The sequence below is a fragment of the Dasypus novemcinctus genome, chromosome 22, assembly GCF_030445035.2.
Source record: "Dasypus novemcinctus isolate mDasNov1 chromosome 22, mDasNov1.1.hap2, whole genome shotgun sequence".
Classification (NCBI taxonomy): domain Eukaryota; kingdom Metazoa; phylum Chordata; class Mammalia; order Cingulata; family Dasypodidae; genus Dasypus; species Dasypus novemcinctus.
Genome location: NC_080694.1, coordinates 36,060,815 through 36,132,903, shown reverse-complemented (window position 1 = coordinate 36,132,903; position 72,089 = coordinate 36,060,815). Strand labels below are relative to the sequence as shown.

Sequence of the window (72,089 nt, the reverse complement as noted above, 5' to 3'; positions counted from 1 at the left end):
TAAGTAATTTTTACACTATGGCAATTATTTAAGACCTTTATTAACAGGTGTTATTGACTCTTTTTGAAAAAATCAAGTTGTAAATATCTATTACAAATTAAAAATAAGGTTCTTAAAAATCTCAGCTAGACCAGATAGAAAACAATTTAAAAACCTTTAAAGGTGTATTGAGTAAAACCAAGCTTTAAAAAAATACCCCACATTCGTCGTTACCCAAAAACAGATGTATATAGGTAAAAAATAATAACAACAAGAAGAATAAAACCATATTGCATAGATAATACAGATAGTTCTAGTTATCTGGTCAGCAAGCCAAAAGCAAACACTTAAAGTCTTTAGCTCCAATCTTTCGTTCATGTCTTATTGCTATAATTTCATTCTCATTTCTTCTTGCTGACTAAGTTGGGTGAAGGTAGAGTTGGTAAGCTGGCATTTGCTCAGCCTCACAAGAAGAGGAATTCTCAGGGGGAGGATGGGTCGCTTTTGTGTCTTTACTTTCTTGTGGTTTCAGGTTTTCTGGGCGTCTGTGTTGGTAATTGAAGTTGTAGCGGTGGCTGTTGACCTTGGCCTCATCTCTTTGATTTTTCTTATCCTCTTCATTGTCATCCTTTCTAGCCTGCCCTTGGCAAAGAATCATGGTCTAAAACCTTGTGACAGTTATGAATCCCCCAAAGAAGAAAGATTATGGTTTTGAACTGATCCATCCCACCTTTGGATTGGACTACCATCAGTGAGGCGTGATGCAGGTTGAGTCTCTGCCCTCTTGCTGGGTCCTATACAAATGGAGACACACACACAGAGAAACAGAAAAGAGAGCCACTGCCGTCTTACCCTGCTGTGTGTGAGAGGATTGCCGGCAGCCAAGGCTGAAGCTCGCAGTCCCCGAGAGGCTGGGCATGTGGAGCAGCTCAAGGCTGAAGGGATGGGCTCTGAGAGCTGGGCTTTGGGAGATGGTGAGCCTGGAGGGGAAGGCAGGGGTCTCAGCAGGGTCCCCTGCCATCTTGCTTCACCACGTGGCAGCATGTCAGGTTCACCAGCAGCTGACTGTGGTGAGGAAGCATCTCTGATGGTGCCTGATTTAGACCTCAGAATGGTAAGATTTTCCCCTAAAAAAATTCCATTATAGGGAAGCGGCTGTGGCTCAATCAGATGGGCTCCCGTCTACCACATGGGAGGACCTGGGTTTGCATCTCAGGGCCTCCTTGTGAAGGCGGGCTCGCCTGCGCACCACCGAGTGCCACGCAGGCTGTGAGTGCCAGGGGGAGCCGGCTCAGAAACGTGACACAACAACAAAAAAGGGAGACAAGCAAAAAATGCAGAAGAGCATGCAGCGAACGGACACAGAGCAGACAGCAAACAAGCTGCAAGGGGGGGAGGGGAGAATAAATAAAAATAAATACAGATACAGAAGACACAGAAGAATGCACAGCGAATGGACACAGAGAGCAGACAGCACGCAAAAAGCCGGCGGGGGGGGGGGTGTAAAAAAAATTCCATTATAAAAGCCACCCCGTTTCTGGCTTTTTCCCTCAGCAGCCCCCACACATTGCTGTCTTGCTGATCTCTGGTGCTGGCCTGCCCCGCGTCTAGCAGCGCCCTCCATCATTCCTCTTTGCACAGGAGGGTTGGAAAACTGGTGACACAGCTCAGGGTCTCCGCCTGTGGTGGTCACAGGGAGCCGTGGTGGGGAACCCTAACGGTTCCAGTCGGCATGCATCCTTGTCACCTCACCTGGAGGCCCAGCAGGGCCTGTAGCATTTGCTGCCGCCGCACCCTTTTTCTCCAACAGCAAACTTCTGCTGTCTCTGCATCTCCTCCTCCACTGCAAAGGTCTTTCCCGGGGTTAGCCTTCTTGCCGGCAGTTTGCTGTACAAGCCCATTTTCCCCGGTGTCATTCCTATTGATGAAACCATATCTGTTTCTTCCATTGGTCCCCTTAACTGTTTCCCCAAACCTTCCTCGCAAGGACCTTCTTATCCCCTGCGCAGCTGCCCGTGGCGCGGGCTCGGCGCGGGGGGCGCGGAGGCCACGCTGCTGCTGGGCGCAGTGGTGTTGAACGCGCCACACTGTTTTACCCCGGGTGCCTAGAACGGCCCCGGTGCGGAGGCTCCGCGGAGTTTCCTGCGCGCCTGCAGGCTGCAGCGCGCGGGACTTGGGCCCGCTGGGCGTCCCCGTGGCGCTGCAGGCTGCGGAGGCCGTGGGAAGCGCAGGGGGCCTCCTCCTGCAGCTTCCTGGGGCTCTTGACCGCTGCTGGCTCTGGACGTTCAGGCTGCAGTGGTGGATCCGGAGCCCTCTACTGTTCTGTGTGGCTCCCCTGGAAGCAGGTGCTGTCTTCTGACTGTCTTCTGCTATGCCACAGGCGCTGACCCCGTTGGTCTCACGTTCACACTCTCTGGAGCACGGGTCAGGCTGCCTTGGCTGGTGGAGCCTTGGCCCTCCTAGATCACTGCAGCACCACTCCCGCAGGCTGGGAGGCTGATCTTGGCAGAACCTTGAACTTCCTCGGGGCCTTTTGTGCCTGGAGAGAAACACTCAATACAATATCGGGGCGCCGAGGTGGCTCAGGCGATGAGGTGCCTCCCTCCCACATCAGAGGTCTGGGTTCGGTTCCCGGTGCCTCCTGAAAAGACGAGCACGCAACAAGCAGACACGGCAAATGCAAACAGGAAGGGGGTGGGGAGAAATAAATGAATACCATAAATCTTTTTAAAAAAAATACATTATCTACTGTGTTGAACGTCCAATTTATTTATCTTCAAACGATCAACATTCATGTAAATAGGTAGACATTAATTATGTAATGGTTAAATATGAATTTAGCAAATTTGATTCCCCCAAATTTAAGTACTGATTGCAAATTTAATGTAGGTGCTCACAAATCTAATATATCAGATACTTTTGGTTGTTTTATTAATAAATGACTTAAAAAGGAGATAAAATAGCCAAGCACTATTTTAACAATTGCAAAGCAAATTGCTCTTTTATTTTAAAAATGGCTGCAAATGTGCTTATAACATGGATTTGTATTTATTACTTCATTGTCCATATTTTTATTTCTATTTTTTTTCCTGGTCACTATCTTTACTGCAACTGTCTCTTTACTCACCTACCCAGGGCTGATAACGATTCAATGCTTTTGTGTGATAAGAAAACAGTGGTCCTTCCTGTAGTAAGGGAAAAAAAATAATACATTATTTATTTCTCATCATTCTATCTCATTCTGAATGAATAATACCAATCAAATTATTGAACATCAAATAATAGTTTACATTTTATATTATGAAAATTAGAAATTCAGGTCACTAAACTGAAACCAGTTACATTTTTTTGCTTTCATGGAAACCATTTTTCGAGGAACATTTTCAATGCTTACTAGTTCCAATATTTTGCTTTCTGTAGAAATTGCCCTATTTGATATTCTTTCTTATGACATAGGTCATTTTAAAAAATAAATATTAATGTTGAGAAGTTTTGTTTTCCATTGGCCGCTTAAACTGGCAAAGTTAAATACGTCCTGAGAGCTACAAAGTTTTCATAAATGTATCCAGATGACTATTGCTGGAAATAAATTGCAGCACTTCAGATGGAATCATACTAGATTTAAGAAATCTACTTAAGGCTTTTAGCTCAGACAGCATTCATTGATGTTTCAACATTGGGATGTTGACTGTCATTATTAGTTAATTTCAAGGGTAAATTTTTGTGTAGTTGTAGCATCCATTTTCCTTGTAATTCTTCAGATTATGTAAACTTTTTACAATACTGGAGAGGCCATACAATTCTTTTGGCTTTATAAAACTTTCTTTGAAATATGATATTTTATTTCCAAAAGAAATAGGTTTTTTTTTACCTTTTTAGTTTGAAATTTCAAAAGTATAGAAAACTAGAAGGATCAATGCAATGAATATCAAGCATCTTTTTATCCAAAGTCACAGATTGTTAACATCTTGCTACATTTGCTGACCACCCCCCATCTCTCCACACACATTTTGTGGCTGGACCATTTGAAAGTTGCAGATGTCAGGACGCGTTCCCTGCACAATTCAGCATGTCTATGCTAAGAACAATTTTCTCCTATATGTCCTCAATGCCATTATCACACCTAAAACTCATTAATGCAATATAATCTAATGTATAGTCCACAGTCAAAATTCCCCAATTATCTTCCACATTATCCTTTATAGATTCCCCCACCCCCCAGATTTCAATCAAGGTGTGTTCATTGCATTTGGCTATCATGTTTCTTCATTTTCCTGCCTTCCAGAACAATCCCCTTCTCTGGTTGCTATTCATGATATTGACATTTTTGACGAGTTGTTTTGTAAAATGCCCACAATCTGGATTTCTCTGATGTTTTCCTCAGGATTAGATTCAGGTGAGACATTTTGGCAACCAGAAAAGTGATACTGCCTCTTGCCCTGTGCCACATTAAAAAGCTTCCAATGTCAGCTTCTCCCTTGGAACTTTGACCAAGAAAAGTTTTGAAAATCAGTGCAGATAATCAATAGGCAGATCATGAGGTCTCTATTGAAATGGGACTTCTTCTTTTTTGTATTCCCTTTACTGGAGAAGGTGGAGTAGTGTCAAGAGACTGCGGTTTGTCAAGTGTCATCACAAATGGAAGTAAGGGAGTAACTCATGAGGCTATCTTGTGGGAAGGGCATTGCAGTCAGGAGGGACAGGAAGTGCAAAGGGCCTGAGGTAGGACCATGGTTGCAGCAAGGTGGTCTGCCAGCAAGGGGAGAAGGCTGAGCATGAGATCAAAGGGAGGCAGGGAGCAGATCATGAAGGCCTTGGCGTCCAGGTAAGGGCTTTGGAAGCCATGCGAAGTGTGATGGGAGCCATTGAAAAGTTTGGAGTGAGAGAGTGACACGAGCTGGCATTTATTTTTCATGTCACCTAGAATTTTTTATATTTATTGAAAGTGATCTTTCAGACCTGAGCAGATTTTGTCATATATCCCTCTTGTGCATCCATAAACAGGAAAATGTAAATGAAAGAAATGGTGAAAGTATTTTTAAGGCAACAAAAGTATTTCACAACTGCCATGTGACTTACTGCAATTTTTAAGACCATCCTGATTTCAGGGGTATTATAATGTGAAACCCTGTAACAGTTGATACTTGCGTATGCAGCGGCTTTTAAAGAGATAGAAGCATTTCCATCTCTGTCAAAGCCCCCTTTTTGTGCTCCATGATCACATTACCTTACTTTCTGCACTGCAGCCATCCACACTCCTGAGGTTTGGGACTACTAGTCCCTTGTTTCTCTACTGTTATAGCAAACCTGTACCCTCAACAATCCATTGTTCCGTCTTGTAGAGCTGTTCTGTGCATTTTCTTCTGCAACTTGCTTTACTTAATGTTATGTGACATGCATCCATGCTACTCGTGTAGCTGCTTCTCATTTTCACCGTTGTCTTGTATCCCACTCTGTGCAGATACCACCCTTTATCAGTTCTATTCATGGATCCAAGCTGTTTCCAGTGTTTGCTGTTACAAATGACTTGTCTAGGAACATTCTTATGGTTGTCTCCTGGAGCGTGCAAGTTTCTCTAGAGTACATGTTTAGGAGCAGAACTGCTAAATCTATTCTAGAAGATGAGCCTTCCTATTCTGTTTGTCAGCAAAGTCAGATGGCTCTGTCCTCCCCCCTCAAGTGGTATCATGGAAGGGATGTCAGTGGTTGGACCGATAATATATTTTGAAGAGCTCAAGCCTGGATTTGCTGGTGGATTGAAGGTGGCATAGGGGGGAGTTAAAAATCAAAGATGAATCCAAGTTTGATTTGAGCAACTGACTGAATGGTGCTGTTTCCTGAGATGTGGCAAATTGGGGAAGGTATAGGAATGGGTAGTGGAATCAAGAAGTCAGTTTGGACAAGTTAAATTCATCAAAGGGAGATTTAGTCAGCTCGCCAGGCTGGAGATGAGGTGAGAGTATGAGTAGAGCTATAAATGTGAAGGTCATTGGTGTATAAGTGGTGTTTATAGCTGCCGAAGGTAGGGAGTGGGAAGAAGAGATGTGATGTGGGGGCATTTTCAGGACTAGGAGTTGTTCTGGGTGGTGCTGCAGGGACAATTACTATACATTGTATGTCCTCCCATGGCCCACTGGGTGGACTGGGGGAGAGTGTAAACTATAATGTGGACCATTGACCATGTGGTGCAGAAGTGCTCAGAGATGTATTCACCAAGTGCATGATGATGGAGGAGGTTGTTGTTATGGGAGGAATCGGGTGAGGGGGGTAGGGGGAGTCTATGGGGACCTCATATTTTTTTAATGTAACATTAAAAATAAATAAATAACAAAGAAATAAAACCGTGGGAAAGAATATGGTCACTTAGGTTGGCCATGGTGTAGACAGGTCTGAGGACCGATGCCAGGGAAGCTTATTAGGTCGAGGAGGCAGGAGATGGAAAGACTCAGCCAAGGAGGCTGAGCAGGAGTGGCCAGTGAAATAGAAGAGTAACAGAAAAGATGGAGTCCTGAAAGCAAGGGACAGAAGTGTTTCATGAATAGTGAAGTCATCAACTGTGAAATGCCGTGGAGAAGTAGGATGCCAATGGACTGTTGTCCATTAGATTTGGGAAATATGAAGGTCCTTGTGATCTGGTGCGATGGTGCTAGTAGGCAGATCTGATTGGAGTATGCTTAGTGAGAATGGGAGAGGAGAATAGGGGAGAAGGAAGCAGAGATAACACCGGAGGACTTTTGCTATGATGGGAAACTGAGAAATGGGCTGGTAGTTGTAGAGAATGGGGGGATCAGGGAAGATTTTTAAAAATATTTATTTTGAACATATTTTAAATTAAATTTTATTTTAACTTTATTTTTATTTTAAACATCTTTATTGAGATACACTCTACAAAACTTAAAACTCAACCATTTTAAGGGTACAATGAGGTGATTTCTTAGTAAATATAGCAAATTGTGCAACCATCACCACAAACTAGTTTTAGAAAATTTCTAGCACTCCAATAAGTTCTTTCATGCCTGTTTACACTTAAACCTGGTTCCTCCTCTAGCCGTAGACAATCATTAGTCTACTATTTTTGTCTCTATAGATATGCTTTTCTGAGCAATTCCTATAAATGCAATCATAAATATGTCATCTTTTGTGTTTGGCTTCTTTTACCTAGCATAGGGGTCATTCATGTTGTAGCATGTATCAGCGTTCTGTACGTTTCTATTGCTTAACAGCTTGTTTTAAATATTCTAATATTGTAAATATTCCATTGTATCTAATATTATAATTGTAAAATTCTATTGATTTGCTACATTTTGTTTACCCCTTCTCCAGGTTGATGGACATTTGGGTTGTGGGAGATTGTTATTTAAAATGGGGATATTACATCATATTTGTGTGCTGGATGATACAGGGTTTCTAAACTTCAGTATTATTGACATTTTGGGTCAAATAATTCTCTGCTGTGGGTCGTTTTGTGCATTGTAGGATGTTTAGCAGCATCTCTGATTTCTATCCACTAGATCCCACTAGCACCCTCCAGTTGTGACAATCAAAAATGTTTCTAAACATTGTCAAATATCTCTCCTAGAGGGGCAAGACTGCCCCCGGTTGAGAGCCACCAATCTAATAGTAAGGGAAAGTGGATGATGCAGGTGAGAGGGGAAATAATTGCAGTAGCAACACTGGATAATTGCAAGAATCCAGTGCTGTGATTTTTAGATGGGATCAGTGCGGATTCATTCCCTGGGACAGGAGAGAAGGGCCACGGGGGTAGGGTGGGTGGTAGATTTTCTGGTGAGGGATGTGCAGGTTTTCTTCATACTCTTCTGTTTCTCAGTGAAATCTGCCATCTATGGGGGTGGGGCAGGGCAATGTAGCACATACATGGCTACTGGAGATTCATATTTAATGAGGACCTTCCCAGAGAAGAGAGTATTGTTTTCTAGAGGGCTAGTACCTGTCAAATCTTTCCATCTTTGAATGCATAGCACATTGTTTAACTCACTTAATATAGCTCAACACACATTGGAGAACTTGATTAATGTTCCATATCAGATTGAAAGTTACTTGAAGCTGGAACTGTCATGTGCATGTTTTCGTCTCCTACAGCAAATAGCTCAGGGCTTTGTCCATAGTAGGTTCTCAATAACGTTGGGAAAAAATGAATTTTCATCAAAACTATATAATCTTTACCTTCTAAAATATTTGTCTCATAATATTAGCAACTCTTCCAGAACTGATCAGTGTGACTAGTGTGGAAAAGAAAGAGATGCAATATTACTCCAATTTGGGGAAAACTTTCTATGCTTTCCAATAAGGGTCTTCTCAAGCATACCAGGTAAGATAAATCATTACTTCTCAAATTTAATGTCCATATGAGTCAGCTGGTGATGTTGTTAAAATACAAATTCTGATTTAGTATGTCTGGAGAGGGCTCTGAGTTGCTGAATTTCTAACAAGCTCCAGATGAGGCTGATGCTCTTGGTCCATGGACCACAATTTGGCTAGCAAATGTCCAGGCCCACGAAAGATTCAGTTGTGTTAAGGGATTGGAAGGGCTTAAGCAAAGAGATCTCAAAGTCATTGCTGAAGGTGGGAGGGAGTCCTCAGGGTGGCAGTGATGGAAGAGAAAGCATCCCTTACAGGTGTCACATGACATCATCAAGCTAGGGTAGAGACATCAGGAAGGAGCATCCTGCTCTGGGTTCAGAATTCAAAATGACTTAGAGACATGGAGAGAAACCAACAAAAGTGAAGTTCAGAAGAGAAAAGCACAGGGCACCATGCAGAGAACAAAACCCAACCTTTCAAATCTATGATGAGCAAAGACAGGATGGATACATGAAGAGATGAAAATTATCTAAAAACCATGTGGATTTGAGCTGAGCATGAATCAGCACTGCAGACTGGGTTTGGAAATCAAGCATAAATGTACCCTATACAATTAGAAACCACGAAGCCACCCCCCATTACATTTAGCACTGCTTAGAACCTTGCTAGAATTCTGTGTCTAGTTAGACAATGAAGAAAGATTACAGGACTCAAAGAAGGTTCAAGGGAGAGCCTCAAGAACAATTAAAATGTTGAGAAAGATGAATGAATGGTTAGAGGAGAAGGCTGCATGATGATGAAGTAATGGTATTTTGACCACAAAGGTTTTGCCTTTGTCTACCCTTTTGCAAGGGGTGGTGAGCAGGTCTTCCATATTCCACTGACAAAGACAAGAGGTATTTAAACCATCACATGGGAGATTTTGATTAGATGTGAAACTATCCCTGACTTGAAGGTGTGCTTGGAATGTGTTATCAAGGGAAAGTCTTGTAACTTTTCCTTCTAGAGGACTTTTCCTATTTGTTGGGGATTGTTACACGGATCCCACGTTGAATCCAGAGAGATGGTATAGCTAAAATCCTAAGCTGTATTCACCAGTGGCACCCTGAGCCTCCAAGGACCAAGAATATTGATAGTGAAGATTGGGTGCTTTCCTTCTCGGCATGTTTTAGGCATTCCCAAAGGTACTGGTGTAAAGGAATGACACATTGTTGTCCCTGCTGTGAGGGGCAGTGGGCACACTGATTGAGACAAGGATAGATAGGGTATGTGTGGCAGAGTTCAAGGGGATTCTAGCTGTCTCACAGCTGGTCTGGAAAACTGAGGTCCAATCAAAACCTCATGGCATGATCCCACAGACCTCACAGGCCAAGTGAACACAGCTGTGATATAAACCAGAACTCATCTGTGACTCATGACTTCTAACTGCCAGGATGAGGCCAGTCATGGTAGCAAGGATTTGCCCTGCCCCCAAGGGCTAGTCTTCCAGAAGATTCTGCTGGATGATTTGCATAGACCAGGTACTTCCCTTTGAATTAACAGGATTTCTGCAGCTGTGCATATGTGTCTTGCAGTACACCTCTAAGAATTCACCTGTTATGGAGGGAATTGTGTCTCCCAAAATGACATGTTCAAGTCCCATGAATGACCTTATTCAGAAATAGGATCTTTGAAGCTATTACTTAAGGTGAGGCCAAAATGAATTGGGTGGGCCCTAATCTAATATGATTGGAGTCTTCATAAAGAGATAAAATCTGGATTCAGATAGACAGAGAGAAGATGGCCATGTGACAGAGTCAGAGATTGAGTTATCTACAAGCCAAGGAAGCTCATGGATTGCTGGCAAGCTACTTCCAGACACCTACAGACTTCAGCGGAAGCATGGCACTTCCAATACCTTGATTCAGACTTCTAGCCCCAGAACTATGAGACAATATATTTCTGTTTTCTAAGCCAAACTAGTCCATGTTTGTTAGAGCAGTCCCAGCAAACTAAGAATAGCCATGCAACTGCTGTTTCCCACAAACAAGGAAGAAAACAATGCCCAATAATCAGAGAAGCCCAAGCTTCTAGATGTCAGCCTCAACTCTCCCTCTGCGCTGGTTCATTTTCATGGTGGCACACCCAGGCTGTTTCCTGAAGGCCTGTGAAGTGCTCAGGATGAGACAACTCCACCTTGTCAGGAATAGGCATTCTGATTGGCCAAAACTGGGACCCAAGAGCCACTTCCAATCCATTCGACTTCCATGAAAAATTCTGCTAACTTCTCACATGGAAGACATATTGAGAAGGCTGTTGGTGGCTCTCCAAGAACTGTAGAATGCTTTGGAGAGGAGGGAGACTGGAGTGAGCTAACCTTGTCTTCTTTGGGCATTTGCACATATTGATGGGAAGTTCCTTCCTTCCTTCCTTCCTTCCTTCCTTCCTTCCTTCCTTCCTTCCTTCCTTCCTTCCTTCCTTCCTTCCTTCCTTCCTTCCTTCCTTCCTTCCTTCCTTCCTTCCTTCCTTCCTTCCTTCCTTCCTTCCTTCCTTCCTTCCTTCCTTCCTTCCTTCCTTCCTTCCTTCCTTCCTTCCTTCCTTCCTTCCTTCCTTCCTTCCTTCCTTCCTTCCTTCCTTCCTTCCTTCCACAATTTGCCACTAATAATTTTTTTTTTTTTTTACCAACAATAACTTATTGAAGTTTTCTATGTGCCAAGCAGTGTGCTGGGATGTTGGGAACCCAAAGTCACAGGAATTCCATGGTTCTTCCTTACTTGCCTTCTGAAGAAACCTGGTCAAATGAGATAACCATCTCCATTCTGTAGAAGCTCTACCAGTTGGAGTTCCCTGCAATGGAACGTTGAATTTGAAGTGTTCTGTTTTTGTTTGTTTTCTTTTCAATGTATTTTGTAAGATCAAAATGAGACAAAGAAGCTGGCAGGGTATCTCTGAGTGTTCTTTCTACTACTGGGGAAGAATTTTGTTTTATATTTGTTTTCAGTAGAAATAAAAGCAAAACTTAAAATTCCAAACTGTACAGACAGCTCTCACAAATAGCTGGTTTGGGAATAAGTCTATCATAGTTACATGGTTTTCTTTGGCCTGAAAAAAATTCTGATTAGTTAAATGCTGGACTGTTGCTAAAATGGATATACCAGTAGACTTTGAGGGGAAATTGTCCTACACAATTACAAAATTATTTCTGTACTCATTAAATATTTGAGAATCTAGACTTTGAACTGAATGTTCTAAGGACACTAAAGTCTTTGTCCTTAAAAGTAATAGTTACTCTTTTGTTGAGGGCTTATCCTGTGCCAGACACTGTACACACATTGCTTTATTTAATCCTCATAACAATCCTTTTGAAATAATAAATATTATTATTTTCATTTTATAGATGAAGAACTGAGCCTACAATTTGTTAAGAACATGCCTCAAATTATATAACTAGTAATTGCCAGGCAGGGATATTTTGCCATCAAAGTTTATAATTTTAACTACTTCATTAGCCTGTCTCCTTTGGTTTAATATGAGAGATGAGCTTTACACACAAGTGAAATTTGCTCCAGTAAGTAATCTCTTATTCCCAGAGCCATATATATATATATTTAAAAAGCTGGTAGATCTTTGTCCTCTGAGCATGAACTTGATTTCTGAAAACAGCTCCAAGTCCTGAGTCAAGCCTCAGCTGACTCATTCCACCTATGGTCTATGTGATGGTTAAGTCCTTGTGTCAACTTGGCCAGGCTATGATGTCCAGTTGTTTGTTCAAGCAAGCACTGGCCTGATTGTGACTGTGAGGATATTTCATGGACTTAAATAATCAGTAAGTTGATTGCATCTATGACTGATTCCAGCTACAATCAACTGAGGAGATGTCCTTCAGCTATGCAAGAAGTCTCATTCAATCAGTTGAGGACTTTAAAGGGAGAACTGATGACTTCAGCGGTCAGAAGGGAGACTTTCCATCTCTACCTACATGAGCCAGCTAGCTTCTCCTGAGGAATTCATAGAAACCTTCATTGGAGTTTCCAACTTGGCCTGCAATAGGGAATTCAGACTTGCCAATCTCCATGGTTGAATGAGCCAATTCCTACAATAAATCTCATAATCTTGGTTCTGTTTCCCTGGAGAACTCTAGTACTGTCTAAAACATGATGAAACTGTGAAATACTGTAGCAGATTTAGAGAATGTTTCCAACAGAGGAGTTCAGAAATACTTTTTTCAGTGGTTGAAGGAAGAGTTAAGTCTCCGGAGGTGACTACTGTGACAGGACCTTGAGGAAGCGGAGTCCAAATCATTGATGGTTCTTCCATTTTATCTCAAGGACTGAAAGAATGAGGGACTGTCCTGCTTGCTATTCACAGGATTTGGCTTATTTAACAATATACTGGTGGACTGATTGCATGGCAACACACCTCCATCTCCTCCAAGTCTGAAAGCCCGTGCTCGCATCTCCTTTTTTCTCCTTTTGCAGTAGGTGGCCTGGGGTTCCAAACTTCTAGGTGGGCCCATGATTTTCACAAAGCAATCCTTCAGCTTCCTCTTATTCCCATTGCCTGAGGACTGGACCTGGGCTCCTTCTAGACCCCTCATGCTGCTCTAGGGGAGTGACAAAAGGACAATGTCCATTGCAGCCTTCCCTCTACACCCATTTCACCCTGCCACAAAGAAGCAGGTTTTAAGACTTCCACACAAGTGTGCCTCACTTGGAATTTCAAAGCAGTTCTGCATCTCCCTTCTGTTCTGCCTCTTGGTCAGGGGTCCTTAATCTGTGCTCCACATGGTCTTAGGCAAGTGATTTAACCTCACAAGGCCTCCATTTTTCTCATTTCTAAAATGGTGGTATTGGGTGATGATAACATCTATCTCATCCATTGTTATTTGAAAGAGAACAGACTTCCTTATTCCACTTGACTTGAATGTAGCTTCTGACTGAAGCAAGTAAGTAATGCTTTGTTTCTATACAATGGAAACAATGTTTCACCTGCCATAGTTTTGTTATGAGGATTAAAGGAAAGAATAAAGGTACAGAGATGAATTCAGATCCTGAAATACAGAAAATTATTAATTACTGTAATCTTGTCATGAATATCTGGATGACCATGATGGTTTCTGAGGGATGTAGTCCATGCATCTTCTGAAAATATATGCAGATATTTATGTGTATATCTTTTGCATGCTTTTTCTGGGGCAGGGCTCCATAACACTCATCTCATTCTCAGAGGAGTGCAACACTTTCTTCTTCCCTGCCAAAGTCAAGAACTACTGCCCCAGAAGCTTATGTCGTGAACACCCTAGACACAACTTAGGTGGAATACAAGACCAACAGGCAAAAATCAGCAATGTTTCTATACACTAGTAATATACAATCTGAGAAGAAATCAAGAAAAAATTGCATTTGCAATAGCAACTAAAAGTATTAACTATCTAGGAAAAAAATTTAACCAAGGATATAAAGGACTCATACACAGAAAATGGTAAAACATCACTGAAAGAAATCAAATAAGACCTAAATAAATGTAAGGACATTCCATGTTCATGGACTGGAAGACTAAATATAATTTGGATAAATGTCAATTCTACCCAAAACACGTTATACATTCAATGTAATCATAATAAAAATTCCAAGTCTTCTTTGTAGTAATAGAAAATTCAATGATCAGATTTATATGGAAGGATAAGTAGCCCTAAATAACCAAAGGGAACTTGAAAAAGAACAAAGTTTAAAGGCTCACATTTCCTGATCTTAAAACTTATTACAAGCTACGGTAATAGAAACAGCAAGGTACTGGCACAAGGACAGACATATAGATCAATGGAACTGAATTAAGGCTTGCAAAATCAATCCTCACATTCAAGGCCAACTGCTTTTTAAAAAGTAAACTTTACTTCAACTTCAAAAAAAAAAACAGAATAAAAGACAACTTAACAAATTATGGAAGCATTACTTTAAAAAATTCTGTCCATGCACATTTATTTTTTTTATTTTTTATTTTTTTGTCTTTATTTATATTTTTAATGTTACATTAAAAAAATGAGGTCTCCATATATTCCCCACCCCCCTAACCCCACTCCTCCCCCCATAACAACAACCTCCTCCATCATCATGAGACATTCATTGCACTTGGTGAATACATCTCTGAGCACCGCTGCACCTCATGGTCAATGGTCCACATCATAGACCACACTCTCCCACAGTCCACCCAGTGGGCCATGGGAGGACATACAATGTCCAGTAACTGTCTCTGCAGCACCACCCAGGACAACTCCAACCCCCAAAAATGCCCCCACATCACGTCTCTTCCTCCGTCACTACCCCCAGCAGCCACCATGGCCACTTTCTCTATACCAATGCCACATTTTCTTCGATTACTAATCACAATAGTTCATGAATAGAATATCAGTAAGTCCACTCTAATTATACTCTATTCCTCCATCCTGTGAACCTAAGAATGGTTGTGTCCACTCCACATCTATATCAAGAGGGGGCTTAGATTCCACATAGAAGCTGGATGCAATTCTCCTGCTTTCAGTTGTAGGCACTCTTGGCTCCCTGGTGTGGTGGTTGACCTTCTTCACCTCCATGTTAGCTGAGTGGGATAAGTCCAATAAACCAGAGTGTAGGGGTTGCAAGTCTGTTGAGGCTCAGGGCCTGGCTATCACATGGTCAGTCCAGAGATTCAGGTCCCCTGGGTATTCATTAAACCCCAGCACCAACTACAGTTCCAGTAAAAGTAACAGGAGAGACTTGTGGACAAAGATCACACCTGAGTCTAGCTCCATCACACAGAAACACAAACTGCCAAGTGGGGCCAACTGACATGGCACTGAACTCCATCTGCCATGACCATAGAACCTGTGAGTCTCTGCAGCCCTCAGAAGAACCAATACCTGGGTTTGTATGTACTTTAACTGTCTCTGGGACTCTGCTGATGTGTGCATAAGGTTAACCCCTCTGATAACCTCCTGGCTCATTTTGGAGACTCATAGCCATATAAACTCATTTGTCCTTTCCATTTCCCTCTTTTATTCAGGCCAAAAAGCATTTTTAACTCCTGGTATTATATGTAGATTGAGATATTCTGCTGGCCCGAGTTGACCCTTTTATTAAAGGTCATTTTTTAGTTACATCATCAGCTGGTACTTGGTAGTAATCTCTCAGTGCCAGGGAGGCTCATCCATGGGAGTCATGTCCCATGCTGGGGGGAGCACATTTATTTTATTTACTCCTAAAAGTGAACTCAATTGTTTTTCCAGTGGTTAGAAGTATAAATAAATGAGCATAGATTGGTTAAATGACATGACCAAGGTCTCCTTGTTAATGAAGAAAATGAAAAAAAAATTGGTCATATTCATATCACATAAAACTAAATCCCATATTCTTTTTTTCACTTTAGCATTGATATTTGACAAGGTTCCCAAGTCTACTCAATTGGGAAAGAATAATATCTTCAACAAATGGTGCTGGGAAAAATGGATGTCCATTTGCATTAGAATGAAGATGGGCCTCTATATCACACCATATTAAAAAACAACAACTCAAAATGAATCAAAGACCTGAATATAAGAACCAGAACTATAAAACTTCTAGAAGAAAACATAAGGACACATCTTCAGGACCTTTTGTTAGGCAATGGTTTCTTAGACTGTATACCCAAAGCATAAACAACAAAAGAAAAATAGATAAATGGGACCTCATAAAAATTAAAAACTTTTGTACTTCAAAGGACTTCATCATGAAAATAAAGAAGATAAACTAAACAATGGAGAAAATACAGTCATACCTTAGAGATTGTAGGTTTGGTTCCAGACCACCGAAAAAGCAAATATACGATGAGTCATAAATTTTTTTTTGTTTCTCAGTGAATATAAAAGTAATGTTTACACAATACTGTAGCCTATTAAGTGGGCAATAGCATTATGTTAAAAAAATCCCAGTTTACATATCTTAATTAAAATGTGACACAGAGTCATGAAATAAGAACATACTGTTGGAAAAATGGCACCGAATGACTTGCTCAAAGCTGGTTGCCACAAACCTTCAATTTGTGAAAAATACAGTATCTGTGAAGCACAATAAAGTGAAGCACAATAAAATGAGGTATATCTGTATTTACAAACCATATATCCTATAAGGATGTAACATCCAGAATACATAAAGAAATTCCGTAATCCAACAACAAAAAGACAAACAACCCAATTTAAAAATTATATATTTGAATGTGGTTAAAAGGGGAAATTTTACATTGCATATATGTTACTAGAATAAAAATTAAAAAACCATCAGTGAACCCTAATGTAAGCCACAGATTATAGTTAACAGTACAATTAGGAAAATGTCCTTTCCGGGCTTGGTTCCCAGAAGTAAAATCACAGCTCTGGATCAGTGAGTGTGAAGACTTGAATGATTCTGATATGTACTTCCCAACTGCTTTCCAAAAGGGTTGTACCTATTTACCCTGGCAGCAGCAGTTTATAAGTGTTCCATGGTTCTCAGCTGCTTTTTTATCTAAATGGTGATATGGAAGCAGATTGCCAGGCATGATCTCCTGATGGACTAATGCTCCCAGGAGTCCTCTGGGAACAAGCAGGAGGAGGTGGGACTACTTCCTGGGCTGATGAAGAATCTGGAATCACCTTCTTCAAGAGCAATTTCCCTTGCTTATGGTTCAGAGCAGAGTCGAGGCATTTTAGAACACTGAGACATAGAAGGCAAAGGAAGCTAACAGTCAGAATTTGCAATTAGGGTTGCATTTAGACTCTAAAGATAGCTCTCATCCATGATGTTCTCTTACTTGATGCACTGAATTATGAAGTGAAATGTCTGTTTGGTATCAGTTCTCAGTTTATTTTAAACTATTTTATTCATCCTGTGATCCAAGACAAACAATATTTATTGCTCTTTATGTTGGCAGATATTTGTTACTACATCCCTAGGTCCTAGAAGACTGCCTAGAGATAGTAAGTATTCAGTCTATTTTTGTTAAATCCAACAGCGAATGAATGGCAGAATGTGTGTTAGAAGAGACATGTGACAGACACTGCTCTTTGCCAACCCAGTACGTATCTCCCTTTTCTTACTTACAACTGAACTTTCATTTTATTTGGTGCTGCAATGTATCCAGTGAATTAACTCATTTCTCAGACCTCCTACCCTTCAGGGGGTGGCCATATGACCAGTTTGAGATGTGGAGATGTCCTCTCAGGGTTCCTGACAAAGGCTTATGTTTTCCTGATTTTCTTCTTTCCTGCTTTCCCCTGCCTTCTTTCTTTTTGTGAGCCTTAGAGGTGGAGCAGCCATCCTGCCACCAAGAGATGACAAGAGGATGAAAGTCACAGTGAGGAAAGAAATGGCAGTCTGTAATGCTATCATGCGGTATTGCATCAGCCCTGGACAAGTTCTACTTTGGAGCAAATGAAGCTTTTTAGGTAAGTGGCTATGGTTAGTTGGATTTACTGTTGCATGCAGCTGAATGCAACCCTTACTTAATGCCAACATCTTAAGGTCCAGGAAATTTCATCTTGTCCCAAATCACAATGACAGGATATGCCAGAAAGAAGACCAGAACCCACTTCTACTTATTTAAACCATCTGCTGATTTCCCCAAATACCTTTTTCCTCTATTACCTATTTTAGATCAGAAGACTCATCAAAAGTACATTGTGAGTAAATGAGTTTTCAAATATTTTGAAAGAGACTTGATAAATATCTAATTGAATATAAAACAGTTTCTAACTGAATTGGTGAACAATGGACACCATGAAAACACTTATGAAAAGCAAGAGTTTTCATTTTATAGTACATGCTCTAGTCCAAATGTGAGCTCCTTAGAAGGGTATTTTCTTAGGTGGAGAGGAGAAAAAATTACCAGGAGGATTTTCAGATTTGAATGGTCTATGGTAACCTTCACATTTCATAGAAAACTAGGAATCAAATCTGATAAATTGTATTTAGGCTTTGATATTTCAAAACCTTGACATGACTTTCCATGTGGTTTTTTAGTTTTTAATTGTTAGGGAAGCCGAGAAAAGATTGGGGTACAACTGCGAATGCATATTCTCTTGATGTTCCTTCACTGTCTTAAAGAATGCACCCTTTAGCAATGTTTCTCAAAGAACTGCTTTTAAATGACATTCAAAAAGCATTTACACTCTTCCCATGGTTTTGTTCTTGGATAAATAGTTCTCTATTTTATAGAAGTGACTCAGATAAAAGAGAGAATGAAGGTCAAGTGCAAGTGGCATCTCATTTGCTAGATGAGATGACCCAGTAGGGAATCATTTCCATAAATCAACCTGAGTGTTTTTCTTTGTAAGCTGCAGAGAAAGTTCCTTTTGAATTTGCACTTCGTGCATTTGTCAGCAACAGGTAATTTCCCAAAGGCAGGATGAGCAAATCAAATATTCTCGTACATTATTCAGGAGTCATACATTTTGAAAAACATTGTAAGGATTTTAGTTCAGACATTTCCATTAATATATTACACAGTCAATTTCAATGGCACGTTTTTATGTAGTTGCCTCATACACTTTCATTGTTATTCCTCAGATGTTAATAATGTCAGATAACTTCCTCCAACTGATATGTTTACTCTTGGATCACTCTGCCCTTCTTTACATGTTCTTCACTGGCCACAATTCCAAAGACATATAGATGTCATGGGATCCTGAATAGCTCATCTACCTTTGTCTTATTCATCTACAACTCAGTTGTCATGCCAACCATGTGCCACATCTGAAAGTCAGGCAGGGCATTGTGGCTGCCATCTTGCTCTCAGCCTAAAGTCAAAGCCAACACTGAGGATGACAAAGCAGGCAAATCGAAGTCCTTGATGACCCATACCATGGAAAACTATCGGGAGCACACCTAGTCTCTGGATTCCCAGTAAAAAGGAAAAATGGATGTTCTTCTGGTTAAATCAGTTGAATTAGATGTCTATAATAACAGCCAAAGCATTTGTATTGATACATTTAGGATGGGCTAAACAAACCCTGGAAGCACCCCTAGATGTCACCCTATCAGCAGCCTGCCCATCCCCCATCCATCTGTTTTAACTTGAAATTCTTATAGAACATGCTTACCTGAGTGAGCAAATAAAAATACATGATGCACACTTAAATTAAAATTTCAGATAGGCTATGAAAATTTTTTTGTATAAGAATGTCCCAAATATTTCACGGGGCATAGTAATACTAAAATTTATTTTGTTGTTTATCTGAAGTTAAAATTGGACTGGACATTCTATATTTTATCTGGCAACCCAATTGTAGGCTCTTGGGAAGATTTCTGAGGTGCTTGTGTGGGTGGATGTGTCCTGTCCATCCTGGGGTACTGAAACCATATTTGCCCAGGAATAATTTTTAATTAAAGACCACCTTCTGGATAAGCAGTTTCCCAAATTAATAAAAGAGAATGACGGTGTATCTGCTTGACATTGGGCCCTTCCTTAGCCAAGGGGAGGTGGTCTTCTATTCCCTTTACTTTCCTTCTTTGCACCATTCTTGACCTCTGGACACTTGCTCTCCCCTAACTTCCAGGAACCCAGTGCCTCTCCTGTTGCTGTTTGAATAGGAAACCCTGGCTGGGATGTTCCTCTTGGGTCTGTGGTCTAAGGATGCATCTTTCTTTCCACACAACCAACCGTCACCTCAGGCAAAACCCCAAGAGGAGCTCTAGGCTATGAATGACTCACCCAGCCCCTTGGGGAGTATCTTTTTTTTTTTTTTTTGCTTATTAACAGGGATGATTCTCAAACTGATGTAATGAAAGCAAGATGGCAACATGAAGAGTTTCAGGCAGCAGGTGAGAATTTATTGCCAAAGAGCCTCTCTAGAAGTCGCAGATTCCGGCATCTCATTTTACTGATCCTCTTGGCTCAGGAGCTGACCAGGTGCTAGGACCCCAGCTTGCAGAGCCACCAAGGGTCCCTTTTCCACAGCAGCCTCAACTCATCCTTAATGGAAATGAGGTAAGTTCATTTTTCTCCTTAGTTAAGATAGATTGAATTATTTACTTAGGAAACTGAGGCAAAGCAAATAACCTGTCTGAATTTTCCAGGCTGCTATGATAGATACCACCAATGGGTCGGTTTAAACAACAAGAGTCTATTGTCTTGTGATTTTGGAGGCTACAAGTCTCACATGAAGGTCTTGTTTTCTTTTGGGGTCTGTAGCATACTTGTGCTGGCTTGCTGCAATCCTTGGGTTCCTTGGTTCTCATCAGTGCCTCCATCACATGGAGATATGCTTAGTCTTCTTCTGTGGCTTTCTCTGACTTCTGGCTTCTTCCAGTTTCTGGTTTCCATTGACTGACTCTCTGAATTTCTTTATAAGGCCTCTAATTATATGGATTAAGACCCACTTTAATTCAATTTGGCTACGCCTTAACTAATAATCACATCTTCAAAGTATCCATTTACAAATGGGCTCACATCCACAGGGATGTGGATTAAGACTGTCTTTTGTGGGGACATGAATCAATCTACTACATAACCCAAATCTTATCATTGGCTCCTTTTGCAGAAGCTACTCCCACCATCACAGGGCAGCCTGCTTGTCACAGCTTCCAGGAATCCAGATTTTGGACCTCACCCATCTTTTCCCACCTCCCCTGGATGAGATGAGAGATAAAGAAACACACACACGTATCCAAGGAAAGTTGGGTGTGCTTGAAGTCTGCTGGGACTTCCATGCTCTAAATACCTGCGTCATCCTTTGTACCACCTCCCGTCCCACCATCTCAACCCTCAGGTACCCTCTGGCTCCTGAGTGAAAGAGGGTTTTTTTCCCTATGACCTTGAGGGAACCACTTCTCTGACTTCAGGTCAGCCTGCCCTGTCTTTGCCTTCTGCCTCATCCAGAGAAATCTCTAAGCTGTCTCCATTTTCCTCCCTTCAATGAAGCCCAGTCCCCTCTCTACGGCTCCAGGGCTTCCCAGAGGCCATGCAGTCTTGGAGATGCCTCCATCATTCCCTGGAGTGGGTCTGCATCTCATCAGCTTCCTGCGATGGCCAGAAATAGACTCCCCCTCCTCACTGTTTCTCTAACAGTCTCTCTCCCCTGCCAGTCCACCTGGGTCCTGGTTTGGGTTGGTAGGAAGTCTCTAGTCCTTTCTTCATTTGCTTTAAAGATAAAGATCTTGCTCACAGGTGTCACAATCTTCAAAAAGAAGCATATTATTGTGATTCTAGAAATGAAAGAAATTATTTCATTGATGTGGAGACAGTGGCCACAGGAGTTGCTGAAGGCAGGGAGAGGGAAGAAGAGGTGTGATTTGGGGCATTTTCAGGACTTGAATTGTCCTGAATGATATTGCAGGGATAGATGCAGGACATTATATACTCTGCCATAACCCACTGACTGGACTGGGAGAGTGTAAATTACAATGTAAACTATAATCCAGGCTGTGTAGCAATGCTCCAAAATGTACTCATCAAATGCAATGAATGTACCACACTAATGAAAGAAGTTGTTGATGCGGGAGGAGTGGGGGGTGTGGGAAGTGGGGTATATGGGAACATCTTATATTTTTTAATGTAACATTTTGTATGATTTATGTATCTTTATAAAAAGATAAAAAAAGAAATGGGATGCATAGTGATTTAGAAAAACTAAATGGAGTTTAAAAACTTGGGGTATTGAAAGAGAAAAAATATTTAAACAAACAAAAACAAAAACAAAAGTAGTATTTGGTTGCTAAACCATGTCTAGCTCCCTTCCCTGGGGTCACTGACGGCAGAAAGGGGGTGATGATTGTTGTGAGAGAAACCAGTTTGTCAAACTGACTTCTTCACTGAGAGAACATGGGAGATTTTCCAGAGTGAATTCCCATTCCACTACCGGAACATTTCCATACATGGCCTAACTTATTTCTTCTTTTTTTTTTTAAGATGAGGAAAGTGATGGAAAGAGAGATTAAGTAGCTCTACAAAGGTTACACAACAGGAAAGGGACAGTCAGTCTTTGTTATAGCAGAGAGAAGTCGGGTGTAGGCAGTATTGAAGGCTAGGACACGAGAAGCTGAGAAGGAAGATTTATTACAACTGGCCAGACTCAGTGGACTCCTGTCCTAATAAAAACCGAGCCCCGAATAGGATTTTTGGGTTCCTTTTATACAGAGGATATAGGAGTGGGGAGTCAAAGGTGCTTTTATGCAAAAGGGCCTTTTTGTTAGTTTCTTCAAGTGTTTTATCTGAGTATCAGATAGGTTATATCCTGCAGGTAAGCTTGAGTTAACACATACCCCCCACCTTCCAGGTAAGCTTTAACACGAACCCCCCACATTCCAGGTAAGCTTTAATTAACACGTAGTTTGCATCCCCCCTGAATATCTGAAGTCTATAGAGTTTATACCTCTCAATTGGCTTTCCAGGGAACCAGGCATACTTGGATATAGAATAAGTTTGAATTTATGCACAGGCCATATTAGCTTCAAATTTGGGTCTGAGAGAAAGGGTCATGCTTCTTAACCTTGTCGTCCAGCACTGTCTTCTTCACTGTGTGTCAATCAACCCTATGTCCTTATCTCGCAGCAAGGCTGCCAGCCCTCTGGCCCAGTTGGAGTCTACGGGGGGTGGGTTGTGGGGGAAGTGGGGGGCAGGGATAGGGTAATTAAGGGCAGCATTCCCGCTGGGGTCTCTCTACTCCTTGCCCTGGAGCTCTTGCCCTCCTTTCAGAGTCCCCTATTTCAAAGGCCCCTGTCCCTGTTGCCACTGCCTTACCCAAATCCTAGAAAGCACTGGGAGGAAGGAGGGAATATGGACTCTAGAAGATCCATGGGATATTCTCTGAGTAATAGCTGAGTAATATGGAGTCTTGCTTCCTAAATTTTATAAAAACTATGCTTATGACTTAAAAAAAAAAATCCACACACAGTGGAGGAAACAAGGTAAAATGGGGGAAAAGAGGACAAAATTCTCATTTCATGGTAACAATATCACCTTTTTTTTTGCAAAATACATTACCGGGCACCAAACACTTAACACCAGCCCTGCCTGGGCTTGCATTATTATTATTATTATATTATAATTATTATTTCTATTGCACAGGTGAGCACAGGTGAGGAACCGTGAAGTTCAGGGTCTTGCCGAAATACATTCAAAGAGTAAAATACAGAACCCGAACGAATTCTGGATCTGGAGCTGTGTGGTGTTAAGTGAGTGTACTTTCTGTGGGTTTCCATTTCTCCCTGTGCTCCCTGCCTTGGTGAAAATACTCAGATTTCTTTGCCCCATGCTGGTGGGGAGCGGAGTGGGGTCGGATGCCTGCCGTTCTGCTTGGCAGTGGGGACCTGCCCCTCTGTTCTCTGAGCTCTTCATCATCCCCCACCGCCCCCCGCCAAGGGCTGAGACTTTGCCAGGGCTACAGCAATCACATCCACTTTGTCAGCCCTGCAGCCCTCCCCACCACCAAGCCAAACTGCAAGTCAAAAGTAGTTGTGTTCCCGCCACGCCCAGGATGGCTCCACTTAAAATTAAAGCACAGCATGTTGTTTCTCTCTCTCTCTTTTTTTTAAATTTACCATTTATTGTAAAGGGAGGAGAAAAATCTCTTGCCTTAAGGATTGAGCTTTCAGAAGGCTGTAAACATGGTGTTGCTGGAAGGCAGGGGTATTTAAAGAATGCGAACTGAAATTCTCTTTCTCAGCCCTTTAGTTCATTTGCACAGCGCGGTGGCATTTGTCGGGTGAGGGGCATTTCATGGCGATGGGGTCAAGTGCAACAAACTGGAAGGCAGAGGCCTGCCACTGGAGTGAAATTTTCTTATGCCGAATGACTGTTTATTTCTCCAGGAGGCCCTTGGCCACCCTCCATGCTCTGGCGGTGCTGAGCCTTCTGCTCTTCCTCAGGGGTTGGAAGCTGGCCTTGGCTTTGCCTCGCTAGGGTCCAGGCTTCTCTGGTGGCCTCTCCCTGAGGAATGTGGAGCTCAGCTTAAGTAGGGATTTGAGAGCATGGAGGAGCAGGAAGGTCCTGAAGTGGCTTCTTGGTTAAGCGCTACTTCCAGTCTTCCTGGGTCACCTTCCCAAAGCAAACACAGGAATCCCCTGTCCTCGTCACAGCTATGTCTCGACCAGCCCCAGAGCATCTTTCCAACCAGGAATTTCCAAGATTTGGAGGGAAATCTGTGAAGGCTCTGGCTCTGGCAAAATTAAACAGATAGAATCTTTCCTCCCTGCCTGGATCCTCGTCTGCTCCGATAAATTACAAGTAGTGATAATTCAGGCCGTGTCAAGTTTGATGCAAAAGGGGTGGTTGACCGGCTCTAAAGTGGCCCCCTGATCCCTGCCTCCTGGTGTTCATGCCCTTGAGTGTGGGCAGGTTCTGTGACTTGCTTCTGCCACATAGAATACGGCCAAGATGATGACCACGTGATTATATTATGTTACATAAGACACTGTCTTCCTAGAAGACTTGCTCTTGCTCTCCACTGGCCTAGACGAAGTGGATGACAACCCACTAAAAATAAATAAATACTGTGAAACTTTCAGTCCTATAGTCACAACCCAAGTAAGCTTGAAAATAGACCCTTCTCCGGCTGAGCCTTCAGGTGAGAACTAAGCCTGACTAATACCTTGCTTGCAGCCCTTGAGACCCTGAAGCAGAGAGACCCCAGCTAATTTGGGCCTAGAGTCCTGATTCCCAGAAACTGTGAGATAATAAATGTGTGTGTTGGAAGCTGCTAAGTGTGTGGCAATTTGTTACACAGCAATAGCTAACTAACACAAGGGGTCTGTTAAGCTTGTTATGCAGCAATAGCTAACTAATACAAGGGCTCTGTGGAATAAATTAATAAGAAAGTAAAGTAGCTACTAAAGCAAACAAGCAAGTAATCCTTTTAGAAAGCACCATTTGTATTTAAGGAACAGGCAAGTACTTTGACTTCTTAGCCATCCTTTAAAGCAGCTGTGACAGAAAATTTCAAAGAAAATATGGGAAAAGCGCTGGAGTTGCCACTTCCTGGATGTGTGCTCTTGAGGATAGAGCAATCCAGACAAAGAGAAAGGCAAGTGCAAATGTCAAGAAGTGGGAGTATGCCTGGCTATTTGATTCACACAGGAGGCCACTTTGACTGGAGCAGAGTGAGGCAGGGGACAGTGTAGGAGAGGAGGTCAGAGAGGTGAAGGACAGGCACTAGGGAAATGAAATAGGACTCATAAGCCCCTATGTGGACTTTGGCCTATACAGAATGAGATGAGAAGCCATTCAAGGGTTTGAGAGGTGGTGGGGGGAATGACATGACCAGCCCTTTTAAAACTAGCTGTGCTCTCACTCTTAAATTGTGAGCTGCTTAGGAGGTGAGCTATGGGGCAGCAGAGATTTTACTTCATCTCTGTATAACTCATGCCATCTAGACAACATGAGTGTTTGTTGAATTGAATGTGTAAATCATCCCTTATTGCTGTGAGATTCTTAATATTCTAAAGCTTTTATGTTCTTTTAACATTATTCTGTTGTTTAACTTGTATTGGAACTGTTGATGTAACTGATGAAAAAAAAGAAGTAAAGATATGTTAGAAAGTTGTGTATTAATCAGGGTTTTGCAGAGAAACAGAACCAGTATCTATATCTACATCTACATCTGCATCTGCATCTGTATCTGTATATTTTAAGAGATTTATTATAAGGAATTGGCAAGTCCATAGGGCAGGCCACAAGCTGGAAATTCCAATAAAGGTGGTGCTGAAGTCCTTAGTCTGGATTCTCCAGGGGAATTTGGCTGGCTAGAAATTCCAGCAAGAACCAATGCTGAAGTGGAGGCAGAAATTCTCTTTCTGACTTCTATCCTCAGTTCTGGCTTTTAAGACCACCAACTTATTGGACAATGAGACTCCCCACATTGCTGAGGGCCATCTCCTTTGTTAATTGTAGATGCAATCAACTGGTTATAGATGCAAATCCCATTTATGAAATATCCTCACAGTAATAAGAAGGACTGCACTTGACAAAACATCATAACCTACCAAAATGACACATGAAATTAACCACCCCAAGTCGGGCACTTCAGTTTTTTCAATCTTTCCCCAAAATTCAAAGACAACAAATGGACAGCTGTTATCTAAGGTGGAAGAGGGGTGATGTTGAAGCAGGGACAAACGGTGACTCTGTCAGAGAGGATGGGATGAAATAGAACCTTCTGGCTTCTCCTTAGGGGTAGGGTCCCTATATGACTTTGCCCAGTGCACCTGCTGCTTAACCTGTTGGTCTCTTATCAAGTTGACCTTGTGACACCCAGCATGTTGTTATTTTGAACACTTTTTATTTTCGTCCAGAAGAGTCAGGATTCCAAAGACATCCCTAGGACTAACGATTCTGTTGGAGTGTGTGAGAATTGGTAGCTATGAACATTCTGAGAGATGGGAGTCTACCCTCCTCCTCTCTGTAGCTTGGCCCAGGTCTCCATAACCCTCTCAGGGTCAAACTTGGGTGAAACTTAGGGTAGTACTGCTACATAAGGAGGCCGTGTCTGAATGAGGGTAAGTTGAGGTGCACCACCACAAACAAGATCTGGTATTGCCACTTAGGGAGCAGGACAGCTTCTCAAGTTAACATCCTTGTTAGTACCAGGGCTCTAGGCAAAACAGACCCTTCCACCTCCCTCTCCTCTCTCTGGGTCCAGGACATCCAACCTGTGACAAACTAGGGTCCTGCTCTTTCTTCAGGTCCATACTTCCCCAAGAAACTCAAAGTTGGGATTTCCCCTTCTTTCTGCTCCTGCCACCTACCCCTCATCGAGGGGTCTCAGTTCAGAGAGGATCTGGTTCAAGTCAAGGACACAAATGGGTCAGCCATGAATGGGCCTAACTCTATGTCTGTTCCAGAAGGGAATGGTAAAGGACAATGGTCTCCACTTGGAGGGTATATGTAGAGGATTTCGTGAGTGCATTTTTGTAACCTGGTTCCTTGTATTCCCCAATATCCAACAAGGATGAAAATGCACAAAGCCTGTAGATCGTGTTTCCTACCCTTGCCTCAATAGGTCACAGAGGAACATGTGATGGGCAGGCAGTGTTGGGAGCTGTGATGTAGGGTCTCCTGGGAATAAGGACAGTTCTACTGGTTGTGGTAGATTGAACTGTCCCCCACTGACATATTCAAGTTCTAACTCTCAGTCCTGTGAGTGTGAACTCCTTGTAAATGGTCTGTTCAATCTCACCTCCTAGTCTATGGATATGGACTCATTTGTAAATGGGATCTTTGAAGGGCCTATTAAGATGAAGCCAGTATGAATCAGAGTGGGCCTTAATCTGGTGTGATTGGAGTTATTGATTGCCAGCAAGCCACCAGCAGAACACTACAGACTTCAGAGAAGGGATAACTGCCAACACCTTGTTTTTGGGTTTCCAGCCTCCAAACTATGAGCCAATAAACTGCTGCTGCTTAAGCCAACCAGTCTGTGGTATTTGTCATAGCAGCTCTGGTAAACTGAGACCATGGTCCTCAGGGCTTTGAGGAGCCCATGGCCCCCAGAAAGAGTTCAGTTTATGAGGCTTTGAAGAACAGTCCACATCTTGGGACAGCTGGTGCCTCCACCCCAGCACAAACCCTGGCCTCTCATCTCCTCTCTGCCTAGAGACCAGTACTCACTGAGTCTTGACAGCAGTGATGGCAGCTGTCTGAGTGGGAATTCTCCTATTTGCTCTTTGGAGACAACATGCTTCCTAAATGATGAGGTACGGTAAAAGCTAGAGAAAGAAGAGGTCCTGGAGTTGATCCAGTGCTATGGTCCAGGAGCTACCAGGCCCCGTTGGGATATGAACTTAGACCCTTCTAAGGTTCTGCCACTTCACCAGGCTCTACTCCGTCCCACAAGAACCCTCACTGATGTGCTGCATGGGAGAGTCAGAGCCTTTCTGGTTTTCCCTCTCCTGCCAGGCTCTCTGGAGTCGTCTTTCCTATGGTTCAGAGAATCAGTATGCCTGAGCCCAAAAAAAGCCTCCTTGGAAAAGCAGAGCATGGCTGCACCTGCCCCCGCAACTGCAGTGAATATGACATTGATCACTGAGTCACAGCATCGTCCAAGCTGCCAGTGGAGCAACTGCCCATGAAAAACAACCACATTATTCTAAAAAGTACTGGACTGATTTTCTCTTCATGAATCAACATGGCTCGACCTATTCGATATACTTAAGGAGGATGCCTCTTCCCTGATAGAGCTCACATAGCAGCCAATGCCGATGAAGCAAAGGCTCAACTTTCTTATGGTTTGAAAGAATATATGGCCCAGTGCTCATAAGAGAGGCTAGCAACTGTTCAAATGCTTCTCCAGTTAGTCGCTGGTCTGGGAATCCTCTGCTTGTTGGATTATAATAGGATATCCTGTATATGGGAGGAAGGAGAGAGAGAGAGAGAGAGAGAGAGAGAGAGAATAAATGCTAACATGGAAAAGATGGGTGTGGAGAAAGCTATTGTATTATTCCAGGATGTGGGAGATAAGGAGGAATCAGTCGTCCTCGTAGCTGTTACCCCTGTAGAAACTCCTCCACATCTGCTCATTCAATCCCCAAGACCAGTGAAGGGAAACTACCAAGGAAAATGCACAGACTGGTCTGGGAGAGGAACAGGGGTTTCCTTCCTCTGTGCTTTTCCACTTTCAAATCAAAGCCTTTTCAAATGAATATTTCATTGCGTCCCTGGGACCCACCAGCAGCTGTCTCCTCTATATTCAAGAACTGGGTTGTCTCCATCTTCATTTAGCTGAGAGCCAAAAGGGCTGTCCCTGGTCCCTGTTAACCACGCTAGGAAGAAACGTGATGGGAGACTCAGGGGACCTGTGTTCCTGGCCTAGAGCCCCTGTGACCTTGCTGTGACCCAGAACTCTCTCCCACCTACCCCCTGCAGTGTGCACACACGTTCTCTGAGCCCCTGCCAGCGGGTGGGAGCACAGCACCTGCTCATCAGACACTCAGTGTCTGTGCCTGCAGGAAGGACCTGCAGCACCCCTCCAGAACTCTCCAGCCCCTGGGCATGGCTCTCAGCTCCAGCATCCCCGCCTCTGGCTGCTTCTGGCTGAGGCCCCCCAGGTACCCCAAGTGGCCCTGTGTGTGATGCTATTCTCTCTCTTTTGTTCCAGCTGAGGCTGATCTGCCTCTCAGGCATCCTGCCCCCTTCCCTGGCGTTGGCCATGGTTACAGCATTGCTGTCTGGGGGTTTCTCATTCCTTTCACAAAGGGAGTAAAAAATGTTGGGATGTCTCCTTATTAGAACCCTTCTCCTTGGGGCTTAGAACCTTGGGTCCAGGAGCGAGAGGACGAGTCAGTGGGAGATGGGATGAGGGAGAATGCTGGGTGGCAGGGACTGTGATCATCTATGGGAAACTTCCTTAGGGTTGAATCCCCAACCCCACCCCCAAGGCTCCCAGGGGTCATCAGTCCCTTGTAGAGATAGACCTATGGCAAGCTCACCCCTCTGCCCCTGCAGACACACTTGGACGCTTTAGTTCCAGTGGGCTTTGCAGTTCAGACTCTGAGCTGGATCCTGCAGTTGTGTCTTCATCTGCACTGCTACCGAGCACTGTCGAGGGGTCTATGTTCTCCTGCACAGCCGTTGACTCTGGAGGCCATGGCTTTTGCAACTAGAAGGGGTCCTGGGCATGTGCTGTCAACAGCAACTCATGCTCCTCAGGAGAGATGTGCTGCTGGAAGCCTGCAAGGATATAAATGTGTAATAATGCTCCTGCAAAAGTATGGTCTGGTTCTCCTCAAAAACTTGGGGAGTGATAAATGAATGAGTGAACATCATATTAGTTTCTCAAACTTATCTTTCTCAGATTTCTTGGAGGATCTGCTCTCTAGGTCAGAACTTCTAGTCTAAATGACCTCCTCCTTCTCCTTCATCTTCATCTACTCATTATCCTTTCCCCTTCTTCCCCCCTCCTCTTCCTCCTCCTCTTCTCCTTTTCTTCCTCCTCCTCCTCCTACCTCTTCTTTTCCGCCTCCTCCTCTTTCCTCTCCTCCTCCTTTCTCTTTCTCCTTCTCTTCCTCCTCCTCTTCTTTTTCCTCCTTCTTCTCCTCCTACCTCTTCTTTTATTCCTCCTCCTCTTCCCTCCCCGTGTCTCCCTCATCTTTGTGTTCCCCCTCCTCTGCCACCTTTTTTTTCTCAAGCCCAAACAAATCTCTTCTGAACACAGTTATTGCATATTCCTTAATTTAGAAACCACTGCATTATGTCCAACCAGAATTCTTCCATAGTCATGAATTTGGGGGAGATATAAAATGAGTTTCCGGTATTCATGTATTAAGCATAAAATGCCCTCTCTTCCCTCCCTCATTTTTGTACCCCTTCCCACACTTTTGATGAATTAGAAATCTCTGGCACATGCTCATTACATAAAGAAAATGAGTTATGAATATCTGTGGTTATCACCAGGAAAATAGGGGGAAGTAAAGAAGTGGGAAACTGAGTAATCCCCAATACTACTAGCACAATCATAAAAGGATAGGCTGCCCTCCTGACCTGGAGGAACAAATAAGCTAAAAATAAGTAGTGCCACTGTAGTTCAATTAAGTAATGGACTCTACTCTTGTCCTGTGTGCTAATGAATAGGCAGGCAGATTTAAAGGATGGGTGGGCATGAGATGCTAAGGCTGAGCCAAAGAGAAAATTTGACTCACTGATAATCCCGGGAGTCTGTGTGTACACACACAGTTGTGAACTATGTGTCTCTAGAATTTTCCAATCTCCTACCCACCTATTAGCAGCTGCTCATGTTTATCAGCTGCAGCAGACTAAGCTTACCTGAACCAATTCCAAGCAAATTCCAGGCATTTCTTGACTTGCTCTGGATCAACTAATTCCAAAGCCTGTAAATCACACAGGGGCCATCAAGTGGCCATCAGCTTGAGCAAAAGAGGGCAGGCCTGGGAGAAGACACATGAGTTGCTTGAAGCGAAACTTGAAGAGGCAGGCAGGAAAAGTGCAAAGCACACCCCTCTCCTTCCACCAGGTGCACACTCCGCTCCCTCCTTGCTGAGCTTCCATAAAACAGGATCCTGACAGGAGGGAAACGGGCTTCTCCTTGCCCTCCTGTCTCAGATGCTCGTCTATAAAATGTGCTTATTTTTTATATAAAATATGCAGTGCCTACCTGAAAGGTGAGAGCTGGACCTACATTTCTGAGCACCTCTGAACTCCACTTGGGGGAGACACCTTAAAAAAACCTGCTTTATTTGATATCCCTTGATTTTTCATATGTTACTAAATTTCTTATGTCTGCTTTTATACTGCCTCTATTTCTCTAGATTACAGACCGATGACAAAGTCCACATCTTTTCCTATCCCCTTTCCTGCCAATCGTGATCAAATCCATCCCACAACAGATCCCGCTCTCTGGGTGTCAGAATCCCCCATCCAGGCCAGTGGGGTGCAACATGGAGCACCCCAAGTTCTCCCTGGGCTGCAGAGCATGGGACAGAAGCATCCACCTGAGAGAGGCAGCAGCTTTGGAGAAGTGCAGGCACAGGAAAGGCCAATTGTTCATTGTGGAGGGTCTCAGCTGAGAAGGAGATTCCAGGTACAAGCTGACAAGACAGAAACCACCGAAACAGGACAGGACGGCGATAATGCAGGGCAGAGGTTGGAAATGGAGGCTGAGCAATAGCTCATGTCGAGAGCCTTGGAATAGCAGTTGGCTCTCAGGGATGTGCCCGGCAGACAAAATCACCCCTGCTGCACAGCTCAGGGGTTAACCCTGTGGAAAACACAAGCTTCTAACTGGGGGGGTGGGAAATGCACATACACCCACAGGCCATTAAACACAAGGCAGGGAGTTTACACACCGTTCCCTGGGTGCCAAGGAGATTCCTGGGGCTTGGCTTTACTCAACTCATTTTATCCTTACAACAAACCTCTGGGATAAGTACTATTTTCACCCCATTGTACAAATGACAAGACTGAGCATGAGGAGGTCTGGTCCAGCTGGTCACGCTCACAGCTGGTATGTGAAGCACTGGGTTTTGCCTCCAGCAGTCTGGCTCCGGAGCCTAGAAAATTAACTCTCAGGCTTTAGCGCCATGTGGGATTTTAACAGTAGGGGTTTTAGTCACAATTGCAGACTGAAGGGCAGGGATACTTCCAGGTTTCCTTGACAACTGGCCACTGCGTCCCCCTGGGGGCTGCACCTTTCAACTAAGTGGATAGAGGAAAAAACTGTCCAAGGGGCTGGGGGCTGATGGGTGTGAAGAGACGGCCTGGTGTGGGCGAGTTCTTTCACAGGCTCTCTGACTGTCTTTCTGGCCTTTGTGCTCCTTCCTAGTCATTTCCACAGCTGGATGTGGGCAGAACCAGGAACTCGGAGGCTCCTGTGCACTCTCGCTGAGTGCCGCGGGAGCAGGGGCTCCAGGTCAAACACTCCCGCCTGTTTCTCAGGCAGGTGAGCTTTCAGGTGAGGGAGAGTGTGGGCTGTTAGCCAGCGCGGCCCGTGGGGCACCCAGTGACTGTCCAGTGCTGGTAAAAATGATGGGTTCCTTCATACAAGCACTCGTATGAAGAGTAATAATTTTAAAGGAAGAAATCACAAGACCAGAAGGAGCCTGTGACCAGATAAAGAGAGCAAATTTAGACAGCCAGTCAGTCAGAGTTGGAGCAAGAGATCTCCATGGGACAGAGGACTGCGAGCACAAGAGGGCTACAGACTTCAGAGAAAACACAGCCTTGCAGATGCCTTGATTTTGGATGCCTTGACTCCGAAACTTTGAGACAATAAATTCCCACTGTTTAAGCCAACCCATTGTGTGGTATTTGTCATAACAGCTCAAGCAAACTAAGACAACATCTGCACCATCCAGGCTTCCTCTAAGGCTTAACACGGAGTTTATTGCAGCAAACAAGCATACGCCATTCGCACCCTTTACTCCCCAGACAAGTGGCGGGAGGAGCAGTGAAGGAAGTCTTAGGAATGACTCAATTACCTCAGTGCTAGTAGTATGTACAGGAGGAAAGGTCAACTGGCTGAAAGAAACAGCCTTTGATATTAGTTTTCTGCTTTGCTCTTTTCCTAATATTTGACTTTTATTGTGGATTAGCATCATTTTATCCAGCAAGGACTTTGTAGCATGTATTTCTGAATCATGGCTAGTTAATGAAATTTCCATTTTTGTTAAGCATTGAAAATGATGTTTCAGAGATCTAGCTAGCTCACATGTCACCGTGTATGTGTGTATTTATTTTGTTTGCTAATAAATGCTAATAGCAATAATGAGTCACATAGCAGGAGCAGTAGTTGGTACAATGATATCTTGCTGCATTAAGTGAATAGTGATATACCAGCTACTTTGTCAGGCACTTTATACTAATTTTCTCATTTAAGCTCCAAACAACCCTATGAGCTGGGTACTATTCTTAACTGCATTTCACGGATGAGGAAACTTATGGACAGAGAAACTTGTCCAAGGTATTTAGTGGACACATAAGAGCCAGAAAGAGTGGTCTTACTTAGCACCTTTCTTGCTCGGGCTAAGAAGTAGTACCGGTCTTACCTTTTTCCTGACACTGCTTCCTTCTTTTGCATTACTTTCATTATTGGGAGTCACTTGACTACCAACTAGAGACTGAGCTCTGTGCCTTTTCTCATTCTCTATTTTCCTCCTTTTTTTCCTTTTTTCCAGATTGCAACATAAGCATGTATATCTACTGGTCCATCACCCTGAAAGTGTTAGAGATTATTAATAAATGAACACGATTTGATCCTCATCATCCTGGGACTCCCAGGCCAATGAGAAAGGAAGACTAGTTAACAGATAATTACAGTGTAGTTTAATAAACGCTTTGAGAAGCTCAACAGAGAACTGTGGAAAACTATGGGAGCACAAATAAGAAATAGACTTTTGAGCAGAATTTATAAGAAGGTGGGTTTACCAGATGAATGAGTGAGCCCAGGGAGAGAGAATGGTAGGGGCAAATGTATGGAAGTTGGAGTGTTCCAGGATCTTCAAGAGAGTAGATAGGAGTGGATGTGGCTCAAGCAGTTGGGCACCTGCCTCTCACACTGGAAGTCCTGGGTTTGGTTCCCGGTGCCTCCTAAAGAAGATGAGCAATGAGTGGACACGATGAACAGACACAGTGAGTAGAGACAATGAGCAGACACAACAAGGGGAGACAGTGAGCAAACAATATAGTAGATACAGCGAGCAGACAATAAGCCAACAGATAAGGGAGCCATGTCTGGGTGGGGAGGAAACAGTAGATCCTTGACAAGCTTAGACGTAATGTTCATAGCTTTGGCAATTTTGAGTGATGGCTGGACCCGGACCCCCACTCCCAGAGATTCTGATTTAATTGGTCTGAGTGTGGCCTGGAATTTTTAAAGCTTCTGAGGTCATTCTGATCAATGTCAGGGGAACCACTGAATGAGAAGATGGAAGACACAACCTGTTGGAGATGTGATGGGGGCTTGGCCTCCAGCTGCAGCTGTGAGGAGCAATGTCATGAGAAAATATTTGGGATGAATTTCAGGGATGGAAGTAGCAGTTCTGTAGATTGTCTAGTTGTGAGTGGCAAAGGGGCAGTAATCAAGATAACTCAGAAGCAAGATTGGTGACATTTAGGGATCACCAATATTGGGTTGGTGTTTTAAGCCACAGGACTAGAAGTGATCCCTTGGAGAGAAAATGTAGAAAGAAGAAGACCAAGGATGAAGCTCTGAGGATGGCCATGGAGGAGTTGAAGACTGAGGAAGAGGAGTGGGGAGGCAGAGAGAACCACAGGAGAGCAGTGTGGTACCATGAGAGCAAGAGGAAGGAAAGCATCCACAGTGGAGAGGCACTTGGCTGGAAGAGGTGAAGGAGAGAGGGCCCACTGGATTTCACAGTGAGGGTGGCTGGCAACTTCCAGGAAGTATTTTCAGGTAGGACAGGGGTCAGAGGCCAGAAGAGAGTGTGATAGAAGGTGAACTGAGGCTGAAAAAGTGGATATGTTGTGTGCAGAAAATTGCTTCAAGAAGTTAGATTGTGGAGAGGAGTGAGGAGATGTGGCAGTGGCTGAAGGCAAAAGTGGAGTTGAGGGAGGATCTTTTAAGTTGAGAGTAACAGAATAGGTTTATGTGCTGTTAGGAATGCTCAGACAGGAGAGAAGGAGAGAGCAAGAAAGAGAAAGCAGGACAGGGAAACAGACAGAGAAGGAGGAGGAGGTGAAGAGGGAGGAAGAGAAGAGGAAGAAAAGGGAGAGAGAGAAAGCAGAAGGAGGCAGAGACAGAGAAAGCAGGAGGAAGAGACGAAGAAGAGGGAAGAGCGGAGAAGGGAGAGCACAAGAGAAAGCAGGAGAGGGAGACAAAGAGAAGGAGGAGGAGGTGAAGAAGAAAAAGAAGAAGGAGGAAAAGGAGAAAACGGGAGGGACAAAGGGGGAGAGAGAGAAGAGAGAGCAGAAGAGAGGTAAACAGGCAGCGAGAGAGAGAGGAAGAGGAGGAGAAGGAGGAAGGAAAGAGAAGAAGGGGAGAAAGAGAGACAGAGAGAAGGGAGAAAGAGGAGAGAGGAAGGGAGGAGAAAGAGAGAGAAGTCTTTGGGAAGGGACTGGCCATTGAGGGAGCTAAAGCTTCCTCCGTTTTGGCTGAATCAGTAAGAAAGGGGTCAGCAAGGGTAGCTTTGTAAATCATGATGGGAGACAGCGAGCCCCTAGCTGACAGATCATTTTCTTAATTGAGTCTCAGGCAGACATCAGTGGGAGGTGAGGTTCCTGGTGAGGGGTGGGACTGAGGAGCAGAGGTAGGAAGTTTGAGGAGATTAGGGAAGAATGGGGCAGTCACTGAGGAGGGAGAACAGGTACCAGGGAGTGGCGTGGGTGCGGGCCACGCCGTGTGTTCTTCCGAGGATGGCCTTCCCCTAATCACAGTGGCCGCCATGTTGCGCATTTTCTTTCCACCAAGAAGGCTTGGCGTTGCAGAGCAGGCACAGAGAAGGGAGAGGGTGGACTTCGCCCAGGCATGGGGATTTGCCGCCTTTCGGTGATTTTAACCAGAGCAGTTTTAATAAAGTGGGGAGAAAGAGGTTGGATCCCAGGGATTGAGGAGGAAGTGGGCAGCAGGGGCCGTGGCTCTGAGCCGCCCAGATCGCCCTTCAAGAGCAGCTGCTGGGAAGGGGGTGGTTGCTGGCAGCCTCCAGCGTCCTGCCTTCACTCCTCCGTTGACAAGGCCTGGCTCTCCCAGCTGGCTGGCAGGACTGGCGGCATCGTGGGGCTCTGGATTTACTTTGGGTTTTTAAAACGATGCCTATGTTATTGTTACCAGATTTCTTTTAGGTTCTTCGACTATGCTGCAGAAATGAATTTCAAGAGCACGTTGGGTGAGTTAGGTCAGTAATTTATTCAGGCAGGGAGGGAAGAGAAATGGGAGAAAATAACAGAGCAGGGGTCCCAGGCAGAGAGGAAAGGGCTGAAAAGTGATAAAGAGGGCTGATTTACAGACTACAATTTCCCAATGTAGGTTATTAATCCCTAGGTTTCCTTGCGTGGTGATCCAAGCGGGGGAGAAGGCAGCCCGAGTTGGGGTCCAGAGGCAAGAGAGTAAGAAAGAGAGAGAGAGAACTCAGGCCTGGCGCCACTTTTTGAACTATCAATTATTCCATCCCTTTGTTAATAGGAAGGAGTTCCAGCTGTTTCCTGTGCTGATTGATTACCCCACCCATCAATCAGCCATGAGGGCCCAATGATAAAGGCCTTGGGGTATATCCAGGGCTTCTCCTGGCATCTAGAAGTCTTTGTTCTGAATGGCAGAATCTTGGGGGTGGGGGTCTTCCAGCAGCCGTCTTGGGGTTATTGATGTCCACGTGGACTCATCTACTGATTCCCTATCTTACGGCTTCATTATTTCTTATTGTTGTATAACAGATGACACTGAAAACAACATCCATTTTATTATCTCACAGTTTCCATGGGTCAGTGGTCTGGCCCAGCTTGGTTGGGTACTCTGTCCAGGGTCTCACGTGGGTCCAGGGCTGGGGTCTCATCGGAGGCTTGGGGTCCTTCCAAGCACATGGGGGTCTTGGCGGAATTCATTTCCTTAGGACTGCAGAGCTCTTTAGGATTGCTTCCTCTGGGTCAGCAGGAGGAAGACGAGTCTCTGCTGCTTCAAACCTCTTACCCCCAGACGGACTTGTAAAGGGCTCGCCTGATTAGGTGAGACCCACCCAGGGTAAACTTTCAATTCACTGAAAGTGAGCAGGTTAGGGACCTAATTACATCTGCACAGACTCTTCATCTTCATCAGGTAACATGTGTCCTATTCTCAGGTCCCACCCACACTCAAGGGGGTGTGGATTATAACGGAAATACATAGAAGGGAGTGGAAATCTTGGAGGCCATCTCAGAATTCTGCCAACCTGGACATTTATATCAAGTGAAATGAAAAAATAATTGTTAAACTTTTCTGACTGCAAAAGCAGTATAAATTCACATGACAGAATCTGGGATCTGCAAAGATCTACAAAAAGGGAGATTAAAAATCACTCATAATGTCAGTCTTCTCCCAAGAGATAAACATCATTATTTTGGTTTATTTGTCTTTATATAACAGGACCATAATTCAGAATCCTTTTTAAGCTTAGCATTAGATGACGTGTTCTTTGAGAATATACATACGGCTCCATTATACTCCATCATATGAATATACAGCAATTTACTTGTCTTTTTTTCTGGTTTACATTTTGGTTGCTTCAATTTCGTAGCTATTATAAATAATGTTGGTGAATTTACTCTGGTACATTTTTTAATCACTTGCTCAAAGATCACACTTTTCACTGGAAGCTTTTGGGACGGAAATACTTAAAGTGGTGGGAGCCAGGTGCCAATAAAAGAATCCATCAGAAATGGAAAGCTTCCCCAACTTGAACAGTTTACTTGAAAAATAATGTTAGTTTTTCTCTGAGCATTTACTGAAGAAATGGGGGATGACATTTGTCCCGGTTTACCCAACTCGTAGCGTCTGCTTGGCGGGATGATTTGTGTGTGCCGTAACTAGAGTTTCAAAATAGTTCCTGGAGGCAAAGTTCGGAGAGTGAGGAAGATTATGGGAAAAGATTATGGGAACCATGTTAATGGGAGAATTCCTAGGGCCACATGTGCTTGCCGAAGACAAGAGGCATGTACAGAAAGTATCAGTGAGACCCTTATGCTTTGGCCTTGAACTGTTCTCCAAATTCCTTATATGGAGATAGGGTGGGATTGGGCAGGAGACAGAGTAGGAGATTTGGGAGGAAGAGGGTCCCTGGCTGTAGAGAAAAAGAGAAAATTCCCTTTGTCTGGGAGACTTGAGCAGCCTGCCCTGGACTGGCACGCAAGCTGCCTGCAGACGCAAGCTCTATCAAGTGATTTTAGAAGGTTCGGTCTTTGGGAGTTTGTCTTTCACCTGGTTAGCAGCACCCCTTCACAGTGAATCCTTTGTGCCCACGACAACTTGAGGACATGCCGGAACCAAGGGGTAAGAATGAACAAATAATTACAGTTACTAAATCATTATATAGAGGCCTGTAGAATACCAACGGCAAAAATTAATATCTGAAATTACTGAAACTGGCTCGACTTAGCCTGGTCCTCTATTATGATGGTCATTCTAAACAGATCTCACCCCTGATTACGGTTAGTCTAGACTCAGCCTGTCCCTGTGTATGCTCGCTGGTGTGACGGTCATTCTAGACTGACCTTACCTTAGTTTATGGTTATCCCCAAACCAGGCTCACCCTTGTGCCCGTTTATCATGGTGGTAACCACGCCGCCATCTTCTGTTTAGCAGCCATATGACATACCTTGACTCTGACCTTTGTTCTACGGTATCCCCCTCCCGCAGATGCCTGGGGTTTCTGATAATGATTGTAACTTTGTGACTCACCCTGGTTTGGTACCCGCCCCCATTCTGTTCAGTTCCTTAATGTTTATTAATGAAGGAAACTGTGCCAGCCCCACCCCTAATTATTCGTTAGCATCCTGCTGTTATAAATATCTAATTTAATGCAGTTCCAGGAGCAGTTTCTGGAGCCACTAGGCCACTGACCTTGGCATGTGCAAACAAATTCTTCCTCTCTTGGAAACCCCAGTGTCTCAGGAATTGGTTTTTATTAGTGCCCCCGGGAAGTCAAGAACCCGGTTTGCTCAGCATCGCTGCCAGAGTTGCTGGAGTTCAGCACTGAGCCAGGCACCCCGTGGCCCTGCCTTGGACCCTGTCCATGGAGCTCAGTTACTGGAAGTGCGGGGTGGAGGCTTGCGCCCCAGCTCACTGGCGAGGCTCTCCTGCAGACCAGAAGGCCGGGGAGGCAGCATGTTGTTTTTATTTTATTTTATTTTTTATTTTATTTTATTTTATTGACTTTGTAATAATATTACATTAAAAATATATATGTGAGGTCCCATTCAACCCCACCCCCCCCACCCCACCTCTCCCTCCCCCCCAGCAACACTCGTTCCCATCATCATGACACATCCATTGGATTTGGTAAGTACATCTTTGGGCATCTCTGCACCTCATAGTCAATGGTCCACATCATGGCCCATACTCTCCCCCATTCCATCCAGTGGGCCCTGTGAGGATATACAATGTCCGGTGATTGCCTCTGAAGCACCATCCAGGGCAGCTTCATGTCCCAAAGACGCCTCCACCTCTCATCTCTTCCTGCCTTTCCCCATACCCATCGTCCACCATGTCCACTTTTCCCAATCCAATGCCACCTCTTCTATGTGGACATTGGATTGGTTGTGTCCATTGCACCTCTCTGTCAAGAGGAGGCTCAGATTCTACATGGATGCTGGATGCAATCCTCCCACTTTCAGTTGTAATCACTCTAGGCTCCATGGTGTGGTGGTTGTCCTTCTTCAACTCCATCTTAGCTGAGTGTGGTAAGTCCAATAAAACAGATTGTAGGTGCTGGAGTCTGTTGAGGCTCAGGACCTGGCTATCACATTGTCAGTCCAGAGATTCAAATCCCCTAAATATATCTTAAACCCCAACATTAACTGCACCTCCAGCACATTAGCATGAAAGTCTTATGAAGGGAGATCCCATCTGAGTCCAGATTCATCACACATAAACACCATTTCCAAAGAGGGGCCATCTGACCTGGTAGTTAACCCCATCGGCCATGACCATAACTCCCATGGGTCTCTTTAGCCCTCAAAGGAACCAATATCTGGGGGTTGTATCTGCTTTATCTGTCTCTCTGACTCTGCTCAGTTGTGTGTTGTTTTTATTTTAGAATTTTCTAGGAGTGTACGTATGTGCGGGCAGAGGGAGTGTGAGACCACAGAGCAGGACTCGTTCCGCCAGGTACAATCGGAGGCGCCCCGCTGCCGGGCCGCCGGGAAATGTTGGGGCAGCTGGACCCGGGCGCCTTGATGATGATGAATAAGATTTGTTTCATCCCTCGCCAGGGCAGCACACCTGCGTTCCCTTTCCAGGTGCAGTGGAAGCCACTTCTCCCTGGCAGTTATGCAGAAGGCCTTTGCTAGGTTGAGTGTCTTCGGGGAGCAAATGGCTCTTCCCCCTGGGGAGGGCGTAGTCCCTCGGTCTCCCCAGCCAGCGCTGCCCTCTGTCTCTCCTCCCCCAGATGCAGCACCGCGCAGGGGAAGCGAGCTCGGAAGAGCCATTCACATGCTAATCAACGCCCGGGGCGTCTCCAAGCCGCCACCTAAAAGGAAAGCCTCGCTTTTGCTTTTCTCTATTGCAGCAACAGCGAGGACCCTAACAAGGGGTGTGGGAAGTGTGATTGTGTTTTGGAAAGAATGACTCACCGTGGCCTGTCCACCGTAAATCTCTAGGAAATAGCTTCGCTTGCAAGACTTCCGAAATCCTTTCTCAGCTAATGCACACCCGCATCGTGGGGATGGGGCGAGGGGGGCGCTCTTGCCCCCACTGCTCGTCCCCCAGAGGACATTTGGCAGTGTCTGGAGACCCTTTTGGTGGTCATGCTTGGGGGAGGGATACTACTGGCATCTAAGCTGGTGGGGGGTGGGGGTTGCTCCCCTACGTAGGACAGCTCCCCTGTCCCCAACAAAGGTTTATCCAGCGCAAAGCTCAATAGTGCCAAGATGAGAAACCCAGGCCTAGACCGAAGTATTCAATCGCAAGAAGCTTGGCTTCTGAATTTACACAGTTAAATGCATGTATATTTACATAGATAGACAAAGATAGATAGTGAGGTTTGCATGGGGTCCATTTGCCAAGGCTCTATTTAGGGCCTACTTTTCAGCACTTCCCTTAAAGCAAGATTGGTCAAGACATTCCAAATAGCCTCAATTTGGGAGAAAACAAACCAACCAATGTCCAAATCTATTTGGCTGGCTGTAGAAGTCTTGTTTGCATAACAATGAGACAGTTGAAGCAGAAGAAAATCCCCTGGTGTAGAATTGCCTCGATGAATGTTCCATTGAGAAAAAATGCTTAGCTGGTACCACAAATACTCCCCATTCCCAAGGTACCTCGCACCCATATCCCTCAGATTTTTCTATCTATAACAAGAGGATGCTGATACCTGCCTTGGATAATTCAAAGGGTTCTTTGTTCTTATTATTTTGAGGAAGCATCTATGAACACCATGCTTTGTAGGATCAAGTAACAATAATATAAGACATGCTTTTGAAAGCGGGTGTATGGGATGATGAATTTTGGAAGAGGGGTGCAAAGAAACATTTTATTTGGTGTGCTCTTAGCAGGATGCTCTAAAACCTGGCTTCTTAAATTATGGTCCACGGGTAGACCAGGACACTTACCTGGGAGCCTGATAGAAATGCAGAATCTCAGGCTCCACCTAAACCCACTGTCTTAGTTTGCCAGGGCTGCTAGGACAAATACCACACCATGGGTTGGTTTAGACAATGAGAATTTATTGTCTTATGGTTTTGGAGGCAGGAAGTCTAAAATCAACGTCTTGACAGTCCATCCTTTCTCCGAGGGTTGTAGCATTAGAGTGCTGGCTTGCCACAATCCTTGGCATTCCTTGGCTTGCCTCTGTGCTTCCATCACGTGTTTCTCCTTCTGGTTTCTACTTCTGCTCAGTCATCTGTGTCTGTTTAGATTTCTTCTCCTTATAAAGACTTCAGCCACTTGGAATAAGGCCCACCCTGATTCCATTTGTCCTCATTTCAATCGGCTCTTCCAAGATTCTATTCACAAATGAGTCCGCACCTTCACTTATAAAAACACCTTCAAAGTTCCTATTTACAAATGGGTTCAACACCCACAGGAACATGATGGAGACTTTGAACAGGTCTTTTGCAGGGCATGATTCAATCCCCAACACCCACTGAACCGGAATGTGCATTTCAAAAAGACTCCCAGGGTGATTCATGTTCATGTGCATTTTAAAGTTGGAGGAGCACTGTTCTAAGGTGCCTTTGAGCCCTAAGATTATTTATAATTCAAAGAGCTGGCCTCCCTATGGGCACTTGATGCTAAATAAGATTTGTGGATGCTTCTGGGTACCACTTCCCTCCAATCCTTTCTTCATTACCCATGAGCCCTCAGGGTCCACTAGTGAGGGAGAGTGTCTTAAATTATCAGGTCATAAATTTAATATCAGAGACCATCTTCCACTCCTATAACATGGTGTACTTGTACCTTTTAATGTTTTCAAAAGTTTTAAGGGAAACGGACTTTGGCCCAGTGGTTAGGGCGTTCGTCTACCACATGGGAGGTCTGCGGTTCAAGCCCCGGGCCTCCTTGACCCGTGTGGAGCTGGCCATGCGTAGTGCTGATGCGCGCAAGGAGTGCCGTGCTACACAGCGGTGTCCCCACACAGCGGTGTCCCCACGCAGGGGAGCCCCACGCGCAAGGAGTGCATCCATAAGGAGAGCCGCCCAGAGCGAAGGAGGGAGCAGCCTGCCGAGGAATGGCGCCGCCCACACTTCCCGTGCCGCTGACGACAACAGAAGCGGACAAAGAAACAAGACGCAGCAAAAAGACACAGAAAACAGACAACCGGGGGAGGGGAGGGGAATTAAATAAATAAAAATAAATCTTAAAAAAAAAAAGTTTTAACACCTTAACTTGATATTTGGCTTAAACAAACCCTAGGTCTGCGAATGGGCTTTATGACCCCTATCTGAGGAGAGAATCCATTGATTTCATCACATTCCCAAAGGGGCCTTTATTTTAAATATGAAGAATCATCAGTTTGGATTCATTCATGCATGCATTCATTCACTCATCCATTCAACAAATATTTGTTGAATGCCTATTATATGCCAGCGCTGTGTTACATACTAGATATGAAGAGGAGGCTAGATAATGGTGCATCATTGAGCGAAAACTTAGAAAAGAGAGCAGGGATGAATCTGAAGAGAGATACATAAAATTAATCAAGACACATTGAAGAAAGTAATTGAAAATTTTAAAGCGCCTCAAATACATTTTATCTTTATGCTGATGGACAGTTTTATTTGTAAATAGATGACATTGCAACAATATTATAGAACTTGAAATACAGCAGAGAAAAACTTATGGTGGTGGACATAGAAAGGAAGTGGAATTTTACGAACAGGTGATAAAAATATCTAAGTTGCTGATTCTGAAAATACAAGCTAATTTGTTCAAAAAAGTATTTTCTTTAAAATTTAATTATTGAGTGAGTTGATTAGTTGTGTGTTACACAGCTTATAATTTAAGTGGCTTTGGAGTGGTAGTGAAATGAAAGCTTGCTTTCACAAAGGTAGAGGTAAACACTTATCTCCGGGACACCAATGAATTACTACGAGTGCTGGCATTCCAATTGTCATCACCTTAAACCCTTCTTTTTCCTATTCTCCATGCTACACGTGTTATGTAACACTCCAGTCCATCACAGTACACATCCTTTCCCAGCTCTGACTCTCAGATTTGGCATGAAGGAAATGGAGAGGGTGGAGAGGATGAAGGGGATGGAGAGTGAAGAGGATTGGAACTCACTTCCAGCCCTGGTTGGAACCACCGTGAAAAGCTGGCATCTCGGGAGCTATTGTCCTTTGGGCCCTTGGCTCCAGGATAAAGAACAAGCCTTCTGTTCCCCTTTGGGACTTAGAGTTCATGATTTTTCACATGCACAAACCTAACTTATCATTCTCCGTGAATTAAAACTGTCATTCTAAATCTGGGACGTTCTAAAGTTATCTGTATTTCCTTTTCACTTTAAATAAGGATATATAAGCCAACGGTTTCCCATGCCTCAGGGCATTGAGTTCATGTTGCTTGCCTCGCTGATGCTTAGAGTCTATATTTTATAGCATGTAGTAAAGACCTGAGGTATGTAGCAAAAGAAATGTTCTCATTTTCTAGCTGAGGAAACTATGGCTCTTGAGAAGTCAAGTTTGAATACAGCAGAATCAAAGCCAACATCTCCTTCCTGACTTCTGTTCCGGAACTCTTTTTCATGACACTAATCATCTGGAAGAATCAACGTATCAACACCTCACTTTTCTTCTGTTTTCTCTAGGCTTAGTTTGAGGGCACCTACCAGTGCTTGGCACACAGTATATGTTAGTTTCCTTCGCATATGGATGATCAGACACAGCCTATCTCAGAACAATCGCTTTTTTCTTCAGACAGAAGAAAGGAAATAAATGTGCCCACAGTCTACTTCCTTGGGTGCTAGGAAACTGTGAGGGAGATCCCAGGAGAGAAAAATGTTTATTAGATGTCATGACTGAATCCTGTCCCCAACAAAGATGTATTAAATCCTAGCCCCTGGTCCTATAGATGTGAACCCATTTGTAAATAGGAGCTTCGAAGATGGAAAAGTGTGCCCAAACTGAATGAGGGTGGGCCTAATCCAATATGATTGGAATTCTTATAAGCGGAGGAAATTTAGACCAGAAGTCCCCGCAGAAGGGGAGACCAACAGCCATGTGGCAGAGGCGGAGACTGAGCTGCGGATGGCCAGCAAACCACCACCACCAGGAGGCTATAGACTTCAGAGCAAGCACGGCTCTGCCAACAACTTGATTTTGGGCTTCTAGCCTTCAAAACTGTGAGACAATAAATCCTTGTTGTTTAAGCCAACTAGTCTGTGGCCCTTTGTTACAGCAGCCCTTAAGACAGTTTTAGACACAAGAGGAAGAGGAGAATAGACATAATAGCTCATTCCTTCCAAGAAATTCCCTTTCCTTTCAGGTAACCAAGAATCTACTTCCCTTCTAGATAATATTGTTCAGTGATTTCCCGAATGTCAGGGAAGCTATACACTTCTCAAGTGTTCCCACCTTAGCAAAAAGGTAATATTATTAAAAACTATTTGTCACTAAGGGAAAGGAGGCAGGTTATTCTCTAATATTCATGCTCCCCTTCTGCCACAGAAATAGAATTTTTAACCTGGGCACTGGCTGCCCAGGGAAAAAGATGACATGCTCCAGCTGCCTTTGCACCAACTGTGGTCGTGTGACCAATTTCTGGCTAATGGGACAAGAGGGCAGCGATCTGTACGTTTCTCCTGGTGGGAAGAGGCGTGGTCTCCCAAGCTCCTTCCTCCTTCCTGGTGGATGGATGCCAACATGACGGGAGCCATCTTGGAAACAAGAGCCCCACTGGCCAACACAGCAAAAGGCTGACAGAGCAAGAAGATAAAACGTCACAAGCAGAGCCACCCTGCCAGCTTCAACTCTCACATGAAAGAGAAATAAACTCCAGACAAACTTATAATCTAACAAATAGAGCAACTTAGGTTTTGTTCTTACTGACGTTGCCCCAATGCTTGTGTTTATTGTTGTTTTTATGGTGCATAGGATAAATTCCCACGCAGTGAAAGTATTTGGAGAGTCTTTTTTTTTTTTTTATTTGAGAAGTTGTAAGTTTACAACTATTTACAGTCCATAGCTTATATCTGGTGTATTTTTCCCACAAACCATCCTATTATTAATACCATGTAGAATACTGTATATTTGTGGTAGTTCCCAAGAGAATGTTCTCATATTTGGAATGTTAACCACGTCCATTATTTACCACGGGTTCACTGTGTTATATGGTCCCCTGACATGGGCGGACCCATGACAATCTGCCCAAAGTGTGTACTTGGTGGCTTTCAGTTTTGTATGTGGAGAGTTTCACCATAACTTGGGTCTAGACAATTCCTATGTGGAATTTTCTTCCACACATGATCAAATATGTTCTTATCAGAAAGCAACCATAGTTGGATTGTGCATAGTTCGCTGGGTGACTTTATTGAATCCAGATAGCACAGTGTCTCTGGAGGGCATCAGGCACTATTCTGTCCAGCCCAGTGGAATGGAGCACTCTCATTTGATCCAGAAACCTTTTACTTTTATCATTGAAAGGGAGGGGAGGAGGAGGAGGATAGACCTGGAGGGAAGAAAGCAGGGTAAAATCTGACAGGTTATTTTGGACATTTACTCCATCCAACCACCAGCAGAAAAGGATATCAGAGAATTTGGCTTTCAACCTTGCGTGGTTTAACGTCCTAAGAGGGGCTTTTAGTAATGAGACATTTCTTTGTAGTCTTGACAGTGAAGGCTTGATGCCATTTAATGGTCTCTCCACCCATGTGAAGACAATGTCATCACCCTCTGTGCTGCAAGACTCCCAAGTGGCACATTCAATTTGTGAAGTCAAGTCTTTTGGACTCCTCCCCCAGTAACTTCACTGCATCCCAGCTGCCTCCCAGCACTGCCTCGCAGCCTCGGACAAAAGCAATTATCTTCTCTTTCTGGAAGCAGACACTAGAGGCTGGGGGTGTATTTCTGAAAATATGATTTATCCTTCTTCAATGATAAAAGCAATGCATGCTCATTATAGCAGAGTTGGAAGTGGAAAAGAAGTTGAAAACACATGGGAAATTCACCCTTAATTCCAAGACCCAGACAACGTCTGTTATCTTGATTTGTATTTCATTCATTCTTGTCTTCTTTTCCATGCATATTTAACAGTGCCTGGACCATAATCTCCATATAATTATATACTTTGTTCACATAACATAATATGATATCTCCTATGTCATTACAAATCATTCTTAAACATTATTTTGAGAGCTGTGTAACATCAAGGGTTGCCAAATAACAACAATGGAGAAGCTGATATTTTCTAAGTTTCAGACACTATTCCAACCAATTTACATACATTTTTTCCATTTAATCCTAATAACAGCCCTGTGAGGTAGGAATTACCATCATCATATAAATTGAGGAAAGTGAGGCTCAGAGTGTTAGTAATTTATCTAACATAACATAATTACTAATCAGTCAAAGAGGGACTTTTACACAAGTTTGTTTGACTCCACAACCCTTGCTTCTCACCACTACCTAATTTCTCTGTTGTTTGGACATGTAGACTGTTTCTAACTTTTTACTGATAAAAATACTGTAATGTTGGACAGACTGTATTTTTCTTGTATTTCTTAAGGTAAGGCCAAAGAACTGGAATTACTAGAACTAAGATTTGGACATTTGAAAAACATTTTTGTTACATTATTGCCAATATACTATCCAAGATGGTTGTACCAATTTGCATTCCCTACAACAAAGTATAAGGGAGCTTCTTTTGCTCTACCCTCACTAGCTCTGGACATCATACTCCGTAAACATTCCTACTAATACGATGGCTAAAATTGGATTATTTTTGCTTTTTCCTTGCATTTGATTATAGTGAGGTTAAAAATTTGTCGTATGTTTTAAGCCATTTGTATTTTATTTTAATAATATAGACCCATTTACCGATGGGGTTATTAGGTTGAACCTTATGGAATTAACATTTTTGTAGGCTAAAAAATAGTTGAGGGAGTAGGTGTAGCTCAGTGGTTTGTGTGCTGCTTGTATGACGTCTCAGGTTTAATCTCTGATATCTCCTGAAAAAAAAAGGCTAAATATCAGCTCAGCCAAATGTGTTTTCAAATGCATTAAGAATATTAACCATTAGATATATTGGCAATAAATATTTTTGGTGCAGATATTTTGATTTCCAAAATGAGCATCCAAAAATCTTTTAAATATTTGCGAAATGAAGACAGCATGCCAATGATTTCAATGGATCCGTGTTTTTTGTTTCCTCCTTTTCCCTTGTTATTTGTTTCTTCTGCACTTCCAACTCTTCCTCTTCCCCTCTCAGGTTTGAGTCCAGAAAGATGTATCTTCAAACGGTTGATGAAAGCCTGACATCAATTTTGAACATAGAATAGGAAATATCATTGAAAAAAAAAAAAGGTAAAAATGAGATCTTCATCAGAGTTGATGTTTTCTTAAAGGAAAACAATTAAAACCACAATCTGCAAGCATTTGGAGACATAGCTTTAGTTGGAGTAGCTCAGGCTCTTTAAGGAAATAGCGACCATGGCTTCCCTGTACATATATTACCTGCACAGCAACTCTCATCACATCCATGGTGTCAGTTGAGAACTTGGAATTGGCTGTGCGTCATTCACCGCCAAAATAAAGATCAAGTCAGACCATCTGGCTCTGAAACAATTTACCTTCTTCTCTTTCCTGTAGGTGGTCAGATAGCCATTTGAAAGTTACTCATCATGGCTGCATATTGAATACACATTTTTAAACTTCTAGAAAGGAAAAGAGAACTGCTACAATGCTGAATCTCAAGTTGCTTGTCAAGGTCAAGTCTAAGCTTGTGGTGAAAGGCATAGAAATGCTACAGCCCTGAGTATTTCAGAGATTATTAATAAACATTTGCTTTTTAACACCTGCTGCTCAAGATCCTCGTGCGCAGAAATCATTTCTCTTTGCTTCTGTTCAGATGGGGTGAAGTGGGGGTATGAGGTCATAAGCCATTCAACTCCCTTGAACCCCTGGTTGAAAAAAAAATGATTCCTACAATCACCCTTGCCCTTCATGTTTTCATGTCACATACTGATTACCTTCCCTTAAAGCTGGGAAGCACACCTTAGGTGTTCCAGGGTCTGAGACTTTGATGAATCCAATGGCTCTTGATGCCTTCCTAGAAAGTCAGTGAGTCTGCCTTTTACCTTTACAACACGGCTCCCAATGGGGAACGAAAGACAATAGAGGTGACATGTTTCCAAATACAATAAGATGTTCGTCCTGGGTGAGGTCGGCATTCCTGACCCCGCGATGGGAATGGATGAACTCCCTGCTGCTTGTTTTGGGGAGAGCATCACTCCTGTGTGACGCCTTTCACTGTGTCACGTAGTTCTCCATTTGTCAGATGCCATTCCAGCTGAGGGTGCAGTGTATCAAGATGTACCGAGTTTCCCTTGGTCCAGGGCTAATTGACAGTTAGCCTGCCTGGCACCAGTCACAGACCCACTGAGCTCATGGGGATAGACTGTGTCCAAGTCACGGATGAACAGATCCTTCTGAGCACAAGGGTTTGTGGCTGCCCCAGCGCGGGCTTCTCAGCCAGCATCAGGTGCATGGGCTGGCATACATTCGCAGAGCTCAGCCAGCTGGCACTCCTCTACGGCCCATCACCCTTTTGCATACATACAGTGTCCTATTTAAACTGCACTTTGTTTTGCTGAGGATGACTTATTCACACATGCCAGATGTTCCCTGTAACCTAGCACCCTGGAAATAGCTACCAAAAAGCCACATGCGCTTTTTAACTGTCTGAAATACAACCGAATGGTCTGTGGTTGTCCGATGACTGGGCTGTGGAAGGAACGACCCTGTTTCTTCTTTTTCCTCTCTAGGCTTTTGGGCCTAACTTTACAAATAGGGCACGATCCTTCGCTACAGTTTCATTGAGGTTAGTTGTAAATACTTGGAAAATAAAAACTGTGCTCCCACATGAAAACTAAAAATTTTTAAAGGAAAGCAAAAAGAACAGAAAGAAAAAGCCCGTCCTATAACAGCTTGAAATGAATATGTGGAAAATGGAATTGTGTTTTCAAAATGCTGGCATTTTGTTTTTCACTAAAATTTATTTCACAATAAATTCTCATATTTGTTTTTCACTAAAATTCATCTATATTATTCCCTATACTGAGATCTACACTGAGATCTAAAACTCCCTTGGGAGTTTTAGTGGCAACTAGTTTAGTTTAGGCAGTGGTGATGACATTTTTTTCTTGAGAAATCCATTGCATGGATGCCTTTGTCTTGCCTGTGGGACCAGCCCCTCAGCATCTCCCTATCTGGCTCCCTGGCTTCCACTCTCCAAGCCAACCCTGCAAACTACCATTACTTGGATCTTCCTGAACTCTGCCCAACAGTAATAAGTCGTTTCCCTACTGAGAACTTCTGTTGGCTTCACGGTACACAATGTGGAATCAGGACCAGGAGCTTCTCCTTGACTTTCGAGACCCTCCCACTCTCACATAAGTTTACTTTCCACTTCCTCTCTCAAGGCCACCACGAAGAAATGGTAACATGGGCTATTTTGCAATAAAATGCCAAGGTGAGTGCTTGTCCATCTCCTGTCTCCACCTGCTCTGTCCTCATACCTCGAGACTCTTCCTGATTCCCAGACCTTTTTAGAACCCCTGTCAAAGTTTTGTGATGATCCAAACCTCTTCTTCTCAGCCCTCCTCAAAATCCCAGCTCTTGTCCAACATCTTGCTCACTTTTACCAGCTCCAGGGAGCAGAATCTTTCTTCACTATGGATCTGCAGTGCTTGCTACAGGCTTGCTAAATGCTTGCCTATTCAAGACCCTCATTTGTAAATCATTTGTTGAGATCTAGGATGAAGCTAACTGCCTTTGCAAGGTTCAAGGAGAAGATCCAGGTAGCCACCAGACAAGCCCTGCCTTTTAAATGCTGACACCCATTCACTGCTGTTTCAACACCCTATAGCCATTTCTTCCTTTCTATTGTGGTTTTCTCTACCTGACTTGCCCTTTTCCCACCCTAAGTTCACATCCTACATACCTTTTGAAACCCAACTCTGCTCTTTATCCTATAGAGGGTCTCCCATGGCCCTGTTGGATCCACTGTTAGTTCTATACTTTCAGATTCCCAAGGTTCTTCCTGAATCACAGATTCAGTCCTTAATCACACACCACCTTGCATATGACCTGAATTCTCTCCGTGCCTGTGTCTGGACTCCCTTATTAAATTTGTATCTACCTCCCCCCAGCTCCTCAGAGCTCTGAGCAGAGCTGAGAACCAGCTGCTCAATCAATGTCTGCCTGATTGATTGTGAATGGGGTGACTTCCCTCCTTCTCTCCAATAATCCACTCCTATCTATCACCAAGTCCTGCATCTTCTGTGGTGGCTTTGAGGAGGACACTCTACACTGGTCTCCTGCTTCTGTAAGTCCTTTTGCCCTCATTGCTTACTGTCTGAATCCCAACTCTTTGGGTCATGCAACCACTTTGAGATGACACGGTTGAGCACACACTTCTCATAGGTATATATTTATTCAGTTATTTGCAAATTGTATACAAGTCCTGTTGTATCTCACCACGAGGGATCATTTGTGCACTCCCTGGGAAGTGCACTCCCACATTGGAGCACAGCTTTTGTCACCTTTTCTCCATGCATTTGGACACCAGAGAATGGAAGGTTCATATTGTATGAGGGTCAATGCCCTCACAATGAATTCCTGGGCAAGTCACAGCTCCTGGTCCCAGAGTTGTTGTTTCTTTTTAATTAGAGAAGTTGTAGGTTTACAGAAAAATCATGCATAAAATACAGAGTATCACTGTACTATTAACACTTTGCACAAGTGTGGTATATTTGTTACAATTCATGAAAAAAACATTTAGAAGAGTGTACTGTTAATTGTCCATCATTTACATTAGGGTTCATTGCTTGTCCTATGTTTATTTTTAAAAGTTTTTATTCTAGTAACACATATACAATCTAAAATTTCCCTTTTAACCACATTCAAATGTATAAGTCAGTGCTATTAATTACCTTCACAATATTGTGCTAATATCACTACCATCCATTACATTCTGATCAACCCAGTCCAGAGTTTTATGCATGCATTTCTCAGTGTGGGAAACTGAGTGCAGATCTTTCTGAGACAAGATAACCAATTGCTAAGAAACTGAGCATTTTATTGGACACAGGGACATGTACTTACCTTAAAGAGGGCCCATTTGCCTTACTCAGAGAATAGGAACATAAAATAAAAACAACATGACCCTCAACTTCGAGTGTCCTAACCAAGTGTCTTTAAACTTACTTATGAACCTCACAAAGGGTTTTGAAAATCTATGTACTCACACATTTTTGGCTTGCCCAAGTCTTGAATTTCTCATCATATGTTTAAATATGTTTATTTTTTATTAAACAGATAGAGAAAATGTTAAATATTTTATATGATAAAATAAGATGATGATTGACTGTTATTACAATAAATATTTCATAATATTATATGATAAAACAAATTTTCATTGCCTAATTGAATAACGCATACCAGAAAGATATCGAGTGAAATTTTTGTTCATGTGTTTGATTTATTGTATTTTGAAAAATCTGGTTGTCGTGCAAAACTTCCAGTTACATTTAAAAGGATCAGTATCACAAACCTATTCTGCTTTAGCTATTCTGAATTACAAGCCCACATGGACCAATATGCATTCCTTTCTTACCAGAAGTATATATAAAATAGGGAATGACAGAAAGCCATGTGCATTTAAGGACCTTGATATGTCATTAATTTTAATTTATTCTTATGTTTGATGCACCCTTTCCTAGCAAAGCACCAAAGCAAGATTTGGGATGGATGAGGGATATACCTTTCTTTTGTATATGATACATACAAATGATATATGTATCATTTGTTGAACTGTTATGGATGATGAACTGTTGTGGGTTGAATAGTGTCCCCTCAAAAAATGTGCTCAAATCCTAACACCCAGTCCTGTGAATGTGACTTTATTTGGTAATAAGGTCTTTGAAGACGTGATGAGTTAAGATAAAGCCACACTGGATTAGGATGAGTCCTAATTTAATGTGACTGGTGTCCTTATAAGGACAAGGAATTTGAATATAGATGGACAGAGAGAGAAGACAGCCTAGTGATAGAGGCAGAGATTGAGTTATGCCACAAGCCAAAGAATACCATGGATTGCTGTCGAGTCACCACAAGAGTCCTACAGATTTCATAGTAAATATGTCCATGCTGATACCTTGATTCAGACTTCTAACCTCCAGAAATGTGAAACAATAAATTTCTTTTGGTTTAAACCATTCTATTTGGGGTACTTTGTTATGCAGACCTAGCAAACTGAGACATGAACATTTTCAGACAGATCAATATTAGCTAAGAATACCTACGGACATTGGCGTCCTTATAACCTCCTTGCCTGGGTATCATTTGGAAAGTCTTCAAGACACCAGGGAAATGTGTACCTCAGTTGGAAGAGGACTGGCCAACCCCACCAGCCAGCAATGAAAGAGTTCAAATAGAGTGATGTGGATTTGCTAACCTAAGTGTGGACCCAATACCTTCCCTTTGGTCCATGGAAGGGATGGCTCTTACCTTCATTGTGAAGAAGTCTAATCTGGTGTGGTGAGACAAAAATAGTCAGGACAAAATTAAGAACCTTTTAGTTAAATATTGAATCAAGCTTTAGAAATTGAGGGGGCTGGTAAGCCACAGAAACACAACAGAACATATTAACTCTCAGAAAAGCAAAGGGCAAAGTGTGGAGGTCAAAGTGGCAGGAGTGAACAAAGGGTAGTGCAAGGTTGCAAGGCAAATCTGTGGTCCATCTAGACTAATTAATGTGCATAGTGGTTCTTTCTGCCAGCCCTTCCCTGGGAAATCCAGAGCTCAGGGCTCACAGGTACCTAATGTGTAGCCTTGTCTTCCAGGAGGAAAACTGTTTAACCCTTGGGGGTATTAAATACTATACACATAGTCTGGCCTCAAATCTCTCTAGGTCTCACATTCATGAGCCCCTCAGGCTTCTGCTATAGTCTCAGAAGTCTCTTATTCTTCTCTGCCTGGCCTTTGCCCTTCTGCCTAGAATGTCCTTCCTAGTCACTCACAAATCATTGCCTCTGAAACTTCTTTCTCCAGCATATTTATCCCTGCTCTGCCACTTAGAGCAGAACTTCTCAAAAGGAATTCACTACTCTGGCAGCTTTATCTGGGATGTTTGGGAGTAGGGGTGTTGATGTGGGTGGGGTAGATTCATAGGACAAACCTAGAGTTTCTAATTTGGTAGATCTGGAATTAGAATATTGGAATCCCTGTGATAAGATCTAGAAATCTGCATTTTTACAAAACTCCCCAGTGCTCCTTTGTTTTCTAAAGTTTGGAAATCACCGTTGTGCAGTCAGTGACTCTGGGTCCACGGGCTTCTCTCGTATGTCTACTAGAGCATTCATAACATCATATTGCAGTTTATTTGTTTGCTTCCTTCTCCCTACTAGTGTCTGAATTCTCAAGAAGAGAAGTCTCCTTCATCTCTGCTGACTTTGCCTGCTGCATAGTCTTGCTTCCTCAGTGTTCAGTGGTCAGTGTATCCCCAAAGAGGGTACACAAGAGAAAACTGGAATATTGTTAGAGTTCCTCTTCCTGGTAACATCAAGGAGTATAATGTTCTCAAACTCCAAGCGAATCACTTGATGAGATCTAGATTGAAGCTAACCAGCTTTGCAAGGTAGAGGGAGCAGATCCAGGTGGAAGGCAGTGGTGCCATGCCACAGAAAGCCAGCCTCAATGTCCATGGACTTCTGCCCACTGGTCGGGGTGGTCAGGAGTGGTGGTGGTGTCTGCTTGGTGGCTGCCTCCCACAGCCCAAATATCATAATGAAAAAAAGCGCAGCCAAGAGGTGGTTGCAAGTTTATGTAGTCTTGGATTCCTTATGGGTTAGTGACTGTGATTAACTACCTAACATCCATTTCCCCTTTCTTCTTCAATAATAGGACCTGGATTTATTGAAGGTAGCAATGTACCGAGATGAACAACTACCTTTCCTTGCCGCCCTTGTGGAGACAAGGGATGGATCATAAGACCTAAGTGGAATCTTTGTGTCTGTCCTTTCTTCTTCCTACTTCTTGCAGTCTAGAATAAATACCACAACCATCTTGCAGGCTGCAGGTGGATGCCATGACCACGGAGCAGAAAGCTAGTAGTGGCTCTGGAGTGACATCATGGAACCAATATTTTAGCCAGGGATCACTTACCTTTGGACTTTTTAAAATATAAGAAACCAAAAACCAAGAACCTGTATTGTTTAAGCCCCTGATATTTTGGTTTTCTGTATGTGCAGTTGTATCTAATCCTAACTAATTCACATTATTGGACCATTTGCCCTGTGAACTGATAGCCCAAATAGACTTTTTCACTATATTATGTGACTAAGTAATACCCCTCTCCCTTAGAGACACAACAGTCCTCTCCTCTCTGACTATTGCTGTTTTCAGTTCCACGGGATCACTGGAGCTGTTGGCCTGAGACTATTCAATCCTTTGAATTACCTGACAACCAAGCAGCTGGACTCATGAGCCATCATGGCATTAACCAGATGGGTCCTCCAAGTCTTCACTGAACCTACTGTGCCTTGGAGAACCATGGAAGATTGTTTCATGGACTCTTTAATTTGGACCCAGAGGACCCACATAGTTGGGAACTTATTACTCCTGAGATTTCCTTCCTCAAATACAGTTGCCTTTGAGCTTTGATTACATATGCTTAATTCGTCAAGTCTACAGTTAACACAAAGATTTCCTGGGTAGTGAATGTCAAGCTTATAAGGGAAATTCCATAATGCTATACAAGGGATAATGAGTATGCACAAAGCAATGCATACTTGTGAGAGCGTGGGGAGTGAATTTCAAGGTATAAGGGCTTCGTATCTCCCAATATGAATGAATTTTTTTTGCAGCCAACAAGGTAAGAGATCATAAGAGAGAAGATCTAGATAAAGTTGCAAGCATCATTCCAAGCCCAGCAAAATGAGGGCGTATCTGTAAGCCTGGTCCAAAATATTGTGTATGAACCTAATTTAGCTGAAGGACATCCAAAAGAAGCTGCACACAGTAATCAAAGCAAGAGAAAAGTATGACTGGGTAAGGTGCTAACATGGTCTCTGGGAGTCAAAGAGAAATGGGTTCCAATTCCCAATTTTCCACCTATTATGAAATGAGGTCACAATGTCCATCTGGCAAGGTTGTGAAGATTAAATAAGAAACTGTATGCAAAAGAACTTGGCCACAGATAATGAAAGGGAGGCATGGGAGAAGTGAGCATAATGGTTACTAGAGTGGGTTTTGCCATCCTAGAGACGAGGGGCTTGAATCTAGCCTGCTCCATGACCTTGGACAAATCGGATAACTTTCCTAATCTTCAATTTCTCATCTGCAAAATGGGGATAATAATGTATCTCACAGATTGTGGTTCTGTTTAGGAAAATACCTAAAACACAGCAAGATCACAGTAAATAATACTGCCATGGTGGCAGCAGCTGCTTCTGATTCTTCTCCTCCTCCTTTCTTCTCTTTCTCTTTCTCTTCTCCTCCTTGTTTTCTCTTCTTTCCCTTTCACTTCCTAGGTCTCTTCCCCTTCTCCTCCTCCTCTTCCTTCCTCCTCTTCCTCCCCATTCTTATTCTCTCTCCTTGTTCTCTTCTTTCTTCTTCTCCTTCTCAATTATAGGAAAAATAGATTCTTCTCTCTTTTATACCAAAAAAGACTTTGTTAGCCCCCTCCTTAGACAGGGAAAATTTGCATTTTCTTTTACCTATGTTAATGTTTTCCAAATTGGATTCCACAGAACACTAGTTACAGAATCGCTTGCTACTCACCAAATACCCACGTGCTTTTTACACATACCAGTTCCCTAACATTTGTGGGGGGGGGGGGCATGTGACTAGTTATGGCCAGTGAGCTGTCAGAAGTGATGTGTATTCTTTCAATCCAGAGCATCATACAGTGAGCATTAATTCTCCATGTGTTTTCTTTCCCTGCCACAACAAAGCCTGAATTTACAAGTTGAGATGGTCACAAATGGTGGAACTCTATTAGCTTGTATTCCTGAGTGACTGGTACAGAGCTCCTTGCTGACCTACACTAGTCGTGGTCAACTACTGAGTTTCAGGGTTAATTTGATACACTGACATAACCTCACTTATCTTGACTCAGATATATATATTTCTATTGACTGTTGATAAGAGTTACATGAAAATGTACTTCACTCCCCCTAATACTTAAATCCCCTGACTTCCCATCACTCTTCATTCTTTTTCTTCCCTTTGCATCCCAAATCGCCGAACCCCACTGGAGAAAATTAAGTGGTAGAACTGATCGAAACTCCAACACTGACATGCTTTGTTATACTGAGCTTTCAGAATCTGTAATCTTTCATTTCATTCCCTGTCAACAACCTACAAACCTCCTGTAATGGCTGTTTCTGTTTTCACTTTTCTCACACCTCAAACTTATGCTTATCTCCCTTCTCTCAGCAGAAGACTTCAGTGCCTACTTTATTGAAGAGCTCAAGGTCATCTACTGGAAACTCGAGTACATTTTCATCTCTTCCTATTTTATCCTGATCATTATCACTCTGTCTTATTTAAAAGAAAGACAGCTTTCTATGCCAGCCCCCCACCCCAATCTCCAACCCCCAAGCCAAGCAATTTTTCCTACCATCAATGCCTTTAAACAACATTTAAACACTCAGCAAATGAACACATTGACTACTAAGGAATTAGCAAAAGCTTATTGAGAGCACTCCTTCCCCTAATTCAGTGCTTCTTATCCGATGTGCTTTCCCCTTGGCCACCTCCTTTCTTCTTGTTACCATAATGGAACTCTACGCAGGTATATTTGTGAATGTAGCATTTTTCTCTTTCTTGTTCCTGGAGATCCAGATTTCATCTACACACATGAGTGACTCAGGCACTTCAAACTAAACATTCAAACTGAACGCATTATCTTTCCCCTCTAAGTTACTCTTCCTTCTGTGCTTGTCCCAGTGTTAACCTACCAGGAAGCCACACTCAAAGTCTCACAGCCATCGCTCCCTTCTCCCTTTCTCTTATCTGCCTTTGCTATATGGATCCCCTCATAAGGATAATGAAATAGCCCCTCAACTGCTCTTCCCAACCTCTCACCCAAACCTCAGCACACCTCCCAATTAGTGCCAAAGAGGAATTTGATGAAATTCAACACCCATTCGTGATTCAAAAATAAATACTAACTAAACAGACCCCTTAGCAAAATAGAAATAGAAGGACAATTAACATGATAAAGATTATCTGTCTCAGACTGGAAGCTGGCATCATATTTAACAATGGAACCTTGAGGCATTCCCATTAAAGCCATGAATAAGACAAAGATGCTCATCATTATAATTAGCCAGCATAATAATTAAAAGAAAAAAACAACAGACACAAGTATCAGAAAGAATGAGACAAAGTTATCTCAAAATATTTATTGATTTTTTTCTCAAGTGGATGAATGAATGAAGGAATGAATGAATGAACTGGAAAATATTTATGATATATTGCTAAATAAAAAAAATAGTAGCTAAAGGAATATAAATACAGCATGATCCAAATTTTATGAGGACAATTTTGTGCAGAAAATAAATGAGTATTTATTGAATGAATGAGGAAAAATTTCATAACTGAAAAAAAATTGTTTTCAACAAACCCTCCACATGGCAGCTTAATTTTATTAAATAAAAATGTGGATTGTTTTCCCCAATATTTATCTACAGAAATATAAACCAAAGTGTTAACAGTGATTATCTTTGGGAGATGACATTATAGATGCTTTTAATTTTATTTTGGTTCATATATTCTATTAGGAAAATGGATTCTTTTGAAATCATGAAAATGTTATGAAAAAAATAAGCTTCTACTTTTTAAGTTCTAATCTAGATACTAGTTAAAGGTTAATTTCTCTGGCATTTTTTTCTGATGGCCATCCAAAAACTAGCTACTCATTACTCCTTTGCCTAAGTTTCTCTTGCACAAGCTTTAACCCCCTCTCTCTATTTAAGATGGCTTGGTCTGTCCTAAATACAAGGAACATTCCATTCTCTCTTTCCAAGAACTCCTCTGAGGAGACTTTTCTACTTAGAAGTGATTTGTTAATTGGTGTCACAGTTCTTAGACTTCTGGTGAGTAAATCATGGATCCAAGAACAGGAATACTAAAGTTCATCCACATTGGAAGTGTTGTAGGGCCAATTTTGCCATTTCATAGGAAGAAAGAGGGGAGAACATTGTCGGCTTATATGAGCCTTGGGAATACAAAGGCAACCTTGAACAGTGAATCCCAAAGAACAATGCTAGCTCCTGCTTCTGTCAGAAGCCAAGCAGATCTTGAGGATGCTTATGAGGAAAGTGCCCAGCATAATTAAAAATTAATAAACCCATCTGATGCAGGAAATTCAGCTATGCTTAATCTCCTCCCCTCTCATAATACTATTTTTTGAACCCACTAGTCCTTGACTTGACTTGGCTCTAGTTTTTGGACTTGTGAACTTCTTATCATGAATCCTGTTACCAGCTTCCAAAGTTTTTCCTCCAGACCATGAGCCCAGCTATGTCTCTGGGTTCCACCTCTGCTTAGCTGGTCAGGTTGGGAATGGTACTGCCTATCAGCTGCACATTCAAGTGATTAAACAGATCAGGCAGTAAGCAGTGATTGTTCCTAAAGTCAGAAATGGTAGGGCATGGTTTTGGGTATATTTTTGCTTGGGGTTGAGTTTCTTGGATCTGTGAGTTTATAATTTTCAACAAGTTATGAACATCTTCAGCCATTTTATCTTCAAATATTATTTCTCCTTCCCTTCTTCTGGAATACTATGACAGTTTGAAGTTATTTTATGAATCCCAAAAAGAAAAAGATTATGTTCTTGAACTAACCCATTCCTGTGGGTGTTAGACCCTTTTAATTGGACTACATCAGTGAGGTGTGACTCAATTTGAGTCTCTGCCCTCTTTCTGGGTCTTATATAAATGGAGACACAGAGAGAGAGACACACTCAAGAAAAGGGAGCTCTGCCATTTTTGATCCTGCCATGTGAGAGAGGACTCAAGGGACACTAGCAGCCAATGCTTGAGCACAAAGCCCCCAAGAGGCTGGACCCATGAAGCAGCTCAAGATCAAAGAGAAGAGCCGTATGCCTGATAGCCCACAACTGAGCTCTGGGAGACGGTAGATGCTGGAGTGGATCTTGGCAGAGATTGGCAGCCATCTTGTGTCACCACATGGCAGGACCCAGGATCACCAATAGATGACTTTGGTGAGAAAGAATTTCTGCTGATGCCTTGATTTGGACATTTCATGCCTTGAAACTGTAAGCTTTTACTCTAAATAAAATCCCCATGATGAAAGCCAACCTATTTCTGGTACTTTACACCAGGAGCACTTTGACAAACTAAGAAGGACTCTATTTACACATATGTTTGACCACCTGCTATTGTACCACAAATCTATAGGATCTGTTAATTTTATTTGTTCTTTTTTCCCTCTATGCTTTATTTTGGATAGTTTCTTTCGCTGATTCTTCAAGTTCACTGATCTTTTCTTTTATAGTGCCCAATCTGCTCTTTAAACCCATCCAGTGAAAAAAATTTTTTTTTCTACCTTGGATATTATATTTTTCAGCTTTATAAGTTCCACTTGGTACTTCTTTATACCTTACATTTCTCTACTAATTATGTCGTATTTTAAAGAGTTGAAAACTCCTTAAACTCTTCGCTAATTCCACCACTGATGTAATTTCTAAACTGGTTCTATTGACTCACTTTTACAGATAGTTAAAACACATTTATATGAGTTAGTTCAATGTCTTGTTCCATCGGCTCCCCTTCACTGTGAATACTCAACCTCTCAGCCTCCACCTTCTCTTTGACCCTGACAGGGTCTCTTTCTCTCTGTTACTCAATATACCCCTTCTTTGCTCATGAAACAATAACAACAAAACCTGTGGTTCTTAACTCTAGCTGCTGATTGGAACCTCCTGGGGAGATTTGAAAAAAATACCAATCCCTGGGAATCACTCTCAGAAACTATGATTAAATTGGATTTAGTGCCATTGTATTAAACAATTCAACTTACTAGTATAGAGCTTTGCACAAAATATTCAATCATGCATAATATACCTATATATAATATGCTGATACGTCTTCTTTACCATTCACCTTCTTTTCAGAGGCCAGAATTTGGGCAGGCTTTTCACATGAACTACCCCTGCTTTAGTTCCTACTGACCAATTGTATGAGTTTGGAGAAATTACTTAATCTTACTGTCTCATTTTTTTCCTCATCTATAAAACGGAGATAATAATCACACCATACTTTTCAGGTCTATTATGACTATCAAATTAAATTATACATTTGAATAAAATGGCAAGTATTTACAAATATTCATTATTATGAGTCTCCCTGATCAACATACCATATGCTGTTTGAATTACATCCACATGTACTTTTCTATACATTAAATAGTGGTGATTTCTTGCTTGTTTCCTGTATGTTTATTTATCTTTAATATTATTATTATTTAATATTATTAATATTATTTAGTTAATATTTTATTAACTAAATCACAATGTGAATAATATATTTTGGGGAAAGAAACCAGGTTTATATTTCTTTACTGTATCTTATTTCCCCCACTTCTGAACACAAAGTGAGAGGCAAAAACATTGAATTGAATGTATGAACAGAAACAGTCCATAATTGATTAATTTTCCTCCATTACAGTAGACATTACCTTTGGCTAGAATAGTTGACAGACACATACACAAGCACAGAGAACATACTTCAAGAAAATATTTGTTGGCTTATTAACCTTTCATCTTTTCCCTTTCAGCATTTCTTCTCTTCCTTTCTCCTCTCTTCAGCCATGTACTGGATCATTGATTCTTGGTTCATTGTCTGAGGAGAGGGAGGCATGAGGGTCAAGAGTCTCTAAATCTTGTTTACTTTAGTTTCTAAAAATGTAATTCTAGCAGGGAAGAGGAATTGGGGAGTAGACAAAAAGTTTTGGCTAGAAACCATATGGAGAACAATATTCAGATCTCCAGGCAAGAAAAGACTTCCACAGGCTTAGGAGAGAAGTGGACATAGAAAAGGAGCACTATGCAAGGACTCTGGAAGAATCACCAGGGAGGTGGCAAGTTTCCCAAGAAAGAATGGCTAGGAGGGACATCTAGACAGATGGGCCAACCTAGAAAAGACTTCAGTGTCTCTAACCTGACTCAGTAAAGGTAGACAGCAGCTGGACTTGTAGGAGCTGCCATACTGGGATGGTGGAAATTCTCCATGGCAACTTGCATGGCTACATGAGAAAGGAAGGGATTTTCTTCCACCCCTATAACTCCCTCTATGATTCATCACTGTATAGGATTCTGAAACCATGCACAATTCTGACCACTGTGGTATGGGCAAAAAAAAAAAGGCAGGCTAACCTGATTTAGCTGCTTGGGCAGATGAACCAAACAGAAATTAAGTGGTTCACAAAACTAAAGAATGTTCTATATTTCTTACACATTTGAGAATGTGGGCTGTGATTCATACCTGCCTCATATATACAAACACATATGTGTGTACAGTTATTTATATTTTACATTTACGTTTATACACACACGATTCATGGTATTCTGCCAGAAAATACATTCACATTTTTCTTTCCTCTCTAGAGAGAAAAATGCCCAAGAATCATGTTTGAAAACCTAGAGTGTAGCCCCATTACTGGGAAGGCATTCATATATCACAGTGGAGTCACCAAGACAAAGAAATGTCATCTTGAGATATCTCAGAAGGGTGATAGTTCTATAGTGAAGAGAATATATGTAATATTCTCAAAGAAACTGAGAGGTAAAATTCAAATATTATTGGACAATATTATATTAATGTCAACATTTTCCCATTGCTTATATGATTTTGGTGATAGGCTAGTTGTCATACAGTTTCTATGATAAACTGAGAATTTTAAAGCTAATGTTTTCTCATTAACAATGACTTATTCACACAAATGCAGCTGGTGACTAGTGATTTCCACAGCAGGGGCCAGGTTGAGTTGCTTTAAATGACTTTTAAAATTAAGGCAATCTTGTTCTTCATGTGTGCCTGGAGCAACCACCCTCAGAGATTCTGGTTTTTAATTGTTAAGAGAAGAAAGCTGTAGCAGTTTGATATAGTTATGAATTCCAAAAAGAAATATTGGATTAGGTTTGTGAACTGGTCTTTTCCTCTGGGCATATTAGATTATATTGAATTCATAGGTTTCCTTGATTAAGTAATCACATAAACCTCTTGTGCCAGTAGGGCATTGAGTCCCCACCCTTTGGTGGATAGGGACTCACAGATAAAAGGCATAGCAAAGGACAGAACTGAGGACTTTTAATGTTGGAGTTTTGATGTTGGAGTTTGATGCTGAAGTCTTAAGCTGGAGCCCCAGGGAGAGAGACAGAGCCATTCACTTGATAGGGACCTTGTGGAGAATACAGAGGAGCTGAGCCCAGAGGAACTGGGAAGTCTGAACCCTTGCAGATGTCGGCAGCCATCTTGCTCCAAACAGACTTTGGTGAAGGAAGTAACTTATGCTTTATGGCCTGGTAACTGTAAGCTCCTACCCCAAATAAATACTCTTTATAAAACCAACCAGTTTCTGGTATTTTGCATCAGCACCCCTTTGGCTGACTGATACAGAAACTTAGAAGTGAGAAAAATTAAGGCAATTTGCTGGGAAAGAAAGATTTTGTAACTTGGAATTTTGTCTCACTCACCATTGTCTTCTTCACCTTTGCCTTCTTCCTATCTGCAGTGCAACTGTGATGCCCTGTTAATAGGATACAGCAGCAGACTTTCAATCTTGAAGACAAAAGCCACCTAGTAAAGAAGGTGTAAGTAGAAGACAGAGGGGTCTGAGTTCTTGATGACTTTCTTAAGCTGTTGACAATTGTCTGTGATTGCCTACTTCCAGACTTCTTGTTGCAAGAGGAAAATAATCTCCTGCTAATGTTACTGTAGTACAGCTTTCTGTTCCTCACAGTGAAATGCCTCCTGATCTCAAACTGATGTGAGCATTATGATCGATTAATATGTCAAGTACAATATACACGTAGGGTGGGTTCATTGGTGATAGTCATGAATGTACATTCATATTTCAGAAAGCTTTCTAGGTAATTTTGAAGGCCACATTCTTGTCACATCAGGTTGGACTGTCACTAACTTTGCTCAGTGTGTGACTAAGTGCTCAAGCCAGGGGCAGGAGTGCCAGTTCTGCCACTTTCTTGGTGCTCTTTTACGCTTGCCATATTAGTAGTATCTCCAGTTCAGATTTTCATTTGAAGAGGTCTTTTAATTCACCAGTTTATTTTATGAAAGTTAATTTAATTAAAAGATTACAATGCATACATCCACATAACCAGAGCCATAGACACTGCAAAAGGGGCATTTAATCAGAAATCAAACACAAAATGGGAGAGCCTTCATTTTCCCATACTCCCAAAAGTACACCATAGATAAAAGTAATACTTTTCCCAGGACCTGGCAAGAGAAACACTGCCGGTTCTAATGCTGCATACTAATTTCTTTAGTTTAAGAATTAAAATATAGAGGGTGGTCCATCAATATTCTAAAGGGATAGTCTAAAAGGAAACCTCTGTTATAATACAACTAGTGGCAGCGGACTTGGCCCAGTGGTTAGGGCGTCCGTCTACCACATGGGAGGTCCGTGGTTCAAACCCCGGGCCTCCTTGACCCATGTGCAGCTGGCCCATGTGCAGTGTTGATGTGCGGAAGGAGTGGCCTGCCGTGCAGGGGTGTCCCCTGTGTAGGGGAGCCCCACGCGCAAGGAGTGCACCCTGTAAGGAGAGCTGCCCAGCGTGGAAGAAAGTGCAGCGCCCCCAGGAATGGCGCCTCACACATGGAGAGCTGACACAAGATGATGCAACAAAAAGAAACACAGATTCCCGTGCCACTGGCAACAACAGAAGCGGACAAAGAAAGATGCAGCAAATAGACACAGAGAACAGACAACCGGGGTGGGGGGGGGGGGCAGGGGAAGGGGAGAGAAATACATAAATAAATAAATCTTTTTAAAAAATAATACAACTAGCTTTTTATTTAACAAATCAATTTTATTGATACATATTAATAAAGTGCAAATCCATCCAAAGTATACAATCAATGGTATTTGGTATAATCACATAGTTGTGCATTCACCACTTAAATCATCTTTAGAGCATTTTCATTATCCCAATAATAATAATAAACAACAAAAACCAAACAGACAAACAAAAAAAGAACCTCATCACTTTCAATCTCTTTATTCTTCCCCTGCCTTATATAGCTGCTATTCAGTTTCTGTTTCTCTAATTTATTTGTATTTCTATTTTGTGAAAACAGTCTTATATACGCAATATCACCCATATTTGTATTTCACATGAGGTTTCACTATGTTATACCTTTCCATGTTATATTTTTTTAGCTTTCCTTCTAGTAGTAATACATGACCTTAGACTTACCCTTTCAGCTTGTCATACCCATGTAATAGCTCTGCTAGTTACAGACACTGTGATGTGTTTTCACCATTTCTATTCATTCCCAAAGGTTTACAAACAACCTTTTTACCATTTCTGCACAGATTAACCCGCAGTTTTTCATTCTTTACCCTCATTCTCTTTTCTGGTGATCTATATTCTAATTATTAACTCTGAGTTTATACAATGTATTTAGTTCATAATAGCACAATCATACATACAGTATTTGTTCTTTTGTATCTGGCTTGCTTCACTCAACATAATGTCCTCCAGTTTCATCCATGTTGCCATATGCTTCACAGCTTCATTTCTTCTTACCATTATATAATATTCTGTCATGTGTATACACTACAATTTGTTTATCCATTCATCAGTTGATGGATACCTGGGTTGTTTCCAACTTTTGGCAATTGTGAGTAATGTCCCTGTGAACATCATTGTGCAGATGTGTGTTTTGTGTCTCAGTTCTTCTGGGTATATACCTAGTAGTGGCATTGCTGGGTCATATGGCAAGTCTGTATTTAACTTCCTTAGGAGCTGCCAAACAGTCCTCTGCAGTGGCTATACCATTCTACATTCCCACCCACAGTGAATAATCATTCTTATCTCTCTATATACTCTCCAACCCTTACAGTTTTCTGAGTTTTAAATAGTGACCAGTCCAATAGGTGTGAAATCATATCTCATTGTAGTTTTGACTTGCATTTCCTTAATCGCTCGTGATTTTGAACACTTTTCATGTGTTTTTCACCATTTGTATTTCTTCTTTGGAAATTGTCTTTTCAAGTATTTTGCTTATTTTTTATTGGGTAGTCTTTTTTTTATTGTTGAGTTGTATGATCTCTTTTGATGTCATGGATATTAAACCCTTATCAGGTGTGTGATTTCCAAATATTTTCTCTCATTAAGTTGGCTGCCTTTTCACCTTTTTGACAAAGTCCATTGAAGTGCAAAAGTGTTTAATTTTAAGGAGGTCCCACTAATCTATTTTTTCTTTTGTTGATCATGCTTTGGGTATAAGGTTTAAGAATTACCACCTACCACAAGATCTTGAAGGTGTTTTCCCACATTTTTTCCTAGGAGTTTTATGGTTGTCATTTTTATATTTAGGTCCTTGGCGCATTTTGAATTTTTGTGTAAGGTGTGAATTAGGGGTTCTCTTTATTTCTTTTAGTTATGGCTATCCAGTTCTCCCAGCACCATTTGTTGAATAGACTGTTCTGGCCCCATTGGTAGGCCTTGACAGCCTTGTCAGAAATCACTTGACTGTAGATGTGACGGGCTATTTCTGAATTCTCTATTTGGTTCCATTGATCAATCTGTGTCTTTATGCCAGTACCATGCTGTTTTTTGTTTTGTTTTCTTTTGTTTTGTTTTTACCACAGTAGCTAAGTAATATGCATTGAAGTCAGGAAGTAAAAGTCCTCCAACCTCATTCTTGTTAGAGACAGTTTTAGCTATTCAGGGCCCCTTACCCTTCCAAATAAATATGATAATTGACTTTTCCATTTCTGCATAAAGATTATTGGAATTTTTATTGAGATTGCATTAATGTGTGAATCAGCTTGGATGGAACTGACGTCTTAATGGTATTTAGTCTTCCAATCCATGAACACAGAATGTCCTTCCATTTATTTAGGTCTTTTTTGGAATACAGCTAGATTTTTGATGAATGTCTCCCTTCCAAATTATTTTTGATCCTTTGCTAGGCTTGCAAGAAAGTAAAGGAAAATTTCAAGGACCAAAAGTGAAAAATCTCACACCTTATACAAAAACTAACTCAAGATAGAACACAGATGTAAAAATGTAAAACATGAAAGTACAAAACTTTGAGAAAAAAGCATAGGAGAAAATATTCTCAATTCTAGGACTAGATGAAAAGTTCTTAAATTTGGCATCAAAATATGATCCTTATGAGGAAAAACGGATCAATTGAACTTCATCAAAATTAAAACTCTGGCTGTGCAAAATATCTTGAAGAGAATGAAAAGGCAAGCTAACAGAATGGGAAAAAAATATTTTTAAGCCACATACCCCCCAAAAAAGACTAGTATTTAGACTATATAAAGAACTTTCCAATTCAAAGGTAAGGAAAACAAGCATTCCATTTAGAAAATGGTCAAAAGACATGAAGAGACAGTTCATGGAAGAGGACAGATGGAAGGCAAAAACATATATAAAAAGATGTCCAACATCACTAGCCATTAGGAAAATGCAAATTAAAACCACAACATAATACCACTACATACCTGTCAGCATGGGAAAAGTAAAAAATAGTGGCAATACCAAATGCTGACAAGGAAGCAGAAAAATTGGATCCCTCCAACATCGCTAGTGAAAATGTAAAATGGTATAACCACTCTGGAAAACAGTTTGGAAATTTCACATAAGAGTTTTATAGCAGCTTTATTTGTAATTGCCAAAAAATGGAATCAACCCTGATGTCCTTCAGTGGGTGAATGATTAGACAAACTGTGGTACATCCATACCATGGAATGATACTCAGCAACAAAAAGGAATGAACTATTGATAGATGCAACAACCTGGGTGGATCTCCAGAGAATTATGCATAGTGAAAAAAGCCAATCCCCAAAGATTACATACTGTGTGTATCTGTTTATATAACGTTCTGAAAGTTATAAAATTATAGAAATGGAGAACAGATTAGTGGTTGCCAAGTGTTAAGGAGGTGATGGGAGTGGGAGGGCAGTGAGCATTGGTTACGAAAATTCAACATGAGGGCTCTTTGTGGTATGGAAATGTCCTGTGTCCTGACTGTATTGATGTTAATATTATGATAGTGATATTGTGTATTGTTTTATAAGATGTTACCACTGGGGGAAGCTAGGTAAAAGGTACATGGGATCTCTTTGTATTATTTCTTACAACTGCATGTGAATCTACAATGACCTCAAAATAAAACGTTTAATTTATAAAAAAGCTAAGTGAATAAGTAAATTTAACAGTGCTTTTAAAACATGAGATGAATGAGAAGCAAACATGAGAGTTAAAGTTGACAAGCAAATGCAAATTCCAGCAGCTATGCTCAAAAGCATAAGTGTTAAGTCTGTGACAAAATGAAGGATCTTGAATTAAATTACATCTCTTGAATCCCTCTGGAGTAAAGCACCCTCAGTTTAGGCCCTCAAAACTCCCAGAGATTTAGTTCAAGTAGCTATGAGCTCATAAAAAATTTACTAAAGGAATACGGAAAAAAAGCTACCATAAAGGAGAGCCAATGGGTACAATGAAAAATTTAAACCCTCAAGGACATCAGCTATTTTGGACCCTTCAGATACAGACTATAAAACTGATAAGTAAGGAGTGGTTAAACATAGAAATAAAAAAAGACTGGTATCTAGAAAAAAATAAGAAAAGAATGAGAAACTAGCAATATGACAGTCCAGACTGGAAAATGAAAAAGACAGAATTTTTAGTAATGAAAGTTGTAATCATAAAAATATAAACCTTAGGGGTTTACTACTGCCTCTATTCTGGATTGTACTGGATGCCTAGCCAGCAAAATAAAGCAAAAGTAAAAGAAAAGAAAGAAATAGATGATATAAAGACAGGAGCACAAAACTGCCATTATTTGTTGGCAACATAATTGTCTACATAGAAAACTAAAGAGAACTAAAAACTAAAGAACTAAAGAGAAAAAGAATTAGAATTAATGAGAGTTTAACAAGGTGGATAGCTTATATGGTAATATACAAAAATCAAATGCATTTCTATAAGTCAGAAATAAATAAATTTTAAAAAGGTACATTTACAATAGTAACAAAAAACAAATTACCTAGGAATAAATATAATAAAAGGTGTGTAGGATTTTTATGGAGAAAACTTTTCAACTTCTTTGGAAAAGATCAAAATGAATGGAGAGCTATCTAATCTGATGGAAAGAAAGATTAAAAATCACCACCATATCAATACCTTCTTCTCTCTCCTCAAATGACTCACTTGCTTTCTGTTTCACAGAGCAGATTGAAGCTATTGGAAGAGAACTTCTGCTACAACATAAAAATATCAAAACCCCAATATCATTTCTCATTGAACTACATGTAAAGTGGTTACATGTTTTTTTACTATTATGGAATGTGTTTTTCAAGATTCTTTCTGTAAGAAGCAATGTTATCCTTCTCTGATACAACCTCCTCTACATTTCTTCAGTCTTGCCTTCTGGTCAGGCCAAAGGTTGCTGACCCAGTCCATGGGCTGGGAAGGAAGTTTACTACGGTTGTTCAAATATAGCTTGGACTCACAGTACTTCTCACTTCTGGTTGTGGGTATCAAGAGAAGGACTTGAATACTCAGACACAGACTCCCATCCCTTGCCTCTAACTGAAGAAGAGCCACAACATCTGTATTAGTCAGCCAAAAATGTACTCATGCAAAATACCAGAAATTGGTTGATTTTTATAAAGGATATTTTTTGGGGGCAGAATCTTACAGTTACCAGGCCATAAAACATAAGTTACTTCCCTCACCAAAGTCTGTTGGACACGTTGGAGCAAGATGGCTACGGACATCTGCAAGGGTTTAGGCTTCATGGGTTCCTCTCTTCCCAGGGTTCATTTCTCTCTGGGCTCAGCTCCTCTGCTCTATCCACAAGGCCAGCTGTAGATTATCAGGTGAATGGCTCTCTTCTCTTCTTGGGGTTTCTGTGTTTCTAATGGAGTCTTCTCTCTTTCTTCCCATATCTGCTTCTCTGTGTGTTTACTTCCTGGGGCTCCAATACCAAAACTCCAAGCTCCCTTCTCTATGGTGCAGTTTCTCTGTGAGTCCCCACCATGAAGGGGGAGGAGACTCAATGTCTTACTGACATGGTCCAATCAAAGCCTTAATTGTTATTTAATCAGGTAAAAGTGAAACCTCTGAATCCAATATAATCTAATATGCCTGGAGGAACAAACCAGTTTACAAACATAATCTAATATCTACTTTTGGAATTCATAAACAACATCAAACTGCTACAACACCCATTCTCCATATTCCTTAACCATCCTTATCTTGCCTACTATTATTCCTCAAATATACCAGGACTAATCTTGTTATGACAAGATTATCTGTGTTTATATCAGTAGTTAACCACCAGCAGCCCTGGGCAGGTCACTCTCATCCCCTGCTCTTGAGTCTCCATATATCTCCATATGTCCCCATTTCCCACTGTCCCCAACTAGTGAACCCCTGCCACTGTGTCCTCTGGAACTCATCCAGCTAAATTCTTTATATTTTACCTGTTCTAAGAGTATTTTTTTCCACCTTCTTTCCCCAAGGAAATCTTTATTGCCCTTAAAGGAACATGCTTTTCCTGCAGCACTCTTCAGTGGTAGCTATTTTGTCTCTTATATTCCTCCAATCAATGGATCTGGAAGTGGACTGGGTGTCTTCCTTACTCCTCATGGTACTTCCCTTTCCCCCTCTGATCTCTAAAATACTTCAGCTTTGAATATCCTGTCAACACACTCTTGGTTGCAGTCATCTACTGACTGTAGGATCTCTCTACCTTATTTCTTATTAATTTTAGTTCCTGCTTGTCTGCCACTCTCTCCAACATGTCCTCTGTCTTAATTCTTTGTGATTTCAATATACACATAGATTATCTGTCCTACCTCCTGGAGTCTCATTTCCTTGATTTCCTCTTCTTCATTGATCTTGTCCCCCATCTTACCTTGTTCACTCACTCCCAAGGACATCCACTAGGCCTTGTCATTACCAATACTCAACTCTAACATTTCTGGCTCCCTGACTTCAGGCACATGGTAGGATTGAACCTTGCCACTCCCGTTGAAGTTAGGCATGGCCATGAGACACAAGGCTCATTTTGGCTAATGAAATGGGTATTGGGCATTACTTCTCTTTCTCTCCAGCATGATGACCACAACACTTGAGACGATGGCTATCCCTCAATCTGGAACCATGAGTGATTAGGATGAATTTGTAGTATGAACAAGTGGTAAGCCTTTCCTCTAGAATTTTGGGATTGTTTGGTGCTGTAGCCAACCTTAGCCCATATTTACTAGTATACACTTCATAATCTCACTCGTGTGCTTCCTTTTCTCTAAGCACTCCTCCTATCTTTCCACATCACTTCCTGTAGCACTCCCATCCCTGGAAACCTCTGTATCAGAAAACTGAAACTGATGTGAGAGCATCACAGTTTTTCTGTAAATCCAGGCCTATTATAAAATTTAAATTTTTTTAATTAAAAATGAATTTAAATAGAAATTCTAATATTTTCTTCCCAGATCTCAATGAATTGTCTTTTGCAGCACCTGGGTACAGGTCCTCCACTTTGGAGAATGCTCATCTAGAAGTTTTGTGATCCATCAAAGAGTTAAGTTCTCAGACTCCTCTTGCCCTGTTGTGAATATATAGGACATCTCCTAGAGAACTGGAAAGGATTAACTTCCAAGAGATTCTAGACCTCTCAGAAGATTCCACTATCTCTGTCACATGTGTACAGCTTCTCATTTTACCTGTCCCACACACTGACCTTCTGTCTCCATGTATCATGACTTGGTCACCCAGGTAATAAGGC

General features: G+C 42.1%; 1 long non-coding RNA gene across 1 annotated transcript; it reads left to right on the top strand.

Moving 5' to 3' along the window:
- The first annotated feature begins 17,201 nt into the window (after positions 1-17,201).
- LOC139437383 (uncharacterized) lies at positions 17,202-43,388 on the top strand. The gene is made up of 3 exons (XR_011647138.1): positions 17,202-17,713; positions 23,332-23,438; positions 43,006-43,388. It is a non-coding gene; the product is annotated as an uncharacterized lncRNA (long non-coding RNA).
- The last annotated feature ends 28,701 nt before the right edge of the window (positions 43,389-72,089 follow it).